The sequence below is a fragment of the Carcharodon carcharias genome, chromosome 15, assembly GCF_017639515.1.
Source record: "Carcharodon carcharias isolate sCarCar2 chromosome 15, sCarCar2.pri, whole genome shotgun sequence".
In the NCBI taxonomy this organism is placed as follows: Eukaryota; Metazoa; Chordata; class Chondrichthyes; order Lamniformes; family Lamnidae; genus Carcharodon; species Carcharodon carcharias.
In genome coordinates this window covers 123,650,527-123,722,615 of record NC_054481.1, presented here as the reverse complement: position 1 = coordinate 123,722,615, position 72,089 = coordinate 123,650,527, and the positions used below count along the sequence as shown (strand labels likewise).

The following is a 72,089-nucleotide window of genomic DNA, read 5'->3' as shown; positions in this document are numbered from 1 at the left end:
GCTGACTCTCAGTTTGTGCAACATATCATTCTAATATTTATACTTTACATACGGGCTGACTCTCAGGGTGTGCACTATATCATTCTGATATTTGTAATTTACATACGGTTGACTCAGTGTGTGCACCATATAATTCTGATATATAAATTTTCATAAGAGCTGACTCTCACTATGTGCACCATATCATTCTGATATTTATAATTTACATACATGCTGACTCTCAGGGTGTGCACTATATCATTCTGATATACATAATTTCCATATGGGCTGACTCTCAGTGTGTTCACCATATCATTCTGATATTTATAGTTAACATACAGTTGATTCAGTGTTTACTCCATATCATTCTGATATATAAATTTACATACGGGCTGACTCTCAGTGTGTGCACCATATCATTCTGTTATTTATAATTTACATAGGAGCCCTCTCTCATTATGTGCGCTATATCATTCTGATATTTATACTTTACTTACAGGCTGACTCTCAGATTGTGCACCATATCATTCTGATAGTTATAATTTACATACGGGCTGACTGTCAGTGGGTGCACCATATCATTCTGAGACTTATAATTTACATACGGGCTGATTCTCAGTGTGTGCAACATATCATTCTGATATTTAGAATTTACGTACAGGTTGACTCTCAGTGTGCACCATATCATTGTGATATTTATAATTTACATACAGGCTGACTCGCAGTGTGTGCTCCATATCATTCTGATATTTATAATTAAAATACAGTTGATTCAGTGTTTGCACCATATCATTCTGATATTTATAATTTAGATACATGCTGACTCTTAGGGTGTGCACTATATCATTCTGATATTTATAATTAACATACAGTTGATTCAGTGTTTACTCCATATCATTCCGATATATATAAATTTACATACGGGCTGACTCTCAGTCTGTGCACCATATAATTTTGTTATTTATAATTTACATAGGAGACCTCTCTCAGTTTGTGCGCTATATCATTCTGATATTTATACTTTACATACGGGCTCACTCTCAGTGTGTGCACCATATCATTCTGAGACTTATAATTTACATACGGGTTGACTCTCATTGTGTGAACCATATCATTCTCATATTCATACGTTACATACAGTCTGACTCTCAGTGTGTGAACCATATCATTCCGATATTTATAATTTACATACGGGCTGACTCTCAGTGTGTGCAACATATAATTCTTATATTTATAATTTACATACGGGTTGACTCTCAGTGTGTTCACCATATCATTTTGATATTAATAATTTACCTAAAGGCTGATTCTCAGTTTGTGCACCATATCATTCTGACATTAATAATTTACATAAGGGCTGAATCTCAGTGTGTGCACCATATCATTTTGATATTAATAATTTACTTAAGGTCTGACTCTCAGTGTGTGCACCATATCATTCTGATATATATACAATTTACACAGGGCTGACTTTTTTTTTGCAAAATTATACTTTAATCAGAAATCTTCAACTACATTTCAAACCATTTCAAAATCACCATCACAAAAATACAATAAGGTTCAACTTTTACAACATGAATGTCCAGGTGTATCAGTACAAACAATGAATCTTACAGTCATTGGCAGACATTCATTTTGAGTTGTACATCCAGAGGGGCTCTTTACAGTTCCCAGCCCCTCTGTGCACTGTGGCAGAAAGGTCTTAGACTGCGACCTTTCCCTATTGTGCCTTTGCGGCAGCTGCCCCAAGCTTTAGTGTGTCCCTCAGCACGTAGTCCTGGACCTTGGAATGTGCCAGTCTGCAACACTCGGTCGGGGGCAACTCTTTGCGCTGGAAGACCAACAAGTTACGGGCAGACCAAAAAGCGTCTTTTACCGAGTTGATGATCCTCCAGCTGCAGTTGATATTTGTCTCGGTGTGTGTCCCTGGGAACAGTCCATAGACCACAGAATCCTGTGTCACAAAACTGCTCGGGATGAACCTCGACAGAAACCACTGCATCTCACTCCAGACCTTCTTTGCAAAGGCACAATCTACAAGGAGGTGAACAACGGTCTCTTCCCCACCACAGCCACCTCGAGGGCAATGTGCAGAGGGGGTGAGACTCCTGGCGTGTAGGAAGGATCTGACAGGGAGGGCTTTTCTCACCATCAGCCAAGCTACGTCTTGGTGCTTGTTGGAAAGTTCTGGCGATGAGGCATTCTGCCAAATTACTTTGTCAGTCTGCTCAGGGAACCATCCCACCAGGTCCACCCTCTCCTTTTCCCTCAGGGCCTTTAAGACGTTACGTGCCGACCTCTGCCTGACGGACTTGTGGTCAAAGGTGTTTCTCTGCATAAATTTTTCCACAAGGGACAGGTGGTACGGCACGGTCCAACTACTTGGAGCGTTTCGCAGCATCGTGGCCAGACCCATCCTTCGCAACACCGGAGACAGGTAGAACCTCAGCATGTAGTGACACTTGGTGTTTGCATACTGAGGGTCTACGCACCGCTTGATGCAGCCACACACAAAGGTGACCATCAGTATGAGGGCGATGTTGGGCACGTTTTTTCCCCCTTTATCTAGAGGTTTGTACATCATGTCCCTGCGGACACGATCCATTTTCGACCTCCAGATAAAGCGGAAGATGGGTTGGGTGATCGCCACCACACAGGAGTGTGGAATGGGCCAGACCTGTGCCACGTACAGCAACAGCGAGAGTGCCTCACACCTGATGACCAGGTTCTTACCCGCAATGGAGAGGGAGCATTGCTCCCACATGCCCAGTTTCTTTTTCACCATAGACACTCGCTCCTTCCAGTTTCTAACGCATGCCCTGGTCCCTCCGAACCATATCCCCAGCACCTTCAGGCCGTCAGCCCTGACAGTGAAGGGGACAAAGGATCGGTCAGCCCAGTTCCCAAAGAACATGGCCTCGCGCTTCCCACGATTTACCTTGGTTCCCGAGGCCAGTTTGAACTGGTCGCAGATGTGGATCAGTCTGTGCACCGACAGGAGATCTGAGCAGAAGACGGCGACATCGTCCATGTACAGGGAGGCTTTGACCTGAGTGCCTCCACTGCCTGGGATCGTCACTCCTCTTATGCCCGGATCCTTCCTGATGGACTCAGCAAAGGGTTCTATGTAACACATGAAAAGAACAGGCGAGAGAGGACAGCCCTGCTTGACTCCAGATTTAATAGGAAAGCTATCTGATTCCCACCCATTGATTGAGACTGCGCTACTGATGTTAGTGTAGAGCAGTAGGATCCAATTGCGAATTCCCTCCCCAAACCCCATTTTGGAGAGCACATCCACCATGTAGGTGTGCGATATTCTGTCAAAGGCCTTCTCCTGATCCAGGCTGATGAGGCAGGTGTCCACACCCCTGTCCTGTACATAGGCAATCGTATCCCTGAGCAGCACGAGGCTGTCAGAGATCTTCCTGCACGGCACAGTGCAGGTCTGGCCAGGGTGGATCACCAATTCCAGAGCGGATTTGACCCGATTGGCGATGACCTTGGATAGAATCTTATAGTCCATATTCAACAGTGAAATGGGTCGCCAATTTCTAATTTCCTCCCTTTCCCCCTTGTGCTTGTAGATGAGGGTGATAATGCCTTTCCTCATGGATTCTGACATACTGCCGGCCAGGAGCATACTCTCGTACACTTCTAGCAGGTCTGGGCTGATCCAGTCCCACAGAGCTGAATACAACTCCGCCGGCAAGCCGTCGCTTCCGGGAGTTTTACTCTTCTCGAAGGACTCAAGGGCCTCAGTCAGTTCGTCAGGAGTTAGCGCTTTGTCCAGGCTCTCCCGTGTACTGTCGTCTAAGACCTCCGAGATAGAGGACAGGAAGGACTGGGAGGCCGTGCTGTCTGTGGGCTTCACGTCATATAATCCGGCATAAAAGGATTTGCTGATCCTCAAAATGTCGGACTGTGATGACTTTACTGAGCCGTCTTGTTCCTTCAGGCTGCTGATCACAGAGCTCTCTCTGTGTACCTTTTGGAAGAAGAAACGTGAGCACGTCTCATCCTGCTCCACGGAGCAGACTCTGGAACGGAAGATGATCTTGGAGGCCTCCGAGGCAAAGAGCGAGGCTTGCTAGCTCTTCACCTCTTGGAGTTCCTCCTTGACATCGACCACCATAGACCACAGCCGGAGCAGATTCTGCATGTTTTCCTGGAGTCGGGACATTTCCTCTGTTCCTTTCTAGCTTTCTGGGTCCCTTTGAGGATGAAAAACCTCTTGATGTTTCCCTTGATCACTTCCCACAAGTGTGTCAGTGACTCAAAGTGGGGTTTCACGGTTCTCCAACCTTTGTAATCCCTCTTGAGCTCCTCAAAGTTCTCTGGGGTCAGCAGTTGCACGTTTAGCTTCCATGCCCCCCTGCCCACTCTCTGGTCTTCCTCTAAGTGACAGTCAGCCAGTAGGAGGCAGTGGTCCGAGAAGAACACCGGCTTGTCGACGGTGGATCTGACTGCAAATGCACAGGACACAAACAGGAAATCTATCCTGGAACGGACGGGCCCATCAGGCTGCGACCAGGTGTATCAACGCTGCGCTCCGTCTGCAGGGTTGCTGAAGACGTCAGGGCTGACTCTCAGTGTGTGCACCATATCATTCTGATATTTATAACTTATATACGGCTGACACACAGTGTGTGCACCATATCATTCTGATATGTATAATCCTCATGTGGGCTGAATCTTAGTGTGTGCACCAGATCATCTTGATATTGATGATTTACATACGGGCTGACTCTCAGTGTGTGCACCATATCATTCTCATATTCATAATTTACAGACGGGCTGAATCGCAGTGTGTGCACCATATCATTCTCATATTTATAATTTACATACGGGCTGAATCGCAATGTGTGCACCATATCATTCTCATATTTATAATTTACATGCGGCTGACTCAGTGTGTGCACCATATCATTCTCATATTTATAATTTACAGACGGGCTGAATCGCAGTGTGTGCACCATATCATTCTCATATTTATAATTTACATGCGGCTGACTCAGTGTGTGCACCATATCATTCTGTTATTTATCATTTCCATACGGGCTGACTTTCAGTGTGTGCACCATATTATTCTAATATTTATAATTTACATGCAGTTGACACAGTGTGTGTATCATATAATTCTGATATTAACATTTACATACGGGCTGACTCTCAGTGTGTGCACCATATCATTCTGATATATATAAATTACAGACTGGCTGACTCTCAGTTTGAAAATCATATCATGATGTTATTTATCATTTACAAACGGGCTGAAACTCAGTTTGTGCAGCATTTTAGTCTGATATTTTTAATTTTTCTACTGCTGACTCTTCCAGTGTGCACCATATCATACTGTTATTTATAATTTACATACGGGCTCACTCTCAGTGTGTGCACCATATCATTCTGATATTTATAATTTACATACGGGCTCACTCTAAGTGTGTGCACAATATCGTTCTGATATTTATAATTTACATACTGGCTGACTGTCAGTGTGTGCACCATATCATTCTGATATTTATAATTTACGTTCGGGCTGACTCTCAGTCTGTGCACCATATCATTCTGATATTTATAATTTACATAAGGGCTGACTGTCATTGTGTGCACCATATCATTCTGATATTTATAATTTACATAAGGGCTGACTGTCAGTGTGTGCACCATATCATTCTGATATTTATAATTTACGTTCGGGCCGAATCTCAGTGTGCGCACCATATCATTCTGATATTTATAATTTACATACGGGCTGAATCTCAGTGTGTGCACCATATCATTCTGATATTTATAATTCATACATGGGCTGATTCTCAATGTGTGCACCATATCATGCTGATATTTATAATTAAAATAGTGCTGACCCTCGGTGTGCGCACACATATCATTCTGTTATTTATAATTAACATACAGTTGATTCAGTGTTTACACCATATCATTCTGATATATAAATTTACATACGGTCTGACTCTCAGTGTGTGCACCATATCATTCTGATATTTATAATTTACATAGGGGCTGACTGTCAATGTATGTACCATATCATTCTGATATTTATAATTTACATATGGGGTGACTCTCAATGTGTGCACCATATCATTACAATAAATATAATTTACACTGGGCTTTCTTTCAGTGTGTGCAACATATCATTCTAATATTTATAACTTATATACGCGCTGACTCTCAGTGTGTGCAGCATATCATTCTGATATTTATAATTTACATACGGGTTGACTCACAGTATGTGAATCATAACATTCTGATACATATTAATTACTTACTGGCTGACTTTCAGTGTGAAAACCATATCATTCTGATATTTATAATTTAGATCCGTGTTAACTCTCAGTGTGTGAACCATATCATTCTGATATTTATAATTTACAAACGGGCTGACTCTCAGTGTGTGCACCATATCATTCTCATATCTAAAATATTCATACAGGCTGACTCTCAGTGTGTGCATCATATCATTCTGATACTTATAATTTACATACGGGCTGACTCTCAGTGTGTGCACCATATCATTCTGATATTTATAATTTATATATGGGCTGAGTCCCAGTGATTACACCATATCATTCTGATATTCATAATTTACACACGGGCTGAATCTCAGCGTGTGCGCCATATCACTCTGATATTTATAATTTAAATAGGGGCTGACACTCAGTGTGTGCACCATATCATTCTGATATTTATAATTTACAAACGGGCTGACTTTCAGTGTGTGCACCATATCATTCTGATATTTATAATTTACATATGAGCAAATTCTCAGTGCGGGCAACATATCATTCTGAGATATATACATTACATACTGGCTGACTCCCAGTGTGAAAACCATATCATGCTGATATTTATCTTTTACAAACAGGCTGGCTCTCAGTGTGTGCAGCATTTTATTCTGACATTGATAATTTACATTCGGTCTGACTCTCAGTGTGTGCGCCATATCATTCTGATATTGATAATTTACATAACGGCTGACTCTCAGTGCGTGTTCCATATCATTCTGATATTTATAATTTACAAAAGGGCTGACTCTCAATGTGTGCACCATATCATTCTGATATTTATAATTTACATAAGGGCTGACTCTCAATGTGTGCACCATATCATTACGATAAATATAATTTACACTGGGTTTTCTTTCTGTGTGTGCAACATATCATTCTGATATTTATAAGATAGCTACGGGCTGACTCTCAGTGTTTGCACCATATCATTCTTATATTTATACTTTACTTATGGGCTGACTCTCAGTGTGTGCACCATATCATCTGATATTTATAATTTACGTATGGGTTGACTCACAGTATGTGAACCATATCATTCTGATATATATTAATTACTTACTGGCTGACTCTGAGTGTGAAAACCATATCATTCTGATATTTATAATTTACATCCGTGGTAACTCTCAGTGTGTGCACCATATCATTCTGATATTTATAATTTCCCTGCGGGCTGACTCACAATGTGTGCACCATATCATCCTGATGTTCATAATTTACATACGTGCTGACTCTCAGTGTGTGCACCATATCATTCTGATATTTATAATTTGTTTACGGTCTGACTCTTACTGTGCGCACCATATCATTCTGATATTTATAATTTACATACGGGCTGACTCTCAATGTGCGCACCATATCATTACGATAAATATAATTTACACTGGGCTTTCTTTCAGTGTGTGCAACATATCATTCTCATATTTATACTTTACATACGGGCTGACTCTCAGTGTGTGCAGCATATCGTTCTGATATTTATAATTTACATACAGCTAGGCTCTCGGTCTGTGCACCATATCATTCTGATATTTATAACTTACATACGGGTTGACTCACAGTATGAGAGCCATAACATTCTGACATATATTAATTATTTACTGGCTGACTTTTAGTGTGAAAACCATATCATTCTGATATTTATAATTTACGTATTGCTGACCTTCGCTGTGTGCACCATATCATACTGTTATATATAATTTACATACGGGCTGACTCTCAGTGTGTGCACTATATCATTCTGATATTTATAATTTACATATGGTCTGACTCTCACTGTGTGCACCATATCATTCTGATATTTATTATTTAAATAAGGCTGTCTCAGAGTGTGCATCATATCATTTTGATATTTATAATTTATACACGGGCTGGCTCTCAGTGTGGGCACCATATCATTCTGATATTTATAATTTACATATGGGCTGACTCTCAGTATGTGCACCATATCATTCTCATATTTATACTTTACATAGGGGCTGACTCTCAGTGCGTACAGCATATCATTCTGATATTTATAATTTACATCCGTGTTAACTCTCAGTGTGTGAACCATATCATTCTGATATTTATAATTTACAAACGGGCTGACTCTCAGTCTGTGCACCATATCATTCTGATATCTGAAATATTCATACAGGCTGACTCTCAGTGTGTGCATCATATCATTCTGATATTTATAATTTACATAGGGGCTGACTCTCAGTATGTGCACCATATCATTCTGATATTTATTAGTTACATATGAGCAGATTCTCAGTGCGGGCAACATATCATTCTGAGATATATACATTACATACTGGCTGACTCCCAATTTGAAAACCATATCATGCTGATATTTATCATTTACAAACAGGCTGACTCTCAGTGTGTGCAGCATTTTATTCTGATATTTATAGTTTACATATGGCCTGACTCTCAATGTGTGCACCATATCATTCTGATAAATATAATTCACATAAGGCTGTCTATCAGTATGTGCAACATATCATTATAATATTTATAATTTACATGCGGCTGACTCAGTGTGTGCATCAAATCATTTTGATATTATAATTTACATTCGGTCTGACTCTCATTGTGTGCACCATATCATCCTGATATTGATAATTTACATAACGGCTGAGTCTCAGTGTGTGCACCATATCATTCTGATATTTATAATTTACGTTCGGGCTGAATCTCAATGTGTGCACCATATCATTATGATAAATATAATTTACACTGGGCTTTCTTTCAGTATGTGCAACATATCATTCTAATATTTATAATGAACATACTCGCTGACTCCCTGTGTGTGCACCATATCATTCTGATATTTTTAAGATAGCTACGGGCTGACTCTCAGTGTTTGCACCATATCATTCTGATATTTATAATTTTCATACGTGCTGAAGCTCAGTGTGTTCAACATATCATTCTGATAGTTATAATTTACATGCGGGCAGACTTTCAGTGTGTGCACCATATCATTCTGATATTTATTACTTACACAAGGCTGTCTCAGGGTGTGCATCATATCATTTTGATATTTATAATTTATACACGGGCTGGCTCTCATTGTGGGCACCATATCATTCTGATATTTATAATTTACATATGGGTGACTCTCAGTATGTGCACCATATCATTCTCATATTTATACTTTACATAGGGGCTGACACTCAGTGTGTACAGCATATCATTCTGATATTTATAAGATAGCTACGGGTTGACTCTCAGTGTGTGCACCATATCATTCTGATATTTATAATTTTAATTTACATACTGGCTGTCTCTCAGTGTGTACACCATATCATTCTGATATTTATCATTTTTACATGGGCTGTATCTCAGTATGTGCAACATATCATTCTGATATTTATAATTTACATACGTGTTGACTCTCAGTGTGTGCACCATATCAGTCTGATATTTATAATTTACATTTGGGCTGAATCTCAGTGTGTGTACCATATCATTCTGATATTTATAATTTACATATGAGCAGATTCTCAGTGCGTAGAACATATCATTCTGATATTTATACTTTGCATAAGGGCTGACTCTCAATGTGTGCACCATATCATTACGATAAATATAATTTACACTGGGCTTTCCTTCAGTGTGTGCAACATATCATTCTAATATTTATAATTTACATATGGCTGAATCTCCGTGTGTGCACCATATCATTCTGACATTTATAAGATAGCTATGGGCTGAATCTCAGTGTATACACCATATCATTCTGATATTTATAAGATAGCTATGGGCTGACTCACACTGTTTGCACCATATCATTCCCATATTTATACTTTACATATGGGCTGACGCTCAGTGTGTGCAGCATATCATTCAGATATTTCTAATTTACATACGGGTTGACTCACAGTATGTGAACCATATCATTCTGATATATATTAATTACTTACTGGCTGACTCTCAGTGTGAAAACCATATCATTCTGATATTTATAATTTACAAACGGACTGAATCTCAGTGTAAGCACCATATCATGCTGATATTTATAATTTTCAAACCGGCTGACTCTCAATGTTTGCAGCATTTTATTCTGATATTTTTAATTTAAGTAGTGCTGACTCTCGCTGTGTGCACCATATCATACTGTAATATATAATTTACATACGGGCTCACTCTTAGTGTGTGCACCATATCATTCTGTAATTTATAATTTACATACGAGCTGAATCTCAGTGTGTGCACCATATCATTCTGATATTTATAAATTACATACGAGCTGACTCTCAGCGTGTGCACCATATCATTCTGATATTTATAATTTACATACGGGCAGACTCTCAGTGTGTGCACCATATCATTCTGATATATATAAATTACAAACGAGCTGACACTCAGTGTGTGCACCATTTCATTCTGATATTTATAAGTTACATACGGGCAGACTCTCAGTGTGTGCACCATATCACTCTGATATATATAAATTACATACTGGCTGACTCCCAGTGTGAAAACCATATCATGCTGATATTCATCATTTACAAACAGGCTGAATCTCAATGTGTGCAGCATTTTATTCTGATATTTTTAATTTTCCTAGTGCTGACTCTCAGTGTGTGCACCATATCATTCTGATATTTATAATTTGCATACAGGCTGACTCTCAGTGTGTGCACCATATCATTCTGTTATTTATAATTTACATATGGGCTGACTCTCAGTGTGTGCACCATATCATTCTGTTATTTATAATTTACATATGGGCTGACTCTCAGTGTGTGCACCATATCATTCTGTTATTTATAATTTACATACAGGCTGACTCTCAGTGTGTGCACCATATCATTCTGTTATTTATAATTTACATACAGGCTGACTCTCAGTGTGTGCACCATATCATTCTGTTATTTATAATTTACATACAGGCTGACTCTCAGTGTGTGCACCATATCATTCTGATATTTATAATTTACATACGGGTTGACTCTCAGTGTGTGCACCATATCATTCTGATATTTATAATTTACATACGGGTTGACTCTCAGTGTGTGCACCATATTATTCTGTTATATATAATTTACATACGGGTTGACTCTCAGTGTGTGCACCATATCATTCTGATATTTATAATTTACATACAGGCTGACTCTCAGTGTGTGAACCATATCATTCTAATATTTAAAATTTACATAAGGGCAGAATCTCAGTGCGTGCACCTTATCTCACTGATATTTATAATTTGCATAGGGCTGATTCTCAGCGTGTGCACCATATCATTCTGATATTTATAATTTACATATGGTCTGACTCTCAGTGTGTGAACCTTATCTTTCTGATATTTATAAGTTACATAAGGGCTGACTGTCAGTGTGTGCACCATATCATTCTGATATTTATAAATTACATACGAGCTGACTCTCAGTGTGTGCACCATATCATTCTGATATTTATAAATTACATACGAGCTGACACTCAGTGTGTGCACCATATCATTCTGATATTTATAAGTTACATACGGGCAGACTCTCAGTGTGTGCACCATATCACTCTGATATATATAAATTACATACTGGCTGACTCCCAGTGTGAAAACCATATCATGCTGATATTTATCATTTACAAACAGGCTGAATCTCAATGTGTGCAGCATTTTATTCTGATATTTTTAATTTTCCTAGTGCTGACTTTCAGTGTGTGCACCATATCAATCTGATATTTATAATTTACATACAGGCTGACTCTCAGTGTGTGCACCATATCATTCTGTTATTTATAATTTACATATGGGCTGACTCTCAGTGTGTGCACCATATCATTCTGTTATTTATAATTTACATACAGGCTGACTCTCAGTGTGTGCACCATATCATTCTGTTATTTATAATTTACATACAGGCTGACTCTCAGTGTGTGCACCATATCATTCTGTTATTTATAATTTACATACAGGCTGACTCTCAGTGTGTGCACCATATCATTCTGTTATTTATAATTTACATACGGGTTGACTCTCAGTGTGTGCACCATATCATTCTGATATTTATAATTTACATACGGGTTGACGCTCAGTGTGTGCACCATATTATTCTGTTATATATAATTTACATACGGGTTGACTCTCAGTGTGTGCACCATATCATTCTGATATTTATAATTTACATACAGGCTGACTCTCAGTGTGTGCACCATATCATTCTAATATTTAAAATTTACATAAGGGCAGAATCTCAGTGCGTGCACCTTATCTCTCTGATATTTATAATTTGCATAGGGCTGATTCTCAGCGTGTGCACCATATCATTCTGATATTTATAATTTACATATGGTCTGACTCTCAGTGTGTGAACCTTATCTTTCTGATATTTATAAGTTACATAAGGGCTGACTGTCAGTGTGTGCACCATATCATTCTGATATTTATAATTTACATACGGGCTGACTCTCAGTATGTGCACCTTATCATTCTGATATTTATAATTTACATACTAGCTGACTCTCAGTGTGTGCACCATATCATTCTGATATTTATAATTTACATACGAGCTGAATCTCAGTGTATGCACCATATCATTCTGATATTTATATTTTACATATGGGCTGACACTCAGTGTGTGCACCATATCATTCTGATATATATATAATTAACATACGGTCTGACTCAGGGTGTGCACCCTGTCATTCTGATATCTATTATTTACATATGGGCTGACTCTCAGCGTGTGCACCATATCATTCTGATATTTATAATTTTCATATGGGCTGACTCTCAGTGTGTGAACCATATCATTCTGATATTTATAAGTTACATACGGTCTGACTCAGTGTGTGCACCCTGTCATTCTGATATTTGTTATTTACATATGGGCTGACTCTTAGTGTGTGCACCATATCATTCTGATATATATAATTTGCCTACGGGCTGACTCAGCGTGTGCACCATATCATTCTGATATTTACAATTTACATATGGGCTGATTCTCAGTGTGTGCATCATATCATTCTGATATTTATAATTTACAGACGGGCAGACTCTCAGTGTGAGCCCCATGTCATTCTGATATTTATAATGTCCATACGGGCTGACTTTCAGTGAGCGCATCTTATCATTCTGATATTGATAATTTGCATAGGGCTGACTCAAAGTGTGTGCACCATATTATTCTGATATTTATAATGTCCAGACGGGTTGACATTCAGTGTGTGCACTATATCATTCTGATATTTATAACTTACATATGGGCTGACTCTCAGTGTGTGAACTTTATCATTCTGACATTTATAATTTACATACGAGCTGAATGTCAGTGTGTGCACCATATCATTCTGATATTTATAATTTACATATGGGCTGATTCTCAGTGTGTGAAGCTTATCATTCTGATATTTATAATTTACATACGAGCTGACTCTCAGTGTGTGCACCATATCATTCTGATATTTATAATTTACGTACGAGCTGAATCTCAGTGTGTGCGCCATATCATTCTGATATTTATAATTTACGTACGAGCTGAATCTCAGTGTGTGCATCATATCATTCTGATATTTATAATTTACATAGGGGCTGACTCTCAGTGTGTGCACCATATCATTCTGATATTTATAATTTACGTACGAGCTGAATCTCAGTGTGTGCACCATATCATTCTGATATTTATAATTTACGTACGAGCTGAATCTCAGTGTGTGCACCATATCATTCTGATATTTATAATTTACGTACGAGCTGAATCTCAGTGTGTGCACCATATCATTCTGATATTTATAATTTACGTACGAGTTGAATTTCAGTGTGTGCACCATATCATTCTGATATTTATAACTTACATATGGGCTGACTCTCAGTGTGTGAACCTTATCATTCTGATATTTATAATTTACATACGAGCTGAATGTCAGTGTGTGCACCATATCATTCTGATATTTATAATTTACATGTGGGCTGATTCTCAGTGTGTGAAGCTTATCATTCTGATATTTATAATTTACATATGGGCTGACTCTCAATGTGTGCACCATATCATTCCGATATTTATAATTTACATACGGGTAGCCTCACAGTGTGTGCGCCATATGATTCGAATATATATAATTTAAATATGGGTTGATCCTCAGTGTGTGCACCATATCACTCTGAGATATATAAATTACATACTGGCTGACTCCCAGTGTGAAAACCATATCATGCTGATATTTATCATTTACAAACGGGGTGAATCTCAGTGTGTGCAGCATTTTATTCTGATATTTTTAATTTACATACTGGCTGTCTCTCAGTGTGTACACCATATCATTCTGATATTTATCATTTTCACATGGGCTGTATCTCAGTATGTGCAACATATCATTCTGATATTTATAATTTACATACGTGTTGACTCTCAGTGTGTGCACCATATCAGTCTGATATTTATAATTCACGTTTGGGCTGAATCTCAGTGTGTGTACCATATCATTCTGATATTTATAATTTACATATGAGCAGATTCTCAGTGCGTGGAACATATCATTCTGATATTTATACTTTGCATAAGGGCTGACTCTCAATGTGTGCACCATATCATTACGATAAATATAATTTACACTGGGCTTTCCTTCAGTGTGTGCAACATATCATTCTAATATTTATAATTTACATACGGGCTGAATCTCCGTGTGTGCACCATATCATTCTGACATTTATAAGATAGCTATGGGCTGAATCTCAGTGTATACACCATATCATTCTGATATTTATAAGATAGCTATGGGCTGACTCACACTGTTTGCACCATATCATTCCCATATTTATACTTTACATATGGGCTGACGCTCAGTGTGTGCAGCATATCATTCAGGTATTTCTAATTTACATACGGCTAGGCTCTCGGTCTGTGCACCATATCATTCTGATATTTATAATTTACATACGGGTTGACTCACAGTATGTGAACCATATCATTCTGATATATATTAATTACTTACTGGCTGACTCTCAGTGTGAAAACCATATCATTCTGATATTTATAATTTACAAACGGACTGAATCTCAGTGTAAGCACCATATCATGCTGATATTTATAATTTTCAAACCGGCTGACTCTCAATGTTTGCAGCATTTTATTCTGATATTTTTAATTTACGTAGTGCTGACTCTCGCTGTGTGCACCATATCATATTGTAATATATAATTTACATACGGGCTCACTCTTAGTGTGTGCACCATATCATTCTGTTATTTATAATTTATATACGGGCTGACTCACAGTGTGTGCACCATATCATTCTGTTATTTATAATTTACATATGGGCTGACTCTCAGTATGTGCACCATATCATTCTCATATTTATACTTTACATACCGGCTGACTCTCATTGTTTACAGCATATCATTCTGATATTTATAATTTACATCCGTGTTAACTGTCAGTGTGTGCACCATATCATTCTGATATTTATAATTTCCCTGTGGGATGACTCACAAGGTGTGAACCATATCATTCTGATATTTATAAATTACATTCGGTCTGACTCTCAGTGTGTGCACAATATCATTCTGGTATTTATAATTTACATACAGTTGACTTAGTGCTTCCATGAAATCATTCTGATAAATAAATTTTCATAACGGCTGACTCTTAGTGTGTGCACCATATCATTCTGTTATATATAATTTACACACGGGCTCACTCTCAGTCTATGCACCATATCATTCTGATATTTATCATTTTCACATGGGCTGAATCTCAGTGTGCGCACCATATCATTCTGATATTTTTATTTTACATATGGGCTGACTCTCAGTGAGTACACCACATCATTCTGATATTTATCATTTACATATGGGTTGACTCACAGTATGTGAACCATATCATTCTGATATATATTAATTACTTACTGGATGACTCTCAGTGTGAAAACCATATCATTCTGATATTTATAATTTATACACGGGCTGGCTCTCAGTGTGTACATCATATCATTCCATATTTATACTTTACATACCGGCTAACTCACAGTGTGTACAGCATATCATTCCGATATTTATAATTTACATCCATGTTAACCCTCAGTGTGTGCACCGTATCATTCTGATATTTATAATTTCCCTACGGGATCACTCACAATGTGTGCACGATATCATTCTGATATGTATAATCCTCACGCGGGCTGAATCTCCGTGTGTGCTCCATATCATTCTGATATTTATAATTTACATTCGTTCTGACTCTCAGTGTGTGCACCATATCATCCTGATATTGATAATTTACATACGGGCTGACTCTCATTGTGTGCACCATATCATTCTAATATTTCTAATTTGCATAAGGGCTCATTTTAAGTGTATGCACCATATCATTCTGATATTTATCATTTTCATATGGGTTGACTCTCAGTGTCTGCCCTATATCATTCTCATATTTATAAGTTACATATGGGCAGACTCTCAGTGTGTGCACCATATCATTCTGATATATATAAATTACATACTGGCTGACTTCCAGTGTGAAAACCATAACATGCTGATATTTATCATTTACAAACAGGCTGAATCTCAATGTGTGCAGCATTTTATTCTGATATTTTTAATTTTCCTAGTGCTGACTGTCAGTGTGTGCACCATATTATTCTGTTATTTATAATTTACATACAGGCTGACTCTCAGTGTGTGCACCATATCATTCTAATATTTAAAATTTACATAAGGGCAGAATCTCAGTGCGTGCACCGTATCTCTCTGATATTTATAATTTACATAAGTGCTGAATCTCAGTGTGTGCACCATATCATTCTGTTATTTATAATTTACATACAGGCTGACTCTCAGTGTGTGAACCTTATCTTTCTGATATTTATAAGTTACATAAGGGCTGACTGTCAGTGTGTGCACCATATCATTCTGATATTTATAATTTACATACGGGCTGACTCTCAGTATGTGCACCTTATCATTCTGATATTTATAATTTACATACTAGCTGACTCTCAGTGTGTGCACCATATCATTCTGATATTTATAATTTACATACGAGCTGAATCTCAGTGTATGCACCATATCATTCTGATATTTATAATTTACATATGGGCTGACACTCGGTGTGTGCACCATATCATTCTGATATATATATAATTAACATACGGTCTGACTCAGGGTGTGCACCCTGTCATTCTGATATTTATTATTTACATATGGGCTGACTCTCAGCGTGTGCACCATATCATTCTGATATTTATAATTTTCATATGGGCTGACTCTCAGTGTGTGAACCATATCATTCTGATATTTATAAGTTACATACGGTCTGACTCAGTGTGTGCACCCTGTCATTCTGATATTTGTTATTTACATATGGGCTGACTCTTAGTGTGTGCACCATATCATTCTGATATATATAATTTGCCTATGGGCTGACACAGTGTGTGCACCATATCATTCTGATATTTACAATTTACATATGGGCTGATTCTCAGTGTGTGCATCATATCATTCTGATATTTATAAATTACATACGGGCGGACTCTCAGTGTGTGCACCATATCATTCTGATATTTATAATTTACAGACGGTTAGACTCTCAGTGTGAGCCCCATGTCATTCTGATATTTATAATGTCCATACGGGCTGACTTTCTGTGTGCGCATCTTATCATTCTGATATTGATAATTTGCATAGGGCTGACTCAAAGTGTGTGCACCATATCATTCTGATATTTATAATGTCCAGACGGGCTGACATTCAGTGTGTGCACTATATCATTCTGATATTTATAACTTACATATGGGCTGACTCTCAGTGTGTGAACTTTATCATTCTGATATTTATAATTTATATACGAGCTGAATGTCAGTGTGTGCACCATATCATTCTGATATTTATAACGTACATATGGGCTGACTCTCAGTGTGTGAACTTTATCATTCTGATATTTATAATTTACATACGAGCTGAATCTCAGTGTGTGCACCATATCATTCTGATATTTATAATTTACATATGGGCTGATTCTCAGTGTGTGAAGCTTATCATTCTGATATTTATAATTTACATACGAGCTGACTCTCAGTGTGTGCACCATATCATTCTGATATTTATAATTTACATACGAGCTGACTCTCAGTGTGTGCACCATATCATTCTGATATTTATAATTTACGTACGAGCTGAATCTCAGTGTGTGCACCATATCATTCTGATATTTATAATTTACGTACGAGCTGAATCTCAGTGTGTGCACCATATCATTCTGATATTTATAATTTACATAGGGGCTGACTCTCATTGTGTGCACCATATCATTCTGATATTTATAATTTACCTACGATTTGAATCTCAGTGTGTGCACCATATCATTCTGATATTTATAACTTACATATGTGCTGACTCTCAGTGTGTGAACCTTATCATTCTGATATTTATAATTTACATACGAGCTGACTCTCAGTGTGCGCACCATATCATTCTGATATTTATAATTTACATTTGGGCTGATTCTCAGTGTGTGAAGCTTATCATTCTGATATTTATAATTTACATACAAGCTGACTCTCAGTGTGTGCACCATATCATTCTGTTATTTATAATTTACATTTGGGCTGACTCTCAGTGTGTGAACCATATCAATTTAATATTTAAAATTTACATTAGGGCAGAATCTCAGTGCGTGCACCGTATCTCTCTGATATTTATAATTTGCATAGGGCTGATTCTCAGCGTGTGCACCATATCATTCTGATATTTATAATTTACATATGGGCTGACTCTCAGTGTGTGAACCTTATCTTTCTGATATTTATAAGTTACATAAGGGCTGACTGTCAGTGTGTGCACCATATCATTCTGATATTTATAATTTACATACGGGCTGACTCTCAGTATGTGCACCTTATCATTCTGATATTTATAATTTACATACTAGCTGGCTCTCAGTGTGTGCACCATATCATTCTGATATTTATAATTTACATACGAGCTGAATCTCAGTGTATGCACCATATCATTCTGATATTTATAATTTACATATGGGCTGACACTCAGTGGGTGCACCATATCATTCTGATATATATATAATTAACATACGGTCTGACTCAGGGTGTGCACCCTGTCATTCTGATATTTATTGTTTACATATGGGCTGACTCTCAGCGTGTGCACCATATCATTCTGATATTTATAATTTTCATATGGACTGACTCTCAGTGTGTGAACCATATCATTCTGATATTTATAAGTTACATACGGTCTGACTCAGTGTGTGCACCCTGTCATTCTGATATTTGTTATTTACATATGGGCTGACTCTTAGTGTGTGCACCATATCATTCTGATATATATAATTTGCCTACGGGCTGACTCAGTGTGTGCACCATATCATTCTGATATTTACAATTTACATATGGGCTGATTCTCGGTGTGTGCATCATATCATTCTGATATTTATAAATTACATACGGGCGGACTCTCAGTGTGTGCACCATATCATTCTGATATTTATAATTTACAGACGGGCAGACTCTCAGTGTGAGCCCCATGTCATTCTGATATTTATAATGTCCATACGGGCTGACTTTCAGTGTGCGCATCTTATCATTCTGATATTGATAATTTGCATAGGGCTGACTCAAAGTGTGTGCACCATATCATTCTGATATTTATAATGTCCAGACGGGCTGACATTCAGTGTGTGCACTATATCATTCTGATATTTATAACTTACATATGGGCTGACTCTCAGTGTGTGAACTTTATCATTCTGATATTTATAATTTATATACGAGCTGAATGTCAGTGTGTGCACCATATCATTCTGATATTTATAACTTACATATGGGCTGACTCTCAGTGTGTGAACTTTATCATTCTGATATTTATAATTTACATACGAGCTGAATCTCAGTGTGTGCACCATATCATTCTGATATTTATAATTTACATATGGGCTGATTCTCAGTGTGTGAAGCTTATCATTCTGATATTTATAATTTACATACGAGCTGACTCTCAGTGTGTGCACCATATCATTCTGATATTTATAATTTACATACGAGCTGACTCTCAGTGTGTGCACCATATCATTCTGATATTTATAATTTACGTACGAGCTGAATCTCAGTGTGTGCACCATATCATTCTGATATTTATAATTTACGTACGAGCTGAATCTCAGTGTGTGCACCATATCATTCTGATATTTATAATTTACATAGGGGCTGACTCTCATTGTGTGCACCATATCATTCTGATATTTATAATTTACATACGAGTTGAATCTCAGTGTGTGCACCATATCATTTTGATATTTATAACTTACATATGGGCTGACTCTCAGTGTGTGAACCTTATCATTCTGATATTTATAATTTACATACGAGCTGACTCTCAGTGTGCGCACCATATCATTCTGATATTTATAATTTACATTTGGGCTGATTCTCAGTGTGTGAAGCTTATCATTCTGATATTTATAATTTACATACGAGCTGACTCTCAGTGTGTGCACCATATCATTCTGATATTTATAATTTACATACGAGCTGAATCTCAGTGTGTGCACCATATCATTCTGATATTTATAATTTACAGACGGGCAGACTTTCAGTGTGTGCATCATATCATTCTGATATTTATAATTTACATAGGGGCTGACTCTCAGTGTGTGCACCATCTCATTCTGATAATTATAATTTACTTACGGTCTGACTCTCAGTATGTGAACCATATCATTCTGATATTTATAAGTTACATATGGTCTGACTTAGTGTGTGCACCATATCATTCTGATATTTATAATTTAAATACAGGCTCACTCTCAGTTTGTGCGCCATATCATTCTGATATTTATAATTTACAGACGGGCTGAATCGCAGTGTGTGCACCATATCATTCTGATATTTATAATTTACATCAGGGCTATCTCTCACTGTGTGCAACATATTATTCTAATATTTATAATTTACTTGCAGCTGACACAGTGTATGTATCATATCATTCTGATATTTATAATTTACATACAGGCTGATTCTCAGTGTGTGCACCATATCAACCTGATATTTATAATTTCCCTACGGGATCACACTCAATGTGTGCACGATATCATTCTGATATGTATAATCCTCACGTGTGCTGAATTTCAGTGTGTGCTCCATATCATTCTGATATTTATAATTTACATTGGTTCTGACTCTCAGTGTGTGCACCATATCATTCTGATATTGATAATTTACATAAGGGCTGACTCTCATTGTGTGCACCATATCATTCTGATATTTATAATTTGCATAGGGGCTCACTTTCAGTGTATGCACCATATCATTCTGATATTTATAATTTACATATGGGCTGACTCTCAGTGTGTGCACTATATCATTCTGATATATACAATTTACCTACGGGCTGACTCACTGTGTGCACCATATCATTCTGATATTTACAATTTACATACGGGCTGATTCTCAGTGTGTGCATCATATCATTCTGATATTTATAATTTACAGACGGGCAGACTTTCAGTGTGTGCACAATATCATTCTGATATTTATAATTTACTTAAAGGCTGGCTCACTGTGAGCCCCATGTCATTCTGATGTTCATAATTTACATACAGGCTGACTCGCAGTGTGTGCATCTTATCATTCTGATATTGATAATTTGCATAGGGCTGACTCAAAGTGTGTGCACCATATCATTCTGATATTTATAATGTCCATACGGGCTGACTTTCATTGTGTGCACCATATCATTCTGATAGTTATAACTTACATATGGGCTGACTCTCAGTGTGTGAACTTTATCATTCTGATATTTATAATTATATATGGGCTGACTGTCAGTGTGTGCACCATATCATTCTGATATTTATAATTTACATACGAGCTGACTCTCAGTGTGTGCACCATATCATTCTGATATTTATAATTTACATATGAGCTGATTCTCAGTGTGTGCACCATACCATTCTGATATTTATAATTTACATACGGGCTGATTCTCAGTGTGTGCACTATATCATTCTGATATTTATAATTTACATATGAGCTGACACTCAGTGTGTGCACCATACCATTCAGATATATATATAATTAACATACGGTCTGACTCAGTGTGTGCACCCTGTCATTCTGATATTTATAATTTACATACGAGCTGACTCTCAGTATGTGCACCATATCATTCTGATATTTATAATTTACAAACGGACTGAATCTCAGTGTAAGCACCATATCATGCTGATATTTATAATTTTCAAACCGGCTGACTCTCAATGATTGATGCATTTTATTTTGATATTTTTAATTTACATAGTGCTGACTCTCGCTGTGTGCACCATATCATACTGTAATATATAATTTACATACGGGCTCACTCAGTGTGTGCACCATATCATTCTGATATTTATAATTTACATATGGGCTGATTCTCAGTTTGTGAAGCTGATCATTCTGATATTTATAACTTACATATGAGCTGACACTCAGTGTGTGCACCATATCATTCTGATATATATATAATTAACATACGGTCTGACTCAGTGTGTGCACCCTGTCATTCTGATATTTATTATTTACATATGGGCTGACTCTCAGTGTGTGCACCATATCATTTTGATATATATAATTTACCTACGGGCTGACTCAGTGTGTGCACCCTGTCATTCTGATATTCATAAATTACATACGGGCTGACTCACAGTGTGTGTTCCATATCATTCTTTTATTTATAAGTTACATACGGGCTGACTCAGTGTGTGCACCCTGTCATTCTGATATTTATTATTTACATGTGGGCTGACTCTCAGTTGTGCACCATATCATTTTGATATATATAATTTACCTACGGGCTGACTCTCAGTGTGTGCACCATATCATTCTGATATTTATAATTTAAATACGGGCTCACTCTCAGTTTGTGCGCCATATCATTCTGATATTTATAATTTACATACGGGCTGACTCTCAGTGTATGCACCATATCATTCTGATAATTATTATTTACATAAGGGCTGGTTCTCAGTGTGTGCACCGTATCTTTCTGATATATATAATTAACATGGGGTGTCTCTCAGTGTGTGAAACATATCATGCTAATATTTATAATTTACATACGGATGACTCAGTGTGTGCACCATATCATTCTGATATTTATAATTTACATATGGACTGACTCTCAGTGTGTGCACCATATCATTCTGATATTTATTATTTACATATGGGCTGACTCTCAGTGTGTGCACCATATCATTCTGATATATATAACTTACCTACGGGCTGACTCAATGTGTGCACCCTGTCATTCTGATATTTATAATTTACCTACGGGCTGACTCAGTGTGTGCACCATATCATCCTGATATTTATAATTTACATATGGACTGACTCTCAGTGTGTGCACCATATCATTCTGATATTTATTATTTACATATGGGCTGACTCTCAGTGTGTGCACCATATCATTCTGATATATATAACTTACCTACGGGCTGACTCAGTGTGTGCACCCTGTCATTCTGATATTTATAATTTACCTACGGGCTGACTCAGTGTGTGCACCATATCATTCTGATATTTACAATTTACATACGGGCTGATTCTCAGTGTGTGCATCATATCATTCTGATATTTATAATTTACAGACGGGCAGACTCTCAGTATGTGCACCATATTGTTCTGATATTTTAATTTATATACGGGCTTACTCTCAGTGTGTGCAGTATATCATTCTGATATTTATAATTTACGTATTGGCTGACTCTCAGTGTGTGCACGATATCATTCTGATATTTATAATTTACAGATTTATAATTTACATATTTACATAAATGCACCAATGCTTAATAATTGTGGTCAACAAATATCTACTTGTATTGATATTGCACCTTCAACATAGTAAAATAAATTCTGAGGAACTTCCTAGGTGAATTATCGAATAACATTTGACACTGAGGCTTAGAGAGATCTCAGAGTGTTTTGGGGCTGGACGATGTTACAGAGATAGGGAGGGTTTGGGGCTATAGGAGGTAACAGAGATAGGGAGGGTTTAGGTTTATAGGAGGTTGCAGAGATAGGGAGTTTTGGGGGCTATAGGAGTTTACAGATATAGGGAGGGTTGGGGGGTATAGGATGTTATAGAGATAGGGAGGGTTGGGGGGTATAGGATGTTATAGAGATAGGGAGGGTTGGGGGTTATAGAAGGTTATAGAAATAGGGAGGGTTTGATGCTATAGGAGGTTACAGAGATAGGGAGGGTTGGGTGCTATAGGTGTTTATAAAGATAGGGAGGGTTGGGGTCTATAGGAAGTTACAGAGATAGGGAGGGTTGGGGGCTATAGGAGGTTATAGAGACAGGGAGGGTTGGGGGCTACAGGAGGTTACAGAGAAAGGAAGAGGTGAGACTCTGGAGGGATTTGAAAATAAGGGGGAGAGCTTTAGAATTGAGGCATTGCCAGGCTGGGTCCAATTTCGTTCAGTGAGAATAGGGATGCTGAGTGATGGCTAATTTGGTGGGTGTTAATAGACAGACAGCAGAATTTTGGCTGAGCTTAAGGTTATGGGGGTGGCAGATGGGAGGTTGGTCAGGAGTCAGGTCTAGAGGTAACAAAGACACAAATGGGGGTTTCAGCACCAGATGAGCTAAGGCAAGTGTGGAGTTGGGCGATAAAAGCACCTGAGGATAAAAAAAAATTTGGAAGGATTACAGGAATAGGACAGCTAAGGGAGTGGGATGCAGAGTTGCTCTTGCAGAGAGCCAGTGCAGGGTTAAAGGTCCTTCTGTGCTGTAACCATTCTATCTTATGGAAGTAAAATGAGGTGGTTTTAGTGATGGTGTAAACACGCAGTCGGAAACTCACCTCAGATTCAGGGCCAAATATGACAGAGGCAGTTTCAGCCCGTAGCAGAAGCTTTGGTGTTCCTCAATAATGTCGACTTGCGCTGCTGGTTATTGCTCAGTTTGTGGTGTTGGCGAATGGTGTGGCTTCCACAGGGGCTGACGGGGGCGCAGGCCCATCTTTCGGCTGGTCTGGCCCTTGACCCGCTTCCTGCACTGTGGGCCTGCCCAACCTGCTGAGCCGGCGCCTCAGAGCTTATGTTGTGACTGCAAAGTGACTGCATTGGAGACAAGGCGGAGATGGCTCCACATCAGATTCCCACACAGTTTCTGTGTGTGCACAAAGCAGCAAATCTCATTTTGCCTCAAGGTCAGAGATGACCCGTGAGGAAACCAGAACCAAGTATCAGTGTAAACACAGGGTGGGGCAAAACTGCAAACAGAAACCCCACCAAGAACAGGTAACTCGGGCCTGGGGTTCTGATATCCTCTGGTTGGAGAAGGATGTAACCCAAGCATTCTCCTACTGGGAAGACTGGAATTTGAGATTCTGCCTCATTTACCTTCTGCCAACTCTCATTGGACATACTCCTGGAGTTTTTAATCACCTGACATCCTGTTTTCAACCGCCCTCCTCAGTCGAACAACCATTTTTTTCTCCCTTCTGTAATACATTAGTAAGTAATAAACAAAAGTGCTCAAAGAAAATACAAATAATGAACCATTTTTTAAAAAAATGCCCCTTTGGCTATTCCCCTGGGCAGCGGCATGCAAGAGATTGATCACCAATTCCTGGAAACTCCAGGGCTATCCTGGAGGGTTGGCAACCCCACTCCATCAGGAATCTCAATCTGCCAGGGCGATTACATCTTCTGCCATGCTCCCCATCGTCTGGCACCAGTTTAGGTCCATGTCTAGGAACATTGTAGGAATATAGGAACAGGAGAAGGCCATTCAGCCCAAGGAGCCTGCTCCACCGTTCAACCAGATCATGGCTGATCATCGACTTCAACGTCCCTTTCCCGCGCTATCTCCATATCGCTTGATGTCATTCGTCTCCAGAAATCTATTGATTTCTGTTTTGAACATGCTCAACCTCCACAGCCCGCTGGGGTACAGAATCCAAAGATTCACCATCCTCTGAGTGAAGAAGTCCCCCCTTATCTCAGTCTTACGTGGCCTACCCCTTATCCTGGGATTAAGGCCCCTGGTTTTAGACTCAGCAGCCAGGGGAAACTACCTACATCCATCCTCTCACGCCCTGTAAAAATGTTGTAGGTTTCAATGAGGTCACCCCTCATTCTTGGAAACTCTAGGGAATCGGCCCAGTCTCTCATCATAAGACAATCCCACCATCCCAGGGTGAACCTACCTCCATTGCACTCTCTCTATGGCAAGTATATCCTTCCTTAGATAAGGGGACCAAAACTGTACACAACAATCCAGGTGAGGTCTCACCGAGGCTCTATACAACTGCAGCAAGATATCTTTACTCCTGTAGACAAATCCCCTCGTGATGAAGGACAACATACCGGGGAGAATTTTCCTGTCGGTGTAAAAATGCTGCGCGGTGATGTCGGGCGTGTGTCCCGATGTCACTGCGCGTCATTCAGATATTCCATTCGGTGGGCACGCACCGGAGGCAGCTGCGCACCTGCCGAGCTGTCAAAAAACTGTTGAGGCCATTAATAAACCAATTAAGGTCATTGACAGGGCTGCCCGTCCAACCTCAAGGTTGGGGGAGGGGGGCAGGCGAAGAGCCTAAGCGGCCTTTGGGTTTTTCATGAAACCTCATCCACGGGCGGGATGAGGCTTCACGAATTTTTATTAAATTAATAAGTAGTTTTTTTTTATGCATTTCATAAACATGCCCCAACTCATGTCACACTGTCACATGAGGGGACAAGTCTAAACAATTTTAATCTTTCTTTACTTTGAAATTTCAATTTGAACTTAATCCCCCTGAGGCACGGAGCTGCCTCGGGGAGATTGCTGCACTCCCTCGCGCGCATGTGTGCGAAAGGGTGCAGGCCCCATCTCACCCTCCTCCACCCCCCTCCCCCTCCCCCTCCCCACCTAAACCCCCGCCCCCCCCCCCCCCCCACCCACACAGGTAGCGCTGAGCGATACCGGGCACACGGCATGCTGGGCGGGACTTAATTGGCCCGACCGCGTGAAATGGCGGCATGCAGCCGATCGCAGGCATCGATCGACTCCGCACCCACCCACACCTGCTCCCAACCGGCCCACCCGACAGGCGGAAGGTTCTGCCCATTATTTCTTTCCTACTTGTTTGCTGCACCCGCGTGCAAGCTTTTAGTGACTCTTGAACAAGGACACCCAGGTCCCTTTCGACACTCGCACTTCCCAACCTGAGAAATACTCTGCCTTTCTGTTTTTTTTATCAAAGCGGATAACTTCACACTTATTCACCTTATAATTCCATCTGTCATGTTCTAGCCCATTGACTGAGCCTGTCTTCTTCTGTGAAGACAGATGCACAGTAACTGTTTAGTTTCTCTGCCATTTCCCTGTTCACCACTATAAATTCTCCTGTACCGACCTCTAATGGGCCCACGATTGTCCTTGCTAATCTTTTCCTTTTCACGAAACTGAAGATTTTACAGTCCACCTTTATATTCCTTGCTAGTTTGCATTCATATTCTCTTTTCCCTTTCTTAGTCGGTTTCTTGGTTCTCTTTTGCTGGGTTCTAAATTGCTCCCAATCCTCAGGCTTACCACTTTTCCTGGCATCCTTATAAGCCACTTCCTTTGGTCTAATACAATCTTTAACTTCTTTCATTAACCATGGATGATTTACCTTTCCCATTGGGTGTTTGTGCCTAGAGGAATGTAAATCTATAGTAGACTATGCAATATTTCTTCAAATACTAGCCATTGCCTGTCTCCTATCAAATCTTTTAGTGTATTTTCCCAATCCACAACAGCCAACTTGCCTCTCATAACTTCATACTTTCATTTCTTCAGATTTAAGACCCTAGTTTCAGAATGAAATATATCGCATTCAGTTAATGCAAAATTCCATCGCATTATGGTCACTATTTCCCAAAGGCTCCTTTATAGTAAGGTTATTAATTAGCCCTTTCTCATTACACAACACTAAGTCCTATATATCCTTGTCCCTAGTTGGCTCCTCAATGTACTGCTCCAGAGACTCATCTCATACACACTCCAGAAATTCCTCCTTCACAGCGTTAATGTTGATTTGGTAAACCCAGTCTATGTGTAAATTGAAGTTGCTCACTATCACTGCAGGAACCATGTTACATGCATCTCTAATTTCCTGATTTACACTGTGCCGAACATTAGCACTAGTTTGAGCATTAGTTTGATGGCCTATAAACAACCCCCACCAATGTTTGCTGCCCCTTGTTGTTTCTTAGCTACTTGGCTATTCAGTTCCCAGTCCTGGTCACCCTATAGCCATGTCTCTGTAATGGCAATTAAATCATACCCATTTATCTCAATTTGCACATTCAAATCATCAACATTTTTGCGAATGATCCATGCATTCAGATAGAGTGCCTTTAATTCTACCTTGTTGACATTATTCTCTATTCTGTTCCTATTTGATGCTTTCCTATGCTTCGTCTGTTTTTTTATTTTTGCTTTCTACTTCCCTTTACCTGTTTTGTATCCCTCAACTGAGCTCGCTTTCAGGTTTCCATCCCCCTGCCAATCTAGTTTAAACCCTCCCCAACTAGTAGTAATCCTGAGATTACAGCTTTAGAGGTCCTTCCTGCTTCTCAATCTCTTTCCTAGCTCCCTGAAACCTGCTTTCAGGACCTCATCCCTCTTCCTACCTTAGTCATTAGTACCAACATGGACCACGACCTCTGGCTGTTCTACGTCCCCCAGAAGAATGTCCTGCAGCCGCTCCGTGACATCCTTAACCCTGGCACCAGTGAGGCAAACTACCATCCTGGAGCCACTTCTATGACCACGGAGATGCATGGCTTGTTTCTCTAACCAATGAATACCCTATCACTACTGCTCTTCCCTTTTCTTCCTCCCCTTTTGTACAGTTGAGCCACCCGTGGTGCCAGGAATTGGACTCTGACTGCAGTCCTCCAAGGAACCAACGCCTTCACCCGTATCCAAAATGGAAATCCGATTTGTGAGTAGGACCTCAGGGGACTCCTGCATTACCTACCTGGTTCTCTTGGAACGCCTGGCAGTCATCCATTCCCTTTCTACCTCCATGCTCCTAGCCTGTGGGTGTGACCACCCTCTCTGAACGTGATATCCAAGTAGTTCTCAGCCTCGTGGATGTGCCACAGTGACTCCAGCCGGCACCCAAGCTCTGAAACCCAGACCTCAAGTTTCTGCAGCTGGTGACACTTCCTGAATGTGTGGTCATCCAGGCCACTGGTAGTGTGCACGACTTCCCACATACTACAGGACATGCATTCCATGCGATTGAGCTGCCCTACCATGCCTTGACTTTACTTCACTTATATCAACTTTATTTTCCTTGACCTTAACTTAATAAACCTAACAACTATTGCTAAACCTTACTGGTACTAATAAACCTGATTAATACTAAACATACTTTACGAGTATGTTTCTATCCCCCATGCAGCCTGAACCTAATTCACTACACACTTTCTCTCCATTTCACTTAGGCAGAGACTCCTGACCGTGTGCCCCTTACTTATCTCCAGCTCAATCCACTTAGGCCCAGCAGATCCATTAGGGGGTAAATATACAGGCTGAAATTTCTACATTGATCAGTTTGGACTTGAACGAAGGCAACAGTGACGTTTGATATTCAGTCCAAATAAGAAAGAAAGAAAGACTTGCATTTCTGTAGCACTTTCATGACCACTGGACATCCTAAAGTGCTTAACAACCAATGATAAACTTTTGAAGTGTAGTCTCTGCTGTAATGTAGACAATGCAGCAGCCAATTTGTGAACAGCAAGCTCCCACAAACAGTTATGTGATAATGACCAGATAATGGTTTTTTTTTGTCTGATATTGTTTGAGGGATAAATATTGACTAGGATGCTGGGGAACAACTGCCCTCCTCAAAACAGTGTATCAGATATACATCAGATCCAATAGAAAGCATCTCTGACAGAGCACTGCAATGTCTGGAAGCTTATGATTCAGCTGTTTCGAGTAGAACCAGCTGAGTCATGGCTGACACTCCATAAGATAATTTCCATAGCACTCTCATCTCTGAGTCAGAAAGTAGCGAGTTCAATGCCCACTCCAGACACTTTGAGATCTAGGCTGATGCTATAGTGCAGTACTGAGGGAGTGCTGCATTGTCGGGGCTGCCATCTTTTGTTTGAGACGTTAAACCTCATCTGTCCTCTCAGCTGGATATAAAAAAATCCCATGGCATGCTTCAAAACACAGCAGAGGCACTATCCTTGGAGACCTGGCCAATGTTTTTCCCTCAATCAACTTCAATAAAATAGATTATCTGGTCATTATCACCTTGCGGTTTGTAGGAGCTTACTGTGAGCAAATTGGCTGCTGCGTTTTCCTACATTTCCACAGCGACTACACTTCAAAAGCACTTCATTGGCTGTAAAGCATTCTGGGACTCAGGAGGTGCTACCCATTGAAACACAGCTGATGCTAATTTCATTGCGTCTGCCTATTTAAATAAAAAAAGGCAAAGCAAGCTCCCACAATCAACAATGTGATAAACGACCAAATCATCTGTTTTCATAACGTTGATTGAGTGGTAAACATTGGCCAGGTCCAGGGATAACTCCCCTGCTCTTCTTTCAAATAGTATCATCGGATCTTTCACATTAATGTAATTAAATGGGTGCTATTTCCTATTAGACTGAAGTAAGATACAATACCTTGAAGCTGGTCTAGTTAGTGAGCACTTGAACTATGCAGATTGCAGAGGTCCCAAGTTTGATCCCTGGTCTCTGATGAGTTGGTCTAGTGAGGACAGGGAGTGCTATAATTGGCTTATGTCCCTCAGGATAAGGGAGGTAAGTGAAAAAGAAGAAAGGCTTGCATTTATATAGCGCTTTTCATGATTACCATGAAGTACGATTGAAATGTTGGTTACTGTTTCTCCCCCTGGTCACCATCCTGAGGCAGTGGCTGGAAGTGTGCATGTATGGACACTGGATAAGGACAGGATTTGGGTCAGTGGTGATACTTCCACTGTTGAATAGCCGACCAACACCCATTAATGAGATGCATGCACAGTGTAACCGCTGAGGGAAAGTGCACAGCCACTGGGGTGAACGTTAGCTACTGGGATGCTGTGCTAGAGGGTCCTAAAGCCTGGAATTACTCTGTCAAGGAGCCAGTGCTGTCAAAGAGACTGAGAGCAATGAAATATGAAAATTGTACCTCATGTACAAATCCAATGTGAGTTCACTGACAAACAGACTTTCCCTTAAGACTCAAAGGCTGTATTCTGTGTATGACAACACTAGACACACCTACATTTTCTTAACCTTAGGGAATTGCAAGCAGTATATAACCGGGATGACGGAACACATTGTGAGTCCTGACTAAACCTTTTGTTTATTAAAAACATATTATATGCACACATTACTCAATCAAAAGGCCAGAGTCTTGTTTAAGTACCTGGGTGGCAGGGGATGTTGTTTCATTTTTAGTACCAACATTTAAATCAATCTGGAATAATCAGAGGATAGAGTCAGGGCATTGCGTTTGGACAGTGTCAACACGTTTCCCATTTGGCTTAGGACCATACCACAAAACCGACTGGGACAAGATTTTCAAAGCCACTCAGAAAGGCCTAATGGCCGGAGCAAGAAACAGAATGGTCACAGTGGATTTGGATGTGTTTTTCTGAGGCTGGGTTACACTGGAGATCAACTGTGTCTATGCGATTGCTCACCTGAGATGGGCTTTGATGTTGACGCATCATTGGCACCAATTTTCTTTGCTCCAGCATTAGCAACAGTGCCATCAGCTGTCCGAAGCTCTGCAATTCATTCCCTATACATGTCTGTTTCTCTACCTTTCTTTGCTCCTTTAAGCCACCTCTTAAAAGCTCTTTGACCAAGCGTTTGGTCACCTGTCCTCATATCTCGGTGTGTGACTTGGTGTCAAACTTCCTTTGATGAAACTCTTGTGAAGCACCTTGGGTGTTCCACGACAATAAAAGGTGCCATCGAAATGCAAGTTACTGTTCCCGCTGATTGTAGGGTCCACGACTCACCTCGCTGACATCAACCAGTTCAGAACAGGCCAGGTCCAAACCTCAGGCAGAATTTTGTGATGCTTTTTTTGCCCTATTTCAGGTGGCTTCATGCCAGGTTCGGAACGAAATGAGACAGAAAACCATTTTGCCCTCTTCCTGGCATCCCCCCCGCCCCCCCCACCCCCCCAGGGCATGTACAGGGATTGCCCACCAGAGGTGACAGCGAGTGTTAAATGTGCACACCCATATTTGGGAGTCTGTATTCAGATGAGAGGCCAATGCTGGGTGGGAGCTGTATGAGATCACTGAGTACCTAGATTGCTTTTGGCTTTGTGGTATCTGGCATTGCGAAGGCAGCAGAAAGTTCATGGGCCTCGTCGTCTACTTCAAACAATCACAGGAGCCCTGCAGGTGGTGCAATAGGTCACAGGGTTCCCTAACATAGTGCAGTTGATCACAGGATTCCCATACCTAACCATAGTTGATCACAAGATTCCCTCACATAGTGCGACCTCTTGTTCAGTGCGATTGATTTTTCCAATGAAAATTTTTGACGAAGTTTTTTCCTGCCAGCAGCCGGAGGGGTCAGTGGCCACTCTTTTGCCACATGGGATCGGCGGCGATGCCACCAGCAGAATGCCAGGTGAGCCCGAGCCCAGCAGCTTCCCCTGGGATTGACGCCGAGGGAAGCGGGTCAGTCTAAAGCCAAGCTTTTTGTTTTTACCAACAGAGGGAATCCCTTCAAGACTAGGAAATCCAGCCTGCACTTGTCTGTATGACACATCAGCACATCAGGCAGTTCAATTATCCACTAAAGCCATGGGGGGGAATCGTTTGCAATCGTGAAACATGAAGCAAATTTATAATCAAATAAAATCGATTGTCCTTAAAACTGAAGACCTTTTTTTTCAAATAAGGCAATTGGTTTTACAATATCTTTTACATGAAATCTGAATGGGGAGTGAGGCGCAGTTCAAAATGGAGTGACATGTGACAACTTACATTTTGCAAAAGCCTAGCATCCTTTCATCCTAAACTAATTTCCTAATTGTTGCAGCCACATTGGGTGTAATTATGGACAATGCCAAGATAATGCGGGTAACGGGATTTTCTTTACAGGGCTCGCTAATACAGATATAATTGACTTCATTTTCTGCTCTCTGCACATGCATTTCGAGTAACGCGACCCTATTATCCACAGACAAATTAACAAGCTCCCACTGTCAAAGGAACCTCTCCACATCTCATCTATTGAGAGAGCAGCAGTGGTTATTAGCAGAATCTGATTAGCAGCTTTTCCTTTCTACACTCTGCTCCCAAAACAAAACAAAAAAAACATCTTTTGGACACATTTCCACACAGATGCTGAAGGCAAACACTGGCAGACAGTGAGAGTGAGAGGAGTTTGTACTTCATACTTTTCCAGACAGATTGGGCCATATTTTCCTTTTTTTCAATTAATAGTGGTTTGCCATGTGTTTCTGCCTTGCTAGGATAGTGGGAATGTGTTATTTTGAAATATGTTTCCAAAGAAACTTATTAAGGGTAGTAAAATAATCAACACCAATGATTATTCACTTTAACACTTTTTAAGCAGTTGATAAGCTACTTCATGTCCTTAAATGGCACAAGTATAAGAGCACTACAGTTCCAACAATTACTGTACAAAATTGCTAAGCCTGACATCCCTATGCACCAGGGAGCTGCATTATGGAGACTGCCTCTTTGGCACAGAAAGAGATAATGAGTGTGTAAGTATATGGAGTGATGGTGCAGTGGTGTGTTACTGGGTTAGTTATCCAGAGGATCAGGGCTTGTGCTCTGGGAATGTAGGTTCAAATCCCACCATGGTAGTGGATAGAGTTTAAGTTCAATGAAAACATCTGGAATTATACAGCTAGTCCCTGGTAACCATAACACCTATCATTTACTCAGGTGATTGAGGAAGAAATTAGCTATCCTTAACATGGTCTGCATGTGACTCCAGACCAAATGCAATGTGGTTGACTCTTAAATGGTTTCACTTAGTTCAATTAGGGATGGCCACTGAATGGCTTTGCCAGTGATGTTACATCCCATCAGAATGGGACTGATGCCCCATTTGTTAGTGCATGATAGACATAGGAATAATGATGGACAGATAAACACCCTCAGGTCCATCCAGACTGTCCCATACTATTGTGGTGCAGCCTATAGATATACTCTCCACCCACCCAGAAACCATCTGATCTCCTGGGAGAAGTAAGTGAAGAAACAAACAGAACATCCACAATAAATTATAGGGTGGAAAAAAAACAGAAGTTCCTCTCTGGACTCATCCAGACAATCAAAACTAGTCCAGTTGAGGCAGTGCCTAATTTTTCTATGAGGTAATGTCCAACTCAACAGACCCAGCTCTCACTTGAAGGAATTTCAGTGAATCGGTGTCTATGGCATGAGAGATGGGAGCCCGTTCCTGTCATTCACTGGGAAAAGGGCCATCTCCTGATATCTAACCTAAATCTAGTCTTTTAAAACTTAAAATTATGACCCTTAGTCCTCAGAACATATTTAACCGGAACAAGCTATCAGCTCGTCCACAATCTATTCCCCTCATTATCATACAGATTTGCCTGGTTTCATATAACAATGCTTTATTGGTTTGTGATAGACTTGCCTGTTTGTACACTGTGGCAGTCATTAATTAAAACAAACTAAAATACTTTTTAATTTTCCTGGTTAACTAGGAACATGCACAAGAATGAATGGCCCAGCCTTTGGGAAAGCTCGAGTGTCTTATCTGTGTAATCCTACAAAGGTTTCCTGTCTCTGAAAAACCTCTCGGCTCGAATGCTTCATCAGCCAATCTCTTATGTCTTTATTTTTTCACTTTAGTGGTCCTGAGTCTTCAACATCATCTGCTGTCTGATCAGATTGCACTTTGTCGACTGGATGAGATAAGCTTGAGAGAAATTAAAGCCGGGATTGATTTACCAGGATTGTACCAAATACCTGGGTAAACAAGGGGACTTAGTGCAAAGGCCCACAGCTGGCTTGGCTAAAGTGTGCTCAGCAAACATCAGCTCAGCTCAGAACCCAGGACAAGATGAAGAGAAAACACCACAGGATAATACACTACATGCTGACGGACTTAGCCTGGTATTAAGATTGACTCATGCTCCCTTTTTTCTAGTTATCTGAGGATTTAGGAGCAAATGGGAGGTGAAATGGAATCTTCTGATCTGATGGGAATTGAGGTCGGTGTCATGAAGTGCATGATTTATAATAGACACCAAGCTCTGGTCAAAAATCCACAAAGAATCTAAATTCGACATTGGCTTGTCATTGTTCCAGACCTACAATTCCATAAATATGTTTTTAAGAAAGGAAGGAAGGTTTCCGAATTAAAGAAATCTGGTTTAAACATTATTCCAGATTTGTTATTGGAGAGACCTCTGAGTTCTTTTCTCTGAGCCATATTCTGCGTACGGTCTTGATCAGATACCACCTTGAATACTCATTGGGTACATGGTGTCAACCATAGGTAGCACTCACAGGCCTCCATCAGAAAGTTGTGGGTTTAGTTCCGCTCCAGAGGCTTGAGCTTAAAATCTGGGCTGACGCTTCTTTAGGATGTGATATTAAACTGAGGCCCAATCCATTCTATTGAATGTAAACGATCCCAAGGTACAATTTTGAAGAAGAGTAGCAGAGTTCTGGACAATATTTAACCCTCAACCAAGGCCACTAAAAAACAAAATGATCTGGCCATTTATTGGCTGCCTCGTTTCCTGCAATACGACAGCGACCACACCTCATTGGCTGTGAAGCACTTTGGAATGTCCTGAGGTTGTGAAAAGTGCCAAATAAATGCAACTTCCTACTTTTGTACAGTCTGGTCACTGAAGGATATTAATGTCAGCGGCAAGTCTGGCAGGTGAACAAACCACAGTGATTCAGGATTCACGGTTATGAACTGATTGCCCTGGAGTTTTCTTTCTTGGCAGCATTTCTCCTTGCCTCATCCTGAAGGTGCTGAGCATCGTGGCTAATGACAGCCTCCTGGAGATCTTCCTGCTCCGTGAGTCTTCACATGGGATCTCAAAGACCCTCCTGAACAGGCAGATAATTAAGGCCTTGGGTTTAAATACCTCGACCAAAAAGTGACATCACAGATAGGACAGCATTCCCACTGGAGTTCTCTCCAAGATGGTGAGAGGGGGGGCTCGAACCACAACGTTAAGAGGTTCAGAAAAAAAGGTAAAGAGGGACTTCTTAAAAAAAAGTGACCTTTCGAAGTGAGGGAGGCTGAGTTGAATTTGAAATTGTCACTATTAGAGGCTACAGGGTGAAACTGGACATGACCGAAAAGCATTTGTCGACCATTAGACAACACCCCTGACACTCAGTTCCTATGTCATCAATCAAATATTGCATGATACTATTTCGAAGAAAGTAAAGAAAGGCTCCCATTTATATAGTGCCTTTCACACGCTCCAGGTGTCCCAGAGTCCTTTACAGCCAATGAAGTACTTTTGAAGTGTAGTCACTGTTATAATAGGAAATGCAGCAGCCAGTTTGTGCACAGCAAGCTCCCACAGACAGCAATGTGACGATAATCTGTTTTCGTGATGTTGATTGAGGGATACGTATTGGCTACATCATTGGGGAGAACTCCTCTGTTCTTCATCAAAATAGCGCCATGAAATCTTCTAGGTCCACCTGAGAGGGCAGGCAGGTCTTGGCTTAACTCCCTCGGTGCTGCACTGAGTATCAGCCTAACAGTTTTGTGCTCATAATTCTGAGGTAGGAAGTGAACCCACAATTTTTGTGACTCAGAGAGTGCTCCCCACTGAACCACAGCTGACACTGAGAAGAGCAGAGGGAGTTTTCCATGGTGCCCTGGCCAATATTGACCCCTCAATCAACGAACCTAAAATAGATTATCTGCTCATTTACTTCCCTGCTATTTGGGGGATCATTCTTTAGGCAAATTAATTGTCGTGTTTTCAACAGTGATTACACTTTTAAAAAATTACTTTGTTGGCAGTAAAGCACTTTGGGAAGTTCAGAGGTTGTGAAAGGTGCCACATAAATGCAAGTTCTTTCTTTTCTTCCTTCAGCGAATGTTGGGCGGTATCTATGACGAGTAGCTTATATGAAACTGCCTGCTATATGTCTATATCCATGTGTAATAATACCAGCGTTACCCACCCCTCCCCCACCCCCCACTTCCCTCAGCCCCACCCCATCCCACCACCCCACAAATTTGTTCAAAGGATTGAGATGGTTGATTGATAGAGAGGAAAATTAGCAAGTATCGTGAGTGGAGCAGGAGAGCAGGATCAGATTATGTAACTCTTGTGAATGAAAAGGCCAGCACAGACTTGATGGATCTATATTCCGTGTTGTAGCATTTGACAGTTCTGACCTAAGGCTACTAACTGAGCTGTACTAAAAGGTGAACAGGGAAGAACACTGAATAGATAAAAAAAATTCATTTTAAAAAAAAAAAGCCCTTGCTTAAAGGGCCTGTCAAGCGTAAGAAGGTGTTGATTGGACGCTGTCCAGTTCCTCCTTGGAAACGTGCGTTGACTGTATTCCTAGGGCAGTGGGATTTGAAACCGAATGATTACATCGGCCTGATGTGAATGCATTTGCTTCAGAGCTGCCTGCTAACTAGAAGCAGAAAAACAGACTTCATGTATCCCACCGAACATCAGAGTAGGTAAATTCTCATTCGTTACGCACAACATTTTGATTGAAAACAGCTGCACAGTTGCGTTTAGCATCAGCTGCATACACTTGCAAACGCAACGCTAAATCTGCTTCAAGGAAAGTGTGTTTTGCACTAACAAAGATGACTGCAGCTCCCCTGATGCCTCATACGACTAGCAGTGGTCCTGGGCTTGCACCCTTGCTCAATGCCAGGGCTGGCCTAGGGGCTGCTGCAGTTGGCTTTGGTCACTGCTAAGTTGGGGCAAACGGTGAGAAGACAGTGAGGGTTAGAGTTCCTGTATCACCATCCAGCGGCCACCCTGTGTGTGCGTGTGTGCGTGTACGTTAGCTGAGGCTATGGCTGGCTTGGCCTGGATTCCTCCCATTGCCCGTTCTCCCTAACCCGTACATTTGAAGAGCCAACTGCTGCCTGCCAGCAAGGCCCTGTGTTGACTAACTGTACCAGGGGATGCCCACAGCCTGGAAAGGATGTCATACCTTCAGGGCAGGAAAGGACAATGTATTGGACGGGGAGAAAGGATCATCACTGGAGTGACTGGCCACAATGGACGGCAGCACAAAGATAAACCACCTAGCCTCTTATTGTTTCTCTTCTACTGACAGAGATATGTTGAAAAGAACAAACGAACTTGGATATCCCAAAGTGTTTTTACAGCCAACGAAGTACTTTTGAAGTGTAGTCACTTCTGTAATGTAGGAAATGCAGCAGCCAAACTGCACATTCCTGTCTCTTTCTCTCTCTCTCTCGCTCTCTCTCTATCTATCTATCATTCCCTCTTTCAATTTTGCTCCCAAAAGTTTAGGATAAAGACCACATTTACGTTTAAGCAGGGATACTTGCAAGAGAGGGGGTGGAGGGAGACACCGACACCCACTATTGCCCCCCTTCTCCCTCCCTCATGACTTCCTGCTGCAAATCGAGGCACTTTAGAAGATAGCAGCCCATAGCCTCGGCTGCAGAGCAGCGGAATCTGGCTGCGCACCTTAAGAGGTGAGTGAGGTCTCAGGGGCATGTCACTGAGGGCAAGAGCATGTCAACCTCCGACACCAGGGGGGAACTGCGGGAGCCCACTCCCACAACCATCCCCAACCACAGCTCCCCCGCCCCCCCCCCCCCCGGCTTTAAATTAGAGAATGCTGTCGACAGCAGGAACCGTGTGTCTGCTGTCACTGGCATTTCCTTCCATGGGAAAGTGGGGATTGGGACAGGTCTCAAACCCAGAAACCGCTGCTGCTCTTGGAGTTCCTCAGCAGGAAACATAAATCTGCCCAGAGGCAGATGCTAATGAATTGAATGTACCTCCATCTGAGCACTGGCCAATCTCAAGCCACATCTGTTTGGCAGATGTTCCCTCCCAGCAGGATGCACACTGGAAATGTGAGCTGGAAATGAGATGTCTTACTCTGACATCACTAAATTAATCCGGACTTCAGCCTGGTGTGGTAAAGAACCTTATCAGATGTCTGGCATGAATCTTGGCAGACAAGGATTTCTCTTCAAGGATCTGTAACTTTGACACACAAGGTATATTTTATTAAGGAAAACCATCTCATCTTTCGATGAGGCACTTTTACATCCTTCCAGCTTCAACATCAACTTTACACCAAAACCATTGCTCCCATTTTCAGCAGAAGCTGGTTATGGCTCTACCCCCCGTAACCATTTACACTCTCTCTGTAACCAGCATTCGTTTCTTTAATTGCCCCACTCTCGCCCCCCCCACCACTTCTGCCTTCACCGTCATTCCCATTAGTCACCTGATCACACCCCCTGTCCACCTAATCGCGGAGCTGTATTAAAACGGAAAATGCTGGAAAATCTCAGCAGGTCTGACAGCATCTGTGGAGAGAGTTAACGCTCCGAGTCTGACTGACTTCTTCAGAGCACAGGCCTGTCTTGTTCACCCACCCACGTCCCACCCCCACTCCCCTTTCCCCAAGCTCTGATGTTGTGTAAAAACCTCTTAAGGATCTTCAAGTTCTGATGAAAGGTCATCGACCTAAAGAGTTAAATCGGTTTCTCTCTCCACTGGTACTGCCAGGCCTGATAAGTATTTCCGGCGCTTTCCGCCCTCGTTTCAAATTTCCAGCAGCCTCGGTGTTTTGCTTTTGTTGCAAAAGCTGAAAACGCTGGAAAAACTCAGCAGGCCCGGCAGCATCTGTGGAGAGAGAAAGACACAGTTAACGTTTTGAGTCCGAATGACTCTTCTTCAGAGCTAAAGAGAAGTAAAAATGTGATGGAATTTATACTGTTTAAAGAGGGGCAGAGCAGGTGAAGCAGGATAGAAGGCCAGCAATAGGTGGGAGCCAAAGGAGAGATTGACAAAGGTGTTTAATTCGAGAGTAAGTAGTTGCATTCGCTATCGTACCTCGCTACAATCTGCACCCCCCCATTCCCCCATCCCAAGAAAACGAGGAGACCAATCAGCCCATCCATCCTGTCCCGCCATACACGGCGGAGCTGTTGGGTTCAGTGGGAAAGGATTCCCAGGTTGCACTGTTCAACCAGGTTTAATTCTGGTCTGTACCGAGCATGTTTAACACAGACAGAATGAGGGACAGGAGGGGCTGGGACCTTCTAGGCTACAAGAGGGGAAACAGCCAGAGATTCTTACTACAAAGAAAGGTTTGCATTTACATAGTGCCTATTATAAACCCGGGAGGTCCCAAAGTGCTTCACAGTCAGTGGGTTATTCTTGAAGTGTGGGCACTGTTGGAAAGTTGGAAAAGTGTATGTACCAGCTTGATGGGGGTTAGCCTTTCACGGGTGTGTTGCTAGCTAGCGTGCTGCAGGGGACATCTCCCAGGCGCAAGCTTCTCTCAACGTGATCACAGCTGGAGGATCAGGCGCAGAGGGTCAGTGCGCCTGAATCAGAACAGCCTGTGACTTTCTGCAGGCCCCCTTACAAAAAATCTCACCTCAATTTCCATGCCCAGGTGGGTAAAATGGTCAATGATGACCTTCCCGTCAGGTGTCATTGGCATCAGGAAAGAAAGAAGGAGAAATGAGGGTGAGAGGCCAAGAGGCTACAACTTGCCACCTGCCTCACATGACCCCAGATGGGTAGTAAAGGGCTATGACCTCTCTGCAACTGGTATTGGCACTCCTTCAGAGTTCTGAGCTTCCAGAAAGCAGAATTTCTGAGTACACCGTGTTCACCTTCCCCTGCAGACTGCATGACTAAATGACTGGGTACATGTGCCAAGGAAGGCCCTCAAGGCAGCGAGTGAGGTCAGAATGACGTTGCAAATATCTGAGCCACCATTCCTCCCGACCACAAGACAGCTTATAAGTGGAAAGGAAAACATTGAAACTCCCCTTTGTTCATCTGGCTGTAGTTGCAATTCATTGGTTCTAGTGGCTGGCAAACACGACAGCACGCTTTTAAAATTATGGCAATTGCTGCTGGTCCTTGATTAATTTGCACCCCGAATCATCCACTTCAGTCCATTCCAGCTGACTGGCTCCCAGTGAATGCCCTACATTGTCCCACCGGCCATTCACTCTGACGCCATTATATTCCGTGAGATGGAAAAAGGCATGAGCAATACCAACATTCCCGCTCATGAAGACTTGGGAATCTTACCAAGAAAGGGCTTGAAATCAAGGCCACCATTTTGGGAAACAGCAGCTAATATTCCTGACCTGGTATCAACCCACAATCCAGATGGATGGAATCGTGGGATACATGTAGCATGAAGAACCAATACCTCATCACTGACCCAACGACAGAGGTCCCTGGCTTCAACCAGTGGACGACACTGAACCCAATTCACACAGGACATGGAAGATATGACCACTTGTTACATAAATGGAAGATGAGGGATGCGATTGTGGCCATGAGCCCCAGACTATGGAACGCATCACTACCTGACCACTCGGATTTGTTGCAGGAGGCATCTCATTTCTCCACTTGGCATCGCAGGAGAGGCCATTGATATCCAATCTAGACATCCCCATTACAAACTTCTCCTGTTACCCAAAAATAATAATATCCAATTGTAGACTACCTCAGGTGGAGAGGATGATCCCAGGTTTAGCTCCTGGTCGGTGTTGAGTTTGACAGTCTCAGTCACAGCAAAGGTCGGAAACATTAAGACTCCCCTGGGCTAGGGAGGTGGAAAGGTATGCCTACCTGACATCAAATGAATTGTGTTCAAGCTCAGCTATGAGGTTCTCCAGAGTAATCTACTGAGGCTGACATTTGGTGCAACTCCACCCCAGTGAGAAATGAATGCCTTTGGGAGAGGAAGGGAAGGGAAGGATGAAAAGTAAATGGTAGGGAAAAAAAAGCCTCGCTTTTAAATAGTGTCTTTCACAACTCACGACATCCTCAAAGTGTTATGCAGTCAGTTAAGTACTTTTGAAGCACTGTCACTGCTGTGATGTAGGAAAATGAAAAAATGTTTTTGAAGAGGAAATGACACTCCAAACAAAAAATGGCACCGGCCCTTCAAATATTTGAATTATGAAAGCAACAAAGGTCCTTGTCAATTGTGGTTGCTTTAAGTACAGCAGCGTGAAGACAAACTCGGGATCAAACACTTCCTCCGAGCAAGGGTTGAATTTTCACACTGCTTCAGTGCTACACTGAAACAGATTTCGGTGCCAAGTTCATCCGGAGTGGAGTGTGGACTGACATTATTCCAACAGGATCTTGGCAGCACAAACCAGGCAGCAGTTAGAAATCTCAGAACAGTTTTAGTAAATTGGATGCAGGTGACACATAAGCCGAGGGACTCTCGCTTGCACAGAGCTGGACTCTTTCTTCAAATTTGTATATTATTGGCGCTTTCACCGGGCGGACTGACTTTAAACGCTTCAGGAAGTTGAAGATGAGCATTGATCTATCTTTCAGACTGAAGAAGACGATTTCGTATCTATGTGAAAAACTTCAATCTTCATCCTGTGCTGAGCGAGGCTAGAAATGGGCAATGACACCCAGCAGGACCCACACAAAATCCAAGCACCGCACCTGCTCACCTGTTGTTTCCTTCACTCATGGGATGTGAGTGTTGCTGGGTAGGCTAACATTCATTGCTCATCCCTAATTGCCCTTGAGAAGTTGGTGGTTAGCTGCCTTCTTGAACCGCTGCAGTCCCTGTGGTGTAAATACACCCACAGCGCTGTTAGGGAGGGTGTTCCAGGATTTTGACCCATCGACAGTGAAGGAACGGCGATATATTTCCAAGTCAGGATGGTGTGTGGCTTGAAGGGGAACTTATAGGTGGTGGTGTTCCCATACCTCAGTTGCTCTTATCCTTCTAGATGGTAGCAGTCGTGGGTTTGGAAGGTGCTGTTGAAGGAGCCTTGATGAGTTGCTGCTCTGCAACTTGTAGATGGTACACACTGTTGCTACTGTGCGACGGTGGTGGAGGGTATGAATGTTTAAGGTGGTGGATGAGGTGCCAATCAAGCGGGCTGCTTTGTCCTGGATGGTGTCGAGCTTCTTGAGTGTTGTTGGAGCTGCACTCATCCAGGCAAATGGAGAATATTCCATCACACTCCTGACTTGTGCCTTGTACATGGTGGACAGGCTTTACCAGGGTCTTTCTAGCTTTGGGTTGTCACCCCTCCAGAATTAGCCTGGAGTCTCCAGAATTTGAGGGTCAATCTCCAGAACACAGGTGTGTTTTTTTCACTTCCTTGGAACATCTCTTTATTAGTTATAAAGATATTGGAGATGGGGAGGGAAGAAAAAAACTATTAGAATGACAGTCAATAATCATCCAAATGGATAATGAAAAGGCCTCTCCCTTTCCAATTGGTGCAGGAAGGCAGGGTGACATGAGAGTAGACATGCTGGGTCACCAATAGCAGAAGTGTGTAGAGACAGGGCCATTGGAGGCAGGAAAAGAAGTGATAAGACCGCCAAGAAATGCCCAATGAGAGTTGGCAACCTTACTCCAGCCCTATTGATTTTTCAGGTATGACCTGAAAGCCCTTCATAGGACTGGAAACAAATAGAATTTGATATAAAGCTGCATAAGGAGATACTAGGACAGGCTTGGCCAAAGAGGTAGTTTTTAAGGAGCTTCTAACGGAAGAGTGTTAGAAAGGCAAAGATGTTTAGGGAGGAATCTCCAAGACTTAGAGCCGAGGTGGCTGATGGCATGGCCGCCAATGGTGGAGCAATTAAACCTAGGGATAGGCAAGAGGCCAGAAATGGAGCAGCGCAGGGATCTTGGAGGGTTGTGGGGCTGGAGGATATTACAGAGATAGGGACGGGCGAGGCCATGGAACGATCTGAAGACAAGGCTGAGAATTTTAAAATCCAGCTGATGCCAGTTTAGGAGCCAATGTAGGTCCAGCTAACAAAGGGGTGACAGACGACCAGATAGCGAGTTAGGATCCAGTTTCAACACAACTCTTGGTTCCTGGCCACACTGAACAGATCTGAACAGTTTCAACTCCATTCATAATGCCCTTTAATCTTCGCTAACAATACATCTTAACTTTAAACTCATCAGAACTCTCCCCATTGGGCAATTGTAATATATTTATAACCCACCGCAGCTGAGGAAGACAAAGTGAAATCCCTTCTATCACCAGTACAGCAACTTTCTCTGAAAGAATGGTGGTAAAACATTTTGGGGCAGAAGAAGTTTAAGGGGCAATTTCATTATCATCGCATCAGGAACATTCACCAATTATGCACTGATATATTTTAATATGATTCATTTTATTATGTCACATGTTCAAAGCTACTGTACGTTTTTTCATCAATGTGGTTTTCCTGCTCCCCTTTGGCCTAGTAAGTAAAACCATAAAAAATCCAAACCAGAAAATCCTAACTTGGCTTCCCAGCCTCTGTGAAGATGGTGGAACTCAACCAATGAGCATCTGCTGTGCTCTCCGAGGTGGCCTCCCATCTTCCGTGAGGCATGAGCTTAAGCTCACCTCAAAAGTCTGACTCCCGTGGACTAGATCACAGGAAATCCCATTCACCCATCTCTTCCCTTCTTCTTGGGTAGTCCCTCAAGATCGAGGGAGACTTGCTTCCGCTCTGAATCGATGGGTTCTGAGATGGCTGATAAATCCGATCTGCAGGTTCTGCCACATGTGGGGGCAGGTGGTGCTTGAAGGGTTGGGTGGACGGGTTGTTTGGAGGCCTGTGCGCTCCCTCTGATGCCTCGACTTCGCCTCTGCACATTCCCGATGAAGTTCTCTCGATGTGTCCGGTGCCTTCCCAGATGACCCTTTTCCGCTTTGGGAGGTCACAGGCCAGTCATGGTTTACTGGGCAGCTGTGATCCCCACACCCCCCATCTGCTGTGGGGTCTTGGATAACCTACAAGGGGCTGGAGAAGTACCATTCGTGGGGCCTTCGCAAGATTCTCCAAATCCTGTGGCAAGAAACGTGGCCCAATTGCAACGTCCTCTCCCAGGTCAATTTGTCCAGCATTGAGGCGTTAAACACTCAAAACCAGCTCCACTGGGCAAGAACATGTCATTCAAGTGCCTGACACCAGACTCCTGAAACAACTGCTCTACTCAGAACTCAGTCATGACCAGAGGACAGTGGAACTGCTTTAGGGATGTCCTCAAAGCATCCCTGAGAGGTCAAGCATTCACCCATCACCCCTGACCTCGCTGATTTACATTAGCTGCTGGCTGAGCAACACCGTGATTTTAAGATTCTCATGCTTGTTTTCAACTCCCAGCATGGCCTCACCGCCTTCCTATCTCTGTAATCTCCTCCAGCTTTACAACCCTCCAAGATATCTGCATTCCTCCAATTCCGGCCTCATGAGCATGCCCAATTATCCTTGCTCCACTTTTGGCGGCCGTGCCTTTAGCTGCCCAGGCACTAAGCTCTGGAAATCCCTCCCTAAATATCTCCACCTCTCTCTCCTCCTTTAAGACGGTCCTATAAACCTACCTCTTTGATCAAGCCTGTTTAATCACGTATACTAAAAATCCCCAATGGGACTCGATGTCCAATTCCATTGGATAATTGCCCCTGTGAAGCACCTTGGGACATTTTATTACAGTGAAGATGCTACATAAGTACAAGCTGCCGTTGCTGTCGGTGCTGCTGGGACAGGGAAGGGTAAATAAATCAGCCAGGGCGTCCACTTCAGTTGCCAAGCAGTAAGACCCTCAGCAGAGGACTGAGGTTGGATTGAGATATCCTGCCCTCTCCCCTCCTCGCCTGCCCCACAAACACTACTGTTGAACAGAATGGATGCAAAATTTGCTTCTAGCTGTGTGTGATTTACTCATGGCTGTGTAGTTACAGTGAATAGGACATTGGGTACAGTACCATGGGTGAGTTGTACAGTTATGGGTTTTATGCAGCAATAATTTGCCTGAGATAAAAGAAAGATAAGAAAGACTTGCATTTATATGGCGCTTTTCACATCTCAAAGTGCTTTACAAAGAAGTACTTTTGAAGTACAGTCACTGTTGTAATCTAGAAAACAAGGTAGCCAAATTGCGCTCAGCAAACCCCCACAATCAGCAATGTGAAAATGACCAGATAACCTGATATTTGTGATGCTGATTGACAGATAAATGTTGGCCAGGGCACCGGAGAGAACTCCCCTGCTCTTCTTCGAAATTGTGCCATGGGATCTTTTAGATTATCCTGACAGGCAAATGGGGTTCTGAAGAAGAGTCACATTTGACTCAAATCATTAACTCTCTTTCTCTCTCCACAGATGCTGCCAGACCTGCTGAGTACTTACAGCACTTTTCTGGTTTTATTTTAGGCAGATGGGGCCTCAGTTTAACATCTCATGCAAAAAGGCAACACCGTCTGACAGTGCAGCACACCCTCAGTACTCACCCTCTGACAGTGCAGCACTCCCTCAGCACTGACCCTCCAACAATGCAGCACTCCCTCAGTACTGACCCTCCAACAATGCAGCACACCCTCAGTACTGACCCTCCAACAATGCAGCACTCCCTCAATACTGACCCTCCAACAGTACAGCAATCCCTCAGTATTGACCTTCCAACAGTGGAGCACTCCCTCAGAACTGACCCTCCGACAGTACAGCACTCCCTCAGTACTGACCCTCCAACAATGCAGCACTCCCTCAGTACAGACCCTCCAACAGTACAGCACTCCCTCAGTACTGACCTGCCAACAGTGGAGCACTCCCTCAGAACTGACCCTCCGACAGTACAGCACTCCCTCAGTACTGACCCTCCTACAGTGGAGCACTCCCTCAGTACTGACTCTCTGACAGTGCGGCACTCCCTCAGCACTGAACCTCTGACAGTGCAGCACACCTTCTGTTCTGCAGCATCAGCCTTGATTTTTGTGCTCTTGGAGTAGGGCTTGAACCCAGGACCTTGTGACTTCAGCAGGAGCGTTCCACCGATCAACCCTGAGCATTCCAAACCATCCCAAAGTCCTTCATGGAGGTGTAATCAGGACAATAAAAAAGCTTGCCAAGTGAAAGGATATATCAGTAAGGATTAAAAAAGCCTAGTCACAGGTGATTTTTAAGAAGCATCTTGAAGGAGAGGCAGGAGGGTTTAACGACAGAGTTACAGAGTGTGGTGCCTGGATAAGGCTGAAAGCCAATGGTGGGAAAAAGGGTGAGGGGGCAACATATAAAGGTTTTAAGTCAGAGGAATTGAGAATGCAGCGGGGTTGTAGAGCTGGAGGAGGTGAGAAAGATAAGGATGAGATAAATTAAAAGGGTGAATTACATATTTTATTTACTAAAGTAAGATTGCACTCATGCCTGCCAATTGTGAATGAGACAGTGGTTAAGTTTTTATATCTCAAACAGAGATGTTACTGGCAGGTCTCCATCCCACACAGATCATATTGATGTATTAAAGTCCTGGAACGTACCAGGATACAACTCACAAAAGTATTTTTCAACTGTCTTTCCTGGGCACAGTTGATGTTTCGGCTCACTACAGTCCAATAGGATTCATGGAGGTGATGTTATAGCCAATGGAAACGGAGAGGCTATGATTAGACTGGACGAACAGTGAACGGAGTGGTGGCGCAGAGCCCTCCAACGCGCCGAGAACATGATGTTCCGCCAGCTCTGCACATCTCTGGTTCCTTCCACACACCTTTCCCAGCCGTGCCTTGAGCTGCCAAGGCCGTAAACTCTGGAATCACCTCCCTAATCCTCCCCACCTCTATTTCCTCCTTTGAGGCAGACCTTAAAACTTATCTCTTTAGCCAGGCTTCTGGCGACCTGTCCTAATATCTCTTTAAGGCACTATATAAACGGAGAGTGTTGCTGCTCAAATGCAGCCTCCCTGAGGAGCCGTGTGCGGTGGACGCACTCCAGAAGATAACAAAAACAGAATTACCTGGAAAAACTCAGCAGGTCTGGCAGCATCGGCGGAGAAGAAAACAGTTGACGTTTCGAGTCCTCATGACCCTTCGACAGAAAGAACTCTTTTCTTCTCCGCCGATGCTGCCAGACCTGCTGAGTTTTTCCAGGTAATTCTGTTTTTGTTTTGGATTTCCAGCATCTGCAGTTTTTTTGTTTTTAGCACTCCAGAAGATGCTGTCTCATCGCGTTTACTGAGCTGCTATTGCCATTGAGCAGGATGGGGGTGGAGATTGAGGAGATAGTGGCATTTCCATTGGACTGGCGTTCCAGAGACCCAGAGTAATCCTCTGGGGAACTGGATTCGAATCCCACCACAGCAGATAGTGAAATCTGAATCCAATAAAAATCTGGAATTAGAATTTTGATGACGATGGCCGATGGTTGTGAAAACTCATCTAGTTCACAAATGCCTTTTAGGGAAGGAAATCTTGCCATCCTTATGTGGCCTGGCCTGCATGTGACTCCAGGCCCTAGTTAACTCTTAAGTGCCCTCTGAAAATATGGGCAATTTTAGGGATGGGCAATAAACACTGGCCTTGCCACATCCCTAATAAAAAAAAAAGACTTTAAAAAGTAAATACCTTTCAGGGATCCATATTCTGGAGGATTCTCACAGATAACACAGCACTGAGGGACCATTTACGGCTTCGGGAAAGTTCCCAATTTTCCCATCAGCCAGAGCAGCTTGGCATCTGACACACGCATCTAGCAGTCGGCAACTGCCCACAGTAAATGCAGCACATTCGCGTGACCTGTCTGATACCCTGTCCAAACGCCCTTTTTAACGTGTTGATTATACTCTTCCTTTTGAGAACAAGCTTCTAGATTTGCATGTCAGCTGTGGCTTGGTTGGTAGCCTGTTTGCCTCTGAATTACAAGATTCCAGGCCTGAATCCCACTCCAGGGCTTAAGCACAGAAATGAAAGCTGACACTCTGGTGCAGGAGTTTGGTTCCGGGGGGCGAGAAACTTCAGTTACGAAGGTAGATTGGAGAGGTTGGGACTGTTCTTCTTGGAGAGGGGAAGGCTAAAGGGAGATTTGATAGAGCTGTTCAAAGTCATGAGGGGGCTGGGCAGAATGGATAGGGAGAAGCTGTTCCCACTCGTAAAAGGATCATGAACGACAGGTTTAATGTGATTTGCAAAAGAAGCAAATGTGAAAAAGATTTTCACACAGCGAGCGGTTCGGGTCGGGAATGCACGGCCTGGAAGTGTGGTGGAAGCAGGTTCAATCGAGGCAGTCAAGAGGTCATTAGATGATTACTTGAATAGAAACAATGTGTAGGGGCAAGGCAAGGCAATGGCACTAGGTCATAATGCTCATTTGGAGAGCCAGTGCAAGCATGATGAGCTGAATGGCCTCCTTCTATGCCGTTAAAATTCTGTGATTCTGTGCAGTACTGAGGCAGTCTTTCAGGTGAGATGTTAAACTGGGGCCCTACCTGCCTGCTCGGGTGGATGTAAATGATCCCGTGGCACTATTTTGAAGAAGAGCAGAGGAGGTATTCCTGTTGCCCTGGCCAATATTTATCCCTCAATCAGCATCATCGAAAAAGACAGATTATCTGGTCATTATCACATTGCTGTTTGTGGGAGCTTCCTGTGCATTGATTGGTTACATTTCCTAAATTACAACAGTGACTGCGCTTCAAAAGTAGCTGATTGGCTGTAAAGCACTTTGGGATGTTCTATGGATGTGAAAGATGCTAGATAAATGCAAGTCTTGCCTCCTTTATAATTACTGAGCAATAACTTGCTCGATGCTGACACCTACAGGAAGACCTACGTGACTAAACTTGATGTGATCGTTTAGAGGGACACCGGGCGGAATTTTGTGGGCCGGTCGCGGTGGGAGGGGGTTGCAGGGCTGGAAAATGTGGCGAGCCGTTCAAAGGCCCATTGGCTGGTGATACCGTAAAATCCTGCCGATGGGAGGGACAGGAAAATTCCACCCAACATGTCTTATCTCGGAAATCTTTAAGATTCACTGTGAAATTCTAACACGAAAGTCCGCTGCTTGTCAGGTTTTTGTTTGAAGGCTCTGGAATTTTCTATTCAAGTTTAATTCAGCATTTAAATATGATGACATGTCATTAAAATACTGTCACGTTCCCACACGAAGTCTCACCCACACATTACTCTTCCTTTTTTTGATCTACATTGGATCCTAGTCCTCCAACATCTCCCCTTGTAAATCTCAGCCGTGTGCTTAAATTCCCTGGTGTCCTCACCCCTTCCTATCTCTGTAACCTTCTCCCCTCCCATCTCCTTCACCACCCCTTCATTCCTCTGACTCCAGATTTTTTTGAGGGCATTTCTTCCCCCCCCCACCCCAGCTCCCCACCTCCCCACCCCGCCCCCAACCTCATCATTAATGGTCGTGCCTCATACTTGCGTTGGAAGCGGTTCAGAGAAGGTTCGCTAGGCTGATTCCTGAAGGGGTTTGCCTTATGAGGAAAGGTTAAGCAGGTTGGGCCTATACCCATTGGAGGTTAGAGGAATGAGAGGTGATCTTATTGAAAGGGGGTCGATGCCAAGAGGATGTTTCAGCTTATGGGGGAATCCAGAACCAGGGGGCACAGTTTCAAAATAAGGGAGTCTCCCATTTAAGACAGAGATGAGGAGGAATTTCTTCCCTCAGAGGTCCGATTGTCAATTCTCTTCCCAAGTGAGCTGCGGAGTCTGGGTCATTGAATATATTCAAGGCTGAATTAGGTTTTTGATTGACAAGGGAGTCGAGGGTTATAGGGGGTGGGGGGGGGGGGGGCGCAAACAGGAAAGTGGAGTTAAGGTCACAGTCAGATCAGCCATGATCTTATTGAATGGCTGAGCAGGCTCGATGGGCTGAATGGCCTACTCCTGCTCCTATTTCTTACGTTATGTTCAGCAGCTAAAACCGCCAACATTGAAATTCTCCCCCTCACCCAATCCTCCACCCTATTAAAAATCCAACTTTTCGATCAAACTCTCAGTCACCTTCCCGAACATCTGCTTTCTCAAAGAACGGGGTTTTTTTTTTCCCTTACACCTCTTTGACATGGCTTGGGGCGACTTTTTTTTAACCCACATTAAAGGAACTACACAAATGCAAGTTGTTTGTTGTAGAGGCTCCACCTAAATAAACCACATAAAGAATTTCACATTGTGTGGTGATGGTCCAATAGCCTAAGGAAACACCTTGACATATCATTTTAAGCACTGTAAAGGCCAACAAATACCTTCAAATCCAGCATTCGTTGAATTAGCTAGTGTTCAAAGGATTGGTTAAAATGCATTCCCCGGCAACAAACTGATGTATTTTTGAGATGGTGGTTTCGAAAGATATATTTGTGGGATTGCCTGCAAATCGTGGCATATCCCACAGGACCCCTCCCCCACCCCCAGTTCAACCCTCCCACTGGCAGCGCCAGCCACACATAGGAAAACAGTGCAAACAACTGCAAAACGCTTCATCTTTCAATCAGCAATAAGCAACGTCAATAATGTTAGTAAATAAACGAATACAGAAATATGATGACACAAAGCTTTGCGCCAAATGAAGGGCCTTTCATGACCTCAGGACCTCCGAAAGCGCTTTACAGCCAATGAGGTACTTTGTCACTGTGAGAATGAAGGAAACGCAGCAGCCAATTTGCGCATAGCAAGCTCCCACAAGTAATCTTGGTGTTGTGGGTTAAGGTGATGCTAAATTTGGAGTGCGAGTAGGAGGAGGTGAAGGCCCTATCTGTCTCCCCCATTGGAGCGGAATCAGATTCCCTGCTCCAGGGAGTCTCAAATTTGCTTTGTTTTCTGGTCATCTGAACCCCCCACCCCCGCCTCCCCAACCTCCATTCTGGTTTCAGGTCACAATCACTTTCACAGTAGTGAAAGTGTCACTCAAGTGTCAGTTGCACTCAACTGTCCCCAGGGACCCAATTTTGTGGTTTAAAAATATAATTTAAAGGGCACAAGCTTGAGCGTTGATCCTAACACGCATCCCGCGTTAAAGAGCTTGATGTTCAGAGTTCACAGATCAGGGCAACAAACTTGAGTGAAGTTTTGAAAAGTTTTGTCGCTTGAGCCCGGTACCAGGCGCGCCGCTTAGCGGACAACGCTTGAACTGACGGCCCAGGCAGCTGTTGCCAAAGGGTTTTCGTTGAGAAGTGAGTCACTGCAAAGAAACGAGAGGTTCGGTTCAAAATGAGGGAGAGAGAAAAAAAAATCTCCAGTGGTGGCAAAAATACATGACTCAATATATTTGATAAAAATGAAGGTTGCTGTTGGAAGCTCACTTGGTGCAAGTCAGTGCCACTCCTTTATGATGTCCTTAGTTTCCAAGTTTCGGATTTGACATTTCATGTACCATTTTGCACCGACTGAACGCGAAAATTAGCTTTTAAAAAAAAGCAAAGGCAAGAACTTATTTTGAATCAGTGGGTTTGCTGTATATGTCTTACATAATCCCACTAAACTTAGATTTATTGTTGTTGAAAACTCTTCTGCTCTGCTGATCATGCTACAATTCCTGTTCATACTTCCATAATCACAGGAATTGCACTGAATCAGCCATCCATTGGAGTTACCTCAGTTGAAACTCTTGAGAGGAAGCGTTTCAGTTAATGATTTCCAGTAAGTAACGGCAGTGAAAATTGTGTTTACAAAATTATCACGGTTAAAACCATCAGTAACATCAGAATTTGAACACAGTTTGATATCGACACAGCAGAATTTGAACAGTTTAATATCGACACAGATGTTAGTTGAAACCCTGAAAAGTGGGGGTATTGCAATATTAAGACAAAGTATATTTGTACTGCAGTAAAACTTCGGGGAACTCTGCTGTAAGCAGCTAAGGGCTTCCTTGGGCCGGGGGAAACAAATGAGGTCTTGCTTCAAAAAAGTTGGGTTCCATGGGGGGCCCCCATCTCCAAATTTTGTTTGTGGCATGAAGTGCAAAAAGTGCGAGCACATTAATGCCCGCAAAGTAAGAGTTTAAAATGAGGACAAGTGCTTGTTGTGGCGCTGCCTCTATTTTTCAAGCCCGTGTTATGACTGAACTGCTTAGCGTAAACCATTGTGCTGATATAAAGAAACAGAATGAAGCAGCAAAAGCAGTTCACCTGACATAATACATGTTAAACAGTTGGTGATATTGATGCAATAACAAAATGTGGTTGGCGAGGGGAGGAGGAGGGGGGTGGTGGGGGGCAGAAACAAGTGGCCTTGTATTTTTTTTCCAAACTAATTATTTTTTTAAAAAAATTTTTTTTGACATTTCTCGAACGTTCTGTTATTATATGGAGAAGTTCAAACGTAAATTGCAGGTTTCTCTTGCAAAGTTTGCACAGCTGTTAGTTACAGGATGGGGCTGGAGCCCAGGCCAAGAAAAATTAAATCACTATTGTGTGTCCTTTGTTTTTCTTTACGATGGGAGACTTGACTGTTCTGTTTACTATGAACACATGGGTGGCTTTTGCCGAGTTGTAATAATAGATTTTTTTTAAAAAATCCCTCATCTTCACTATATAAAACCCTCCAGCGGTAGAAACACACCAGTTGGGTGACGAGTTGCCTCTGTCACCTAAAGCTGCACACGCCAACTTGTTTCTATCGGGAATAGGGTTAGAATAAAAACATTGAAGGCAACCAGGATGGAGCGGCGAGGGCCCCTTCCTACCTGGGAAAAGTGATCATTTTGACAAACTTCTGAGGAGTTTTTAATTCAGTGGTCAGGATTTGAAAACTGAAAAAAAAAACAAGCTTCTATGCATGCAAGCAGTAGGTGTATGAGTCAGTCATTCTTTGAGGATATCAAGACCATTCAGAGTGGATTAATTTGACATTTGCTTTATAGATGACGAACGTATCTGAATGCAACTCGTCCAATTTGTTTAAACCTAAACGCAGCCTCTAACGTGACATTGCATCTTATTAAAATGCCTAAATGTTGCGTTTTAAGTGTTGGAATTGTCCAGCTTCAATTTTTTGTGCATGTTTTGCAAATTGCTTTTGCAGTTCCCGGTGTTGGCAAAAGCGTGCGCCGCCTTGACCGCTGCAAGTCCCTCCCTGCACATCCCCTCCCGTGCATTTTGCCTGGCTGGCTGGAGAGTCGCTGCCTCCGGGGGCTGCTGAGCGAGGCGCCCGCCCGCCCGCCCGCCCGCCAGCCAGCCACGCGCCGGAGGTTTGCCCGGACTCAGCTCCCCTGCTCCTGGCTGGGGGTGGGTGGAAAGGCGGTGGGGACCCGGGGAGGGCACAGGGGCGGGGGTTTACACGGCCCCTCTGTTGACACGGGGCGTGCCGCCGGTGGAGAGCCGCTCTTCTGCGGAGTGCCGCCAGCTCCCAGGCTCGGACGGAGGCGGGGTTTTCCCAGGCTGCGGAGGCGCAGCACCCCCCTCCTCCTGAGGCCCCGCACAAATGCAGCCAGCCAGCCCTGCTCTTAACTATTCAATCGCCGGTTGCTTCCAACCCCCCCACCCCCAATTCATTCCATCCTTTCGCATTTCCTGCAAGAAGGAAATCGTCCAGCTGATTTGTTTTGCGCCTTTAGCAATTGCATCTAAATCCTCTCCAGACTCATGGTCTGATGCTGCACCTAAAACCCGAAACTTGCTCTGTCTCTCTGTGCAGATCCTCCCGGTGGGGGGGGGGGAGTGGTATCTGCTGAGTTATCTCCCATACCCTCCGCTCCCGGTGATACAAATTCGTTCCCTAACTTGACGGGACGCCAATTTGCAACTGCGGACAGATAACCTCCCGCCCCCGCCCCCGCGGCTTGTTTCACTTGCAACAATTCATGTTGCGGATTCACGCAGCAGCAGCAGCAGCAGCAGCAACACGAGTCGTAGTAGATGCAACACAGACACAGGCCCTTCGGCCCACCCTGTCCCTGCCGGGCCGTCGGGGACGATCGGTTCTGCATTTTTGTTTATTTTTTTTCTAAAGGGACGGGTTCCGTGGCGGGCGGCAAACGCGACGCCATAAAATGAACCCCCCACCCCCCACCCCCCACCCCCACCGGTCGGCGGATGCAAACGTGGAGCAGACGAGGACGGTTAGTTTTGCGGGAACCAAATCACTCGCAGATCTACAGCAAAGGAAAAAAAAATTAGGGGCTTGCAAAATGTAACGAGCAATTCCCCCCTCCCCCTCCAAAAAAAAAATGAGCAAACAAATGGTTAAACTGCAGAGGAGGGAGAGGTGGGGGGGGGGGGGGGGGGGGGGGGGGAGCGAAACTTTGCGCAAAGCACTTTGGCACGTGCTCCAGCTTGAGATTTAGGGGGCTGACACCGGCTGCCTCGCGCGCCGACAGATGTCACCTGTCAGCAGTGATTTAGCCCAGCCCGGGGATGATTGACAGCTCCGGCTACCGGCGGCCAATGGCAGCGCGCCTGGCGCCGGGCGCCCGCCGCCCATTGGCTGCCAAGGCGGCGGCGGCGGCGGCGGCGGCAGCAGCAGTGAGCAGCAGCGGGCAGCAGCCACCACCACCACTACTTCCACACACCACCACCCCCCCACCCAACCTCGCGTGCCGCGTGCTCGGGCCGGCCAGCTCGTGACTGACAGCTCGCGGGGGCCGCGGCCAATGGGAGCACGGGACGGCCGTCCTCCTCCTCCTCCTCCTCTCTCTCCCCCCCCCCCACCTCTCCCTTCCCCCCGCGGGCCAATTAGCGGCGCGGCCGGCGCTGCCATTGGCTGGGGCGAGTGTGGGAAAGAATCTTGAGAAGGTTTCACACGAGCTGCGATTGGCCGCCGGGTTATAAATACAGAGATTGCTACAAGTGCCCAGGAATACAGGTTTGCTACATTGAGCCGGGCACTGGAGAGAAGCGGTGCAGATACATTCACTTCACTGCCTTGTCTCTGCTCAGAAACACAGAGACTTGCATTCAGAACCCTCTTTTTTGCATTGTTGTAAACTTTTCCCCCTCCACCCACCCCCAACCACCACCCCCAACCCCCTCTCCCTTCCCCCCCCCCCCCCCCCCCCCACAAACCACCGTCAACAACAACACCCCCCACCCCGCCGGATACAAATCTATTGCAATCCTCCTAACTTTTTAAAAGTCCAAAAAGTTGTATTCAGTATGCCAGCTGACACCATGGAGAAATCTTCCATTTCCCCCACCCTTGGGTCTTCAGCAAACTCTCCGCAAACTCCGGATAAACCCAAAAGCGCAAGTGAGAACAGAAAGGTAAAAGCCTCCAGTGCAATTTTTGTTCTGTTTTTTTCTTCTCTCTCTCTCTTAACTAACGAGAGATCTCCATGGAACTTGGAATGCGTTGATCGCAAAAGAGAAGTCGAGCGTTTTATTTTTTTTAAATTTTAAATTAATTGTTCCCTTTTTTTTTCATTCCTCTCCCCCCTCCCTCCCAAAAAAAAACCAGTCTTCCAAACCCATCATGGAAAAACGGCGCAGGGCGCGGATCAACGAGAGTTTGAGTCAACTTAAGACTTTGATCCTGGATGCACTGAAGAAAGATGTAAGTTTGCAGCAAAAATGGACGGGGGGCGAGGGGGGGGGGGGGGAGAAATAAGCTCTGATCAGTTTTCTATGTTTTAAGGAAGTAGCATCGAGAACGGTAGCGTAAGCAGGTGTTCATGCTTCAAAAACTTTTTTTTTCATTTCAGAGTTCCAGACATTCTAAACTGGAGAAAGCGGACATCCTTGAAATGACAGTGAAACACCTTCGAAATCTCCAACGTGTACAGATGACCGGTGAGTGCAGCAAAATATACTGGCTGGCTGAGTGAGATAGCAAAAACTGATTCTCCACCCCCCCCCCCCCCCCAATTATGTGAAAACCACAATATTTAAATATCTTTTTCTTATTAAACCTGTTTGTGTGTGTGTGTGTGTCTGCACAGTATATATTCTAATTGTTTCTTTTTCTAATACAGCAGCTTTAACTGCAGATCCAACGGTCCTGGGCAAATACAGAGCGGGATTTAACGAGTGCATGAACGAGGTGACTCGTTTCCTTTCCACCTGTGAAGGAGTTAACACTGATGTCCGCACCCGGCTCCTGAGCCACTTGTCCAGCTGCCTGGGTCACATGGTGGCCATGAATTACTCGCAGGCTCCAGCCAACCCCGTCTCCGTCCCTGGAGCCCACCTGAGTCAGCCTCTCCATGTCCAGCTTCCAGCCACAGTGCCGGCCAGCGGCGGGGTCAGCATGCCTTGCAAACTGAGTCCCGCTGAAGCGGTCTCCCCCAAGGTTTACGGGGGCTTCCAGCTGGTGCCCGCCACGGACGGACACTTCGCCTTCCTGATTCCTAACCCGCCCTTCGCCTCCTCCAGCGGGCAGATTACAACCGGCTCCGTCATCCCCCTCTACGCCAATGCAAACCTCCCGGTGACCGTCAGTTCGCCAGCGGGGCCCGCGAACTCCAAGCTGGGATCGCCCGTCCAGGGCATGACATCGGTGGCGTTCGGGCCAAACATCCCCGGAGTTTCTCAGAGTCACAGCCCGCTGGGAGTGAGCACAGGTCCGGACAACTCCGAGTCCGTCTGGAGACCCTGGTGAACCTGAAAGGACTTTTTTAAAAAAAAAAACAAAAATCTCTCAGAACTGACCAGTTAAACCTGTTCCATTGTTCGGGACATTTGTACTTATTATTATAAGAGACTTATTTATTTTGGGTGTAAATAGAGTATACTTTGATTTCCATATAACTGCTTCTGAAATATTTTACTGTTTTTGAAGGGGGGGTGGAATATTCTTGTAATAGATTTTGAAACCTGTTTTAATATAGGTGCCCATATACCAAAGTCTTTTTGTAAACTTGCTTTTTTTTGACTCGCTTTGTTACAGAAAATAAAACATTTTATATATGTGTATCAACTGTCGCCCTTTCTAACCCTGCTGCCAAAGAAGGGAGGTGAATCCCAACAGGTTCTGGATAACTTTGGTGCTTCTTTGAAGAAAGGGAGTCGGGAGGGAGGGGACGGAGGGAGGGGGTGGATTTAAACTTCCCGCCCTCGTAGCACGCACTAGATTTTTTTTAAAAGAAATCATTCACGTGAAGTTGCCCCCATTTCTAGGTCTTTACTGTTACGGCAGGGTCTGTCCCTTTTTAGGGGGGGGGGGTCTTGAAGCAGGAATGTAGCAACGCAAAAGGGAACTACAATCAATTTTTGGAGGGGAAATCAGCGCCATCTGCCATGTACTTTTTTTTTTGGACAAAAGGCGTTGCTTTCCTATACCAATGCGGTTTATACGAAGGCAGAAAATCGTAAAAGGCGGGAAATGTCTGAACATTGTTCCAGAGAATAGATGGCCGACTAAGAGGCGGGGAATTTATCTTCTTTCTTTACCACTAAACCCCCCCCCCCCCCCCCCCACCCCTCTTCCTTTCCCTACCATTGAATAAAAGCAATTAAAGCCAAGTTTCAAGGGGGGGGGGGGGGCAGGTCTCATCGAATATGCAGCGGGCTGCACGCAGCGGTGAGTTCCATTGAAGTGCCTGGGAATGTAGTGGCGGGGTTAATAACTCCCAGCAGAATGCCACACTGGAGGGGCAGCAGTTACAAGAGTTACAGAAACCCGGCAGTGGAAGGCGATAAGACCTGAGAACACAGTTATTGGGGGGGGGGGGGGGTGGAGAATGCATCATTCCTGATTTCCCCCCCCCTATATGATTGCGTTCACATAAATGGAGACGTCCGGATCCATAAGTGCATATACACCACTGTGATTATAGGTATGCACAATCACTGGTAGGGTTATGCACTTAAATTATTAGCCTTTATGAATATGACTAGAAATCTTGAAAGTTGATCAATTAAAATGCCTAAAACTACTTTCGATAACATCGCACGGATAAGAGCCAACAGTCACGGTCTTGATAGGTGGAAATAGATTAGAGATGCCACAGATATATTTCAAATAGATTCAGACAGGTTGCAAAGAGAGCCGTCTGTGACATGGTCACATTTTTTAACTGACACGGTCTAATGTAGCTACATGGACGTTAAATTCCCAATTCTTAAATGGGGAAAAGGGAAGAGCAATCATTTTTTTTTTTCGTTGTTGTTGGTGGTTGTTGTTTGTTTGATCTGCCTTGTCCAGCACATTATTCTCACACATAACGCACAGTCTTCACACGCATCGGTCAAAGTGATCTCGAGTTAGCGAGTGGGGCCCTTGCGCTGGGTGACCAGAGACGGGCGCTCCTGCGCTGAGATTGCCCCCGACGGTGCGCCTGCTCCAGCGGCGTGAGGAGCGCCGTGTGCCGACCCTCTGTCAAGTCAGTCCGATTCAATTACAGCGGCCGGCTCCTGTTGCAAAACACCACCCCGAACACTCAGCCCAATTCCAATGTAATTCGACCGCTTTACAAAGTCCTGCAAAACTGGCATCCCCCCCCCCCCCTTTCCCTTCACTTTAAAAGAGAAAAATAATCCTTAGAACTTAATAAGACCGCAAATATATATTTTTTTCCAAATTGACGTGCCACCCATTTTAAGGAAAATAAAATCTTTTATCTAGAGTGACCTTTAATACATAATTTGGGTGCAGCCACATCGACTCACAACTATAAGTGTTTATAACTTTATAGTTAAACTTGGATTCCAAAATGTGACTCGGGTTAAGTGGTAAATAATGGGCATTCTCTCAGGAAATTGCAGGTAAATAAGGCTGTTTTTAAAAGATACGCACGTCCAAACTTTGTGCTCGTTCCTAAATTCACTCTCGCCCACGTACCCCGAGGTTTTTAGGTGCTGGAACCCCCCAAGATAAAGCTCATTTATGAAGACGATTCCGCCGGCGGCGGCGAAATTCGACAATTTCTCTTTAAATTCTAGGGGAGAAAGAACGGGAGAGGAGTTTGGAGGGACAGTGTGTGTGTGTGTTTTGTGTGTTGTGTGTGTGTGTGGAGAGAGAGAGAAAAAAATTGGCAGAGTTTTTCCCTCGCGGCCAAAGTGCGTTTTCAAGTTTGTACTCGGAGCTCTTGGCAAGGGCTGAATAGCCCCCACATGACACGGGAGAGCCGAGAGGTCGTGAGAACAGAGCGAACCCTGGCTGCTCGGCAAGCGGCCGCAGTGCGCGTGTGCACTGCTGCCAGGCGGTCCAGACACAGGCAGGAACATCAACAAGGACCAGACAGCAACAAGGCGATAAGGCAGGAGCCAGCCAGCTAGCCAAAGCCTCAGTTGACAAGCAGCCGGGCGAGAGGCAGCAACCAAAACAGGGCAGTCTGCAGAAAGCCAGACAGACCACCATCAGGAATCAACGAGGGGAGGGGGGTGGTGGTGGTGGTGGTGGGGGGGGGGACACAGGAAGAGGCCATTCAGCCAGTCCCATTCCATTCCACACCCCTTCCCTTCCCCGCTCTCCCCCCACCGTAGCTCTGCAAATTTTATTCCCCTCCTGTGCCCACCCCAATTTCCTTTTGAAATCGCTCATCGTCTCCGCTTCCACCGGCCTTGTGGGCAGCGAGTTCCAGCTCATAAGCACTTACTGTGTTTAAAAAAAAGAGTGCTTCCTTACATTCCCCTGCATATCTTACCTTAAACCTGTTTCCCCTCCTCCTTAGGCCAGCAGCTAATGGGAGCAGCTTTTCTTTGTCTACCTCATCTAAACCTGTCACAACTTTGTGCATCTCCATCAGATCTCCCCTCAATCCCCTTTGCTCCAAGGAGAATAACCCCAGCTTCTCCAACCTAACCTTGTAGCTAAAGTCCCTCATCTCTGGAACCCTTCTGGTAAATCTCTGCACCCTCTCAAGGACCCTTAATGGCCAACAGTCAATGACAAAGTGAAAGGCAGCAAACAGCAACAGTGTCAGTTCAGACTAAAGGTCATCGACCTGAAACGTTAACTCTTGTTTCTCTCTCCACAGTTGCTGCCTGAACTGCTGAGTATTTCCGCATTTTCTGTTCCTATTTAGGATTTCCAACATCTGTGACGTTTTGATTTTTTGGTGATAAGATGCAGCCTGACAGTGACAGCAAAAGGCAACAATAACTTGCATTGGTGTAGCACCCTTGTGTAGGAACATGCCCAAAGGCGCTTCACAGGAGTGTAATCAGACACAAATTGAGACAGCCATGGGAGGACGGGTTAGGACAGGAGATGAAAAGCATGGCCAAACAGGTAGGTTTTGTGTGCATCATAGAGACATGGAGAAATGAAGAGGTTTGAGAGGAAATCCATAGACTGCTGGTACATGGCCAGCAACAAAATGAGTGATGCACAAGAGGCAGGAGGAACACAGCGTTCTGGGGGTGGGCATGTGGGTGTTGTAGGGCTAGAGGAGGTGACAGAGATAGGAAGGAAGGAGGCAGCTGTTGAGGGATGTGAACACAATAAAATAATTTAAAAATTGAGGCATTGCTGGACCAATATAATTCAGCGAGCACATGGATGGTGTGCAAGCCAGGCTAGGGAACTCGGAGTTTTGGATGAGTTCAAGTTTACAGAGGGTGGGAGAGGGGAGTCCATCCACAAGTGCATTGGGAAAACCACACCCGGAGTTAACAGGAGGTACAATGAGGTAGTTAGCAGCAGATAGGCTGAGAGAGGGGCAGAGATGAGAGGTACCGCAGAGGTGAAAGCAATTGGTCCTGATGATGAAGTCAAGATAGAGACAGAATCTCAGGAAGGGGGTTGGAATCGATGACTAGGGAATGGAGCTCGTAGCGGGGGCTGAAGACAATCACCTGCACTCCGACCTCCCCCCCACCCTAATGTATAATTGGAGGAAATTTCACACTGGATGTGGATTACGCAGGCTGACAACAGGAGGGGTTCAGAGAGGTAGCGATGAGGCAGAGCTGGGTATTTTAGTATACTACATGTGGAAGGTTCCAAGACAGCAACAAGCAGCCAGTAATTATCCACTGAAAAGGAGCAACTTGCAATTAGCAGGCCACAACAATATGAAAGGCAACTGAAAGCCAGTAGCCAGACAGAAACATGATGAAAGCTACCAGCTGTCTGAATGTACTAACTTTTTACACTACACCATTATTGAGCCACGTGTACACAATTAGTGAGATTTTGTTGCAGTTTAATAGGCAGCTGTGATACTCCTAGAGCTAGTCTCGGCTAATGAGAGGTGAGATTTTTCCTTGAATTTTTCATTTCAATTAAACTGTATCAGAAAATTCCTCACCTTCACTTTATCAGACAGTATTTCTAGTGGGGAAAGTGTTCTATGGTTGGAATTCTTCTCACTGTATGAGCAATTGAATTTCCTTTTTTTTTTTGGCTTTCTCCTGAAGGTTCTGTTGTTAAATTGGAACACAGTTCCCAAAGGTTTCAGTTATCCTCAACAACTTCACCCAAGTATTAATTAGAGTCATAATGGCACAGCAGGAGGCATATTATAGACTGGCACATTCCAAGGTCCACGACCACATGCTGAGGGATGCACTAAAGCTTGGAGCAGCTGCCACAGAGGTGCAATAGTGAAAGGCCAGAGTGTAAGGTTCTCCTGCCATAATACACCAAGGAGCTCAAAACTGGAGATGATGGTGTAGAGGTAACATAACTGGTCTAGTAATCCAGTGGCCTAGACTAAATCTCTGGGGGTATGAGTTCAAATCCCACCATGGCAGCTGGTGGAATTTAAATTCAATCAATAAATCTGGAATTCTAAAAACTAGTCTCAGTAATGGTGACCAGGAAGGAAATCTGTCCCATCCTTACCTGGTTTAGCCTATGTGTGACTCCAGACTCTTAACTGCAATAGTGCAGCAAATCAAAAACAGAATTACCTGGAAAAACTCAGCAGGTCTGGCAGCATCGGTGGAGAAGAAAAGAGTTGACGTTTTGAGTCAAATCAGTAGGTTTAAGGGCAATTAGGGATGGGTAATAAATGCTGGCCTTGCTAGTAATATCCACATCCCACAAAAGGAAAAAAAAGCCTTTGGGCTGTATGATGAATGTTATAAATATAGTGAGTAATATACAGTATTGTAATGAAACTGATTTGCTTTGCACTTTATGCAATGTCAACTTTGAACAGTCATGTAATATATCTTATTAATTTTATGAATAAAGTTTATTTTTGGGAACAAAAATCAAGCTTCACTGAGACCCAAGTGCGATTGGTCTAGCTGATAGTTGGTGACAATGGACTGCAGGTCACTACCACCTTCTCAAAGGCAATTAGGAATAGGCAATAAATGCTGGCCTAGACAGTGAAGTCCACACCCCATGAATGAATAATAAAACAATGGCTGTACTTTGCACCACTGTCATAACAACTAAATTATACTACCAATTTGTCCCTGATGGCTGACACTTAGAAATGTGTAGCTATCTCTGTGACCGGACAGTCCACATCATGCTATCACTTTGCATTGTCAATAGTGAATACACACAAAATATAGGAATTCCACTAACTTCACCACTCCAATCACAACTCTAAGGGAAAAGTTTTTCCCACCAACACAAGTGGACGATGAAGTAATTGAGAACCCATGCCTAGCGATCGCTAAGACAGTTATTTTTGAAATAGCATGCATACAAATTATTATGCAAACCGTGAAATCATTAAGAACATGAAACCTGTTTTTACAAGTCTTTTGAGGGTAAAGAGTTACTGACTGGATATTTCCTGCATTGGAGGGACTATCAAATGTAATTTAAAAAGATTAGAGACTAAGTGTCTTAAATGCTATATCGTTTTGCAAAAATATACTTTATTCAAAAAGAAATATCTAAAAGCGCATTACAAAATACATTTCCACAGAGCATGTTGCACTATGAGGTACCTCAAAACAATGGTATTAACTATATATATCCAAGAACAAGCTTACATCCCAAGGGCTCCTACACCATTGCTAGCCCCTTGGCGTACTATGGCTGACAGGCCTTGCGCACTGGTCTTTCCCCATAGTGCCTTTGCGGTGTGCCAAGCTTGACTGTGTCCCTCAAGCATGTAGCCCTGGACCCTGGAAAGTGCCACTCAGTCAGGGACAACTTTTTGCACTGGAAGACCAGCAGGTTTTTGGCAGACCGAAGAGCATCTTTCACTGAATTGATGATCCTCCAGCTGCAGTTGAGGTAATGGGGAGAACAACCTTAGACTTCTACAAAATCAATGAATTCTGTAAAACCTCCATAGGTTAACTCCTAGTTAAACAGGAGCTGACACCATCTGCCTCACCTCTGCTACACTGGCAGAGATTAGCACAGTGGAAAATTAACACAATAATTGCTGAAAAGTAAGAATTAGACTAAAATTAGCAACATCTTTTGGCTTTGCTGATTATTATTTAACAATATCTTCAAGTTGCGCTTTGGGCAATTTCTCTTCACCAGATTGGAGAAGGTCTCTGATAGCAGTACAAGACCTTTGAGGTACATGGAAGTGAGCAGCTGTTGGGACAGAAGACACGATCTAAAAGTTCAATTCTCGAACTCTCTCCTCCACCAGCATTGAAATGGCGTGAGTTCTTTTCTGAAAAATAAAGGAAATTTGAAAATTGGCACTGAGCTCAAATTTAAGATGCGATTATTTTCATTCAGTTTAAAATCCCCAGCAACGTAACCACATCAAACAACACCATAACCATTTATTGTAAAAAACAGACGCTTATTTTCGACGGGGAACTGTTTGGATGAAACTTAAAGGATGAATCGGTTTTATTTTTTAAGAAGAACAGACCGAATTAACTCATCAAGATGGTAAAGTGGGGTGAACATTGTCGGACGGAGTTTCTTTGGGAGAAAGGCTGAATTACTCTCAAATGGGGGTGGGGGTGGGGGGGCTGGTGGTTAGGGTCTTTGACTTTTGGTCAATCGACCAAAGCGATCAGTTTCCCTCTGTTGTTAAATCTCTTGGCTCCAGCAGCCAGTCACAACGTGGTCAATTGCAGGAGAGGTGCAAACGCTCCTATTTCAGCCTAATTAAAAGATTTATTTACATAGACACTGGATGGTTGCTAAACGGCTTCAATCCAATTTATTTTGACCCTCTTGCATTAAACACTTGACATCTTTCAACAAGTGCAGGAATCATTTGGAATTTGCAATTCATTTGCAAACTAACGGGGTAAACTGCAATCTGCATATTAGCTGAAAGCAGCCTTGCATCGGGGAGGAGGAGCCAGTGCTGAACTTGAGTAGCCTGATTAAGATCATTTCGCTCAACGTTTTCCTTACGGGCGCTATTGAAGATTATCGAGCTATTTTATGCGTGCGTGCGTGTGTGTGTGTGAGAGAGAATGTTTGAAGGGTTCACCTAGCACTGCGTGGATGTTTGGGATGCAGAATGGGTTCCTCATACTCCAACAGCGATTATAATGCTTTTTTGTGTGTGTGGTTTTGAGCAGACTGCTGTGCGCCGCATTTAAAGGTAAAAATCGGAAAGAGGATTAGACAATGACTGCATTGCTTGTTTGTTTTTTTTCGAATGACAATAGAAGAGAGAGAGAGAGAGATGGGGGTGGTGCTGGAGAGAAACCTGTCCCTGACTTTGTGCTTGATAACGGATTAGAATAGTTGGGGCCACGGATAGTGTAAATGGGACTAGGCGGAAATATTTAGCCCATGGGGGGAGGGGGGGAGAGACACCTTTGGGAATACCCTCTGAGCTTTTATTGTCTTCAGGAGAGAGGGTGAGACACCCCAAGGTGTGAGGATATTAACAGTCGCTCTCTGCTCTGCGGGTTTGACTGGTCAGTCCCTCGATCTCACCCACCTGAGGTAGGAAAAAAACCGCACAAACGAGCAGCAATAAACAACCCTCCCTGGATTTCTTTCCGTATTCGAAGCGGTAGTGAAAGGATTGAAGGAGGCCCGGGAAGAGCGGAGTTATATCTCATCGATTTAAAACAAAAAAGAAATATCCATGTAGGCGATGTGACAGAGCCACCAGTTGCAGGACTGACTCACTGGGTCTCTCCAAGCTCAGATAGGGGGAGGAATTAAACAAAAATGCAGGCTCAACTTTTAATTGGATGATGATTTGTTAAAATCTCTGGAAAGTAAGGAAACTAATCTATTTTATGATTCTAACATTGAGACTGGTTATGAATGGTTCCGCACACTATTTTGGAAACGTGTATTGCAACGCTCTCTGCCTATTTCACCGTGAGCTATATCTGAATAAACCTCCTCTGCCCTAGTCCTGCTCACTAAACAAATCGAGGTTTTTTTTTCATTTTCATGTACTATTTTCTATTATTTAAATAAATGTTTTTAAAGTGAACTTGTAAACTCCAAAATGAAGACTGGAGAGAAATTAATTATTGAATTTAATAAGTTGGCAATTGCTCACAGTCACTGTCTGACTTCTGGTGCCTGAGTTGGGAGAGAAAACTCTTTGTTCCACAAAGCCACCTGCCCAGCCAATGGTGAACTCGTGTCACTTTCAGCTGCCCGGGAAGATACCAGGCTAGGGTCGCCAACCCTCCAGGATTGGCCTGGAACCTCCAGGAATTGAAGATCAATCTCCAGGACATTGCCGTGTGCCATCCTGGAGAAAAATCAGGCCAAATGGTCTAATTTCTGCTCCTATGTCTTATGGTCTTAATAGAAAGGTTCTTGATTGGTAAGGGGATCAAAGGTTACGGGGAGAAGGCGGGAGAATGGGGTTGAGAAACTTATCAGACATGATTGAATGGCGGAGCAGACTCGATGGGCTGAATGGCCTAATTTCTGCTCCTATGTCTTATGGTCTTAAAATCATCAGGGCATTAATAAAGATTGTGTTTTTAAAAAAAAATTCTTTGAACTTTTTTACCCAGATGGTGGTGATGCTCTGGAATGCGCTGCCTGGGAGGGTGGTGGAGGCGGGTTGCCTCACATCCTTTAAAAAGTACCTGGATGAGCACTTGACAGATCATAACATTCAAGGCTATGGGCCAAGTGCTGGTGAATGGGGTTAGGTAGGTAGGTCAGCTGTTTCTCACATGTTGGTACAGACTCGATGGGCCGAAGGGCCTCTTCTGCACTGTGATTCTGTGATTTCTCTTTACCGAATGTAAAAATATTGAATATTTGGGGGCACTGGGGGGAGTGGAGGTGGGAGAAGGCAGTTTGGCTGACAGTCAAGCATCATCCAATTGGGTAATGAGTCTTCTTGCTTTCCAGTTTCCTTAGGAAGGCAGTGCGTCACAATGATGGATGTGTTGGCCGACTAACGGCTGGAGTGTGGGGGCAAATCATGTGATGAAACCTCCAGGAATACATTTAATCTCAGTTGGCAATGCTAGTTACCATCTCTTTGGCTATCTCAGAAAGGTAAATTGTTGAGATTGGCCTCAGTAAGGCCTTGCATTCATATGCAGTTTTCATAGCCTTTAGATGTTCCCCAAGCACTTTACAGCCAATGAGGTACTGTGCTTTTTTTTTCCTGAATTGTAGTCACGGTCATAATGTAGGAAATTCTGCAGCCAACTTTTGTACAGCAGGCTCCCACAAACAGCAAATAAATAATGACGTGATAATTTGTTTTAGTGATATTAGCTGAGGAATAAATATTGGAGATAAATATTTGAGATGTACAAATATTGTACATATATGGAATAAATATTTGAGATGTACAAAATCATGAGGAGCCTGGATAGAGTGGATAGGAAGGGCCTATTTACCTTAGCAGAGAGGATAATGACTAGGGGGCATAGATTTAAAGTGATTGGAAGAAGGATTGGAGGGGAGATGAGGAAAAAACCTTTTCATCCTGAGGGTGATAGGGGTCTGGAACTCACTGTCTGAAAGGGTAGTAGAGGTAGAAACCCTCAACTCACTTAAAAGGTATCTGGGTATGTACCTCAAGTGCTGTAACCTGCAGGGCTATGGACCAAATGCTGGGAAGTGGGATTAGGCTGGGTGGCTCGTTTCATGGCCAGCACAGACATGATGGGCCAAGTGGCCTCTTTCTGTGCCATAAACTTTCTACAATTAGCCAGGACACTGGGGATAATTCTCTGGCTCTTCCTCAAACAATGCTACCATGGGATCTTTTACATTCATCCAAAAGGACCTCCATTTAGTATCTCATGCAAAAGGTGGCACCTGCTACAGCCCAGTGCTTGGTCAGTACTGCGCTGGGCTGGAGTGCCTGCCTAGATTATATGCTGAAGTGTCCGGAGTAGGAAGTGAACCCACCACCTTCTGACTCACCAAACCAAGGCTGATATCATGGACGTGAGAAGAACAAATGAACAAGAGTTTGCTCCTCTCCTGCTGATTGTCCAATGGCTCCTTGCTGAAAAATTAATGTGAGTGGGCATCATCATTTTCCCCATGGCCATGATCTGCGTGTGCTCACTGTCTAGACCCAAACATGTCGAACAGCCACTTGAATTGTAAGGCTATTGGAGCCCAGGACCGAGAAAGGGCAGCAGCATCCTCAGGGGAGAGTGGGGTAGGGAATTAAAATAAAAGTTTCTTGTACTTTTCTTCATTTTTATCCAAACACAGAACAGGTTTTACATAAATCACCACAATGCATGGTGTGAATATGTTAGCACTTATCATGGGAATCGTATGTAGCTTTTCTTCATTATTCTCCACTCACCAAGGCTCCTTAGACAGCACCTTCCAAACCCCATGACCACTGCCATCTAGAAGGACAAGAAGCAGCAGATAGATGGGAACACCGCCACCCCTCCAAGTCACTCACCATCCTGACTTGGAAATATATCACCGTTCCTTCACTGTCGCTGGACCAAAATCCTGGAACTCTCTCCCTAACAGCACTGTGGGTGTACCTATACCATAGGGGCTGCAGCGGTTCAAGTGACTCATCACCACCTCCTCAAGGGCAAACAGTGTTGGGCAATAAATGCTGGTCCAGCCAGCGAAGCCCAAACCACCTGAATGAATTTTTTAAAAGTCTGAACAACAAAAGCTCAGTCGAGCCAGGAAGTCAATTGTCCCTTTTAAACATTTCTGTGGCAACAGGGTAGGCTGCATTGTCAGGTAATTGCATGATGTATTTAGTAAAACTGATGGGCAAATACTAACAGGTGATGCTAGGTTGAGTAATTCACTGCAAGTCCTGTGAAGTGGGACATTCTCACAGTCTGGCCACAAAGCCATTATGCTCATAACTCCTGCCTCAAGTAGCAAGTCTGTCCCCCTCCCCAGGAATCACAGATGTTGCATTTACAAAAGTTGCATTGCTAAATTTTCTGCAGCTCTTGTCTGCTCAGGTGTGCAGATTGTTGTTGTGACGTGGTTCTCTACACAGTAGCAGACCTTGGCCTCTTGCACAAGCTGATTCTCATGGTTGAGTATCGGCTATTTCATTGCTAGTTTGGGGAGTTTTCCGTGTATGAAATTGGCTGCTGCGCTCCTACGATACAACAGTGAGTACACACTAAAAGCATTTCATTGGCTGTAAAGCACTTTGAGCCATCCTGAGGTTGTGAAAGGTGCTTTGGGGAGATCTGAAATGAAAAGCTAGTCTCAGTTTCACGGTCACCATTACTATCATTGATTGTCGTAAAAATCCATCTGGTTCAATAATGTCCTTCGAGGAAGGAAATCTGCCATCCTCAACTGGTCTGGCCTACATTTAACTCCAGACCCGCAGCAATGTGGTTGACTCTTAACAGCCCCCTGAAATGTCCTAACAAGCCACCCAGTTCAAGAGCAATTAGGGATGGGTAACAAATGTTGGCCTTGTCAGTGACACCCACATCCCATGAAAGAGTTTCTAAAAAAAAATGCCACGTCCTTTTTCTAGCTAGCAGGTGCTCACTGGAGTTCCCTTGAACCACGGACAAGCTGAAAGGTGACTTCACAGCTGAATCTAATACATGCCCTCTAATCCTAACATCCTTATATCCATTTCAATATAGAGCTGAAGGGGCATCATCTTACCTGTTCACAGACCATGTGTTGTACACACTAAGCACCAAATTAATGACGCAAGGGAGATAACATAATCATAAAGCTCTATTGGATTATGTGCCTCCCCCCCACACACCCCCCCCCCCCCCCCCCACCCCCCCCACCACCCCGAAACAAATAAAGCTGTAAGATCTCAAATGAATATTCTAAACTGCAATATCTGAGTTACTTCACTGCAAAATGTCATTGAGTTAGATGTGGCCGTGCCACATACATTAATCAATTAGAGGGTGTTTCACATGATATAAATAAACACTTGGCCATTCTTTGGGTGTTGTTTCCAAAGGAAACTTATGTCCTTTTAATTGAATTTGCCTCTGCAGAAGGTGACCCGATCTGTGCCTTTCAGGAAGGAAGTGATCCGAGTTTTGTGCTTTTGTTGGATCTTCGCTTAAGTGTGATGTATTTGGGAGTTGGCATCTCGCTGCAGGGTTATTTTAACGTGTGAAAACTTTCAGGGGTTAGAGTGACTGAGTACAAGGAGCAATGCAAACCATCAACCTGGTAAAAGACACTCTTTGGTCAGCCCAAATCTTGCTGGTCTTCCAGTGCAAAGAATTGTTGATGACCGAGTGTTGCAGACTGGCACATTCCAAGGTCTGTGACTACATGCTGAGGGACGCATTAAAGCTTGGGGAAGCCGCCACAAAGACTCGATGGGGAAAGGCTACTGTCTAAGGCACTTCCACCAAAATACGCCAAGGGGCTGGAAACTGTAAAATCCCTCAGGTTGTACGCACAGGAGAGTGCATGAAATGTAAATGTATACTGTAAATATGATCTGTACGTCATGAGGCACGTCATTCATTGTATTGAAATAAACTGATCTGTATTGCACTACATGTAATGTCAAACTTGAACTGTTACGTTCTTCCACAAATTTTATGAATAAAATATATTTTTAGGGGCACAAACAAGGAACAATGCAAAAGAGGACTTGCTGAATTAATACCATTTGTACAAAGCCTTGCCCTTTCAGATTCTTGTTCGCTGGGAATTCGGTTAAGACTGTTCAGACTCACCTGACACTAGATCTTCACAGCCAGGGGAAGAGAAGGCCTGCATTCTATCTGCCTGGGTTGAATTTGTCGGATGTCCCAGAAGTGAAAGAGCAGTGTGATAACTAATGGTGCCAGCCAGGCCACAGCTTTAATTAGACTTGAAGAAATAAAGCTGGAGAGAGTTGGAATTAAAAGGGCAAAAAATACTCGACACACTCAGGAGGACTCTCTGAGGGAATGCCTTGCCAGAGGGAAGTAGGATATACCGATGGACTTTTCAGCTGGCCACCTGTTTCTCCTCCCAGACACTCACTTAAGCACATTCTGGAGATGACAATCACATCCATTTTTATTGGGCTGTAAATTTGTACTGGTTATTTATAAATATGGTTTAATCTTTCATAGTGTTCAGCAGCTCCATATGTTTTTTTTAACCCCTCTTTATTTTGGGAAATTAGAAATTGTGTTAACCTTTAGACAATTGTATTAGGGTTTATAGGCATAGATTTAAATCTATGTGGAGGCTTCCAGTTGATTTGCTGGTTTTGTTTTTGTTTGTGTGTGTGTCTGTGTCTGTGTGCTTGTGTGTGTGTGTGTGTTTGAGTGAGTTTTTATCCTTAATGAAGATCTTTTCTACCCTGTATAATTGTTTTATTAAAATAATGTAGAAGAAAGAAGAACTTGCATTAATGCACGTTACTCTTGAAGTGCAATGAGGTGAATACTCAGCCGATTTTATGTTGGTGGTGTTGCTGAGGCAGGAATGTTGTCCAGGACAATTCCCTGCTCCTCCTTGAATAGTACCATCCAGAACAGGCAGACAAGACTTTGGGTCTCACCAGAAGGATGATATCTTCAATAATACAGCTCCCCCACCCTCCACTCCCCAAACCCCCAAGCACTGCATGGAAGCATCAGCCTAGACTGGGTGCTCAAACTCTGTGGTGGGCTTTGAACCCACATGTTTTTTATTTGGAGATGAAGATGGGACCAAGTGAACCAAGATAATCTATCAGTTATCAAGAGAGGCTGAAGT

At 43.1% G+C, this 72,089-nt stretch overlaps 1 protein-coding gene and 1 long non-coding RNA gene across 4 annotated transcripts; both read left to right on the top strand.

Moving 5' to 3' along the window:
• The first annotated feature begins 56,225 nt into the window (after window positions 1-56,225).
• Window positions 56,226-58,070, top strand: her9 (hairy-related 9). 2 transcript variants are annotated; one of them, XM_041206572.1, is made up of 4 exons: window positions 56,226-56,425; window positions 56,619-56,714; window positions 56,863-56,950; window positions 57,136-58,070. In XM_041206572.1, exons 1-4 carry the CDS (start codon window positions 56,318-56,320, stop codon window positions 57,756-57,758), a joined length of 915 nt encoding a protein of 304 aa, XP_041062506.1. In that variant the 5' UTR covers window positions 56,226-56,317; the 3' UTR covers window positions 57,759-58,070. The 2 variants fall into 2 exon arrangements, with proteins under 2 accessions (XP_041062506.1, XP_041062505.1); XM_041206571.1 differs by having other exon boundaries at window positions 57,133-58,070.
• Window positions 58,071-65,405: 7,335 nt separating this feature from the next.
• Window positions 65,406-71,453, top strand: LOC121288290. 2 transcript variants are annotated; one of them, XR_005945355.1, is made up of 2 exons: window positions 65,406-65,544; window positions 70,376-71,453. It is a non-coding gene; the product is annotated as an uncharacterized LOC121288290 (long non-coding RNA). The 2 variants fall into 2 exon arrangements; XR_005945356.1 differs by lacking the exon at window positions 65,406-65,544 and adding an exon at window positions 67,039-67,078.
• The last annotated feature ends 636 nt before the right edge of the window (window positions 71,454-72,089 follow it).

What these genes read in the sequence shown, in the direction of transcription:
- her9 (XM_041206571.1), top strand. Translation starts at nt 56,318, where the DNA reads ATGCCAGCTGACACCATGGAGAAATCTTCCATTTCCCCCACCCTTGGG. An exon ending in GCGCAAGTGAGAACAGAAAG is followed by an intron (nt 56,426 to 56,618) that starts GTAAAAGCCTCC and finishes AAAAAAAACCAG; the next exon opens with TCTTCCAAACCCATCATGGA. An exon ending in TGGATGCACTGAAGAAAGAT is followed by an intron (nt 56,715 to 56,862) that starts GTAAGTTTGCAG and finishes TTTTCATTTCAG; the next exon opens with AGTTCCAGACATTCTAAACT.